General features: G+C 36.3%; 1 pseudogene; it reads right to left on the bottom strand.

The window, feature by feature from the left end:
• Positions 1–2,666: 2,666 nt before the first annotated feature.
• LOC126934413 (CREB-regulated transcription coactivator 1-like) lies at positions 2,667–28,682 on the bottom strand (annotated as a pseudogene).
• Positions 28,683–72,089: the final 43,407 nt, after the last annotated feature.

Here is a 72,089-nt window from a genome sequence, read left to right on the forward strand (position 1 = left end):
ATTCAAAAATTAACTCCTATGGATTAAATGTTAGACTTGAAGTTATAAAAACCCAAGAGGATATTTTGCCCATTGTTCTAGGCAAATAATTTAGGACTGAATTTTCAACAGAAAATGCAACAAAAACAAACATAGGCAAATGGAACTCAAACTAAAAATCTTCTGCACAGCAGAAGATTATAAAAGAAGTAATCAACTGAGTAAACTGACAACCTACAGAATGGGAGAAAATATTTGCCAACTATGCATCTGAGAAAGTACTAATTCCCAGAATCTACAAGGAACTCAACTCAACAAATGAGAAAAACAACAACAACAATAACAACAACAACAAAAATCAAAAAGTAGGCAAAGGACATGAACAGATATTGTTCAAAAGATGACATAAAAGCAGTCAATACATGTATGAAAAATGCTCAACATTGCTAATCAGAAGAGAAATGGATATTAGAACCACAGTGAGATACCATCTTAACCAGAATGACCCTTAGTAAAAAGTGAAGAAACAACAGATGCTGGCAAGGATGTGGAGAAAAGGGAAGGCTTATACACTGCTGATGGGAATGTAAATGAGTACCACCTCTTTGGAAAACCATATGGAGATTTCTCAAAGAAGTAAAAATAGAACTAATCTTTGATCCAGCAACCCTACTATTAGAATCTACCCAAAGGGAAACAAATCATCATGTAAAAAAGACACTTGCACTCATTTGTTCATAGCAGCACTATGTACAATAGAAAAATTATAGAATCAACTTGTGTCCATTAATGAGTAATTGAAAAAAATTTGGTAAAGTCTTTGCAAATATATGCCTCTGTGAAAGAATTCAGCTACAAATATAGGCCCTGCACAAAGCCTCAGCCCTCTGAAAACATCCAGAAAAGGAAGCAACTGATTGTACTCAAATTGCAATACAGTTAAAAGAACATTTGCTCACACGGATGAGAAAGAACCAGTGAAATAACTCTGGAAACTCAAAAAGACAGAGTATCTTTTATCCTCCAAATGACCACACTAGTTCCCCAGTAAGGATCTTAAGCATGCTGAAATGACAGGCATAGAATTCAGAATATTGATAAGGACAAAGATCATTGAGATTCAGGAGAAAGTCAAAATGTTAATCCAAGGAATCGAGGATTACAGTAAAATAATAGAGGACCTGAAAGACAAAATTGCCATTGTAAGCAAAAGGCAAAGTGATCTGACAGAGCTGAAAAATACCCTCCAGTAATTTTATAATATAAGCACAAGTATTAACAGTAGAATAGGCCAGGCGCGGTGGCTCATGCCTGTAATTCCAGCACTTTGGGAGGCCGAGGCGAATGGATCATGAGGTCAAGGGATCCAGACCATCCAGGCGAACATGGTGAAACCCAGTCTCTACTAAAAATACAAAAATTAGCTGGGTCTGGTGGCACGTGCCTGTAATCCCAGCTGCTCCAGAGGCTGAGGTGGGAGAATTGCTTGAACCCGGGAGGCAGAGGTTGTGGTGAGCCGGGGTCATGCCACTGCACTCCAGTTTGGCGACAGAGCGAGACTCCGTCTCAAAAACAAAACAAAACAAACAGTAGAATAGATCAAGTTGAGGAAAGAATCTCAGAGATCAAAGACTAATTCTCTAGACTAACTCGGCAGACAAAAATAAAGGAAAAAAAAGAATGAACAAAAATTATCAGAAATATACGATTGTGTAAAGAGACCAAATCTACAACTCTACAACATAAGCGTCCTTGAAAGAGAGGGAGAAAAAAGAAGCAACTTGGAAAACATATTTGAGGCTATTGTCTATGAAAAATTTTCCCAACCTCACTAGCGAGGCCAACTTTAAATTCAAAAAAAATGCAGAGAACTGCAAAATACTATACAAGATGACCATTCCCAAGGCACACGATGATTAGATTTCCAAGAGAGACATGAGAGGGAAAAAAAAAAAAAAATTGAAGCCAGTTAGAGAGAAGGGACAGGTCACCTACAAAGGGAAACCCATCAGGCTAATAGTGGAACTTTCAGCACAAGCCCTACAAGCCAGAAGAAAGAGGGGTGTAATTCAGCATTTTTATATATTATGTTTATTATATATATTTTATATATGTATATAATTTTGCCGTCAAAATATTGTTTATTTCACTTTGCGTCTGCCCCGCGCTCTGGCGCCTCCTCCCTGGGGTGGCGTGCGGGCTCAATCTCTACCTGACCACGGGCTGGGGGTGGCAGATGGGTTGGGGGACCAGGAACCGAGGAAGGCAGTGAGGGCTGGACAGTCAGAAAATGCACCGTGGCCCACAGACCTGGCGGACCCACGCGCGCCCCTCCCCTAAGCCTGTTCGCCATGCCGGGAGCTGATACTTCCCGCATCTTACAGTGGACGACTCAGGCCCTGGAGCTGCGGGCTAGGGAGCACGTGCAGGGAGGGTCTGCGGGGGCGGGGGGCTCAGAGCCTCGGATCCCAGCCCAGCCCGGGCCGGCAAGTGGGTGGACGCTCGGCTCGCGGCCTAGCAATTGGGCTTCGCAGGAGGTGGACAACCGGGGGCGAGCTGGGGGCACTTGGCGGCATTGCAAGCTCAGAATCACAAGCTCAGCTGTTGGTGAGGGACTGAGCGCTGCTGTCCCCGGGCTGGGGAGGCGCCATCGGGATGGCTGAGTGGCAGGGTGCCGGCACGCCCGCTCACAGGCGCTCCATCCGGAAGGTGTTCTGGGTGGCTGAGTCGGCCAGAACCACGTCGGGGTCATTGAGCATGTGCAGGCCGTCCAGGGTCAGGGGGTCGATCTTGAGTTCATCCAGGGGAAACTGGCTGTCGGAGTCGAAGCTGACGTCGCCGACCCCAACCAGAGAGCTGGTCAGTTCTTTAAAGAGGCTGGGGGAGTGGGGGAGACTCTCCTGCCACTGTGAGGATGATGTTGGGGATGCCACGGTGGCTGAGGTAGCCCAGCTGCTGTGAGTTCGGCAGGCGCCCGTGGCTGCCGATGAGGCCTATCATGGCCACCTGCGAGTAGTTGAGCGTGGATCCCGGGCTGTACAGGGAGCTGCTGGCGTTCTGCATCATGTTGAACTACTCCAGCTGGTGGGACAGAGCACTGGCCTGCCTGGCCGCCATCTGCTGCTCATAGTGTGCGTTCCCAAACACGCTGCCCAGGGTGGAAGTGTGTTGCGGGGAGCTCCCTGGAGAGAAGCCCTGATTGGAGACTGGCGAAGTGGGAGACTGGTTGGCGAGGAGACGGGGCTAGTGCCGCTACTGCTGCAGAGCCGGCATCGAGGCGATGTGGATCTCCATCGACGGCTGGCCGGGATTCTCCGGGGACACTGGAAGAGACAGGATGGTACCGTGACGGCTAGCGGGGGCGCCTGTGGCCCAGGACTCAGGTTGGTGCTGGGCAACAGGGGGCCTTCGGGGGGCAGGCAGACCGGCGCCTGTGGGGGCGGCTGGGGTGGCGGCTGCTGGAACGCAGGCAGAGGGGGCGGCGGAGGCTGGGGCTGCGGCAGCGGCTCCTGGGAGTCGGTCTGGGTGAAGAAGGCGTAGGGCAGCTGCTGCTCCAGAGACAGGGCATCCAAGGCCACGGCCTGAGTGATGGATAGCAGTGGGGACAGGGTGGGCAATGCCTGCTCATGGCTCACCTCTGTGCTCAGGGACAGGGGCCTAACGCTGGCTGGACGGTGCTGCGGAGGGGAGCCAGGTGTGCTCATCACCTGGCCGGCGCCGCTGATGCCCAGGTGCATCAGGTTGGCCAAGAGGTTGCTGGTGCTGCTGGAGCTACTCAGTGTGGGGGAGGTGGGCTCCTCGGGGTTGAGCCGGGAGGGGAAGTGGATGTTGGTCAGGCCGGGCAGGGAACCCCCAGAATTGTGGGTGGTGGAGATCAGGGCTGTAGTGTTTTTCTGGTCGGCGGACGGGAAGATGTTGATTCCGCTCAGGACTTGGTCGTGGATCCTGTCTTCCTGGTTTCCCACGCTTGCTTGGAAAGGTTTTTGTCTGCCTCTGATGTGGTCTCTTCCATTCCCAGGACTGTTAACAGTAAGACTCTTTTCTGGTGCATGTCCTGGGACCCACTAGTAAAGGATTCTGGCAGCATGGGCGTCATTGTGCTCTGGTGCAGGGCAGAGTCAGAATTGGTCCTTCTCCAGCTGGTGTCCACGGGTGGCGAGAGGTACAGTGTGCCCTAGGGGTAGCTGTTGGCCTGCCGTTCGTGTTTGTCCCTTGACAGGTGTAGGCGGTGCGGGGAGCCTAGCCAGCTGCGCTCCCAGTACACCCTGTTCAGCAGCCCATGGTGCCTGGTGGTCAGGTTGGTGTCCAGGCCCAAGGATTGGAAGGGGGTCTGGAAGGGCAGGTCCATGGTGCCACTCCCGATCTGGTTCACACTGGGCAGGGAACCGCCGTAGTACTGGCCACGCTTGGGCCCAGTTGCAGGTACTGGGATTTCTGGAGCTGGAGCCCTGCTGCCCCATCAGGCTCAGTCCCTTCATGACCTCCTGGAAGGCCGCCATCTCCTCTGCCTGTTTCTTATTGTGCAGTGTGACCTTCTTGCTGAATATACAAGATGAAAAGAAAAATGCCAGGGTTGCTATTCTAATTTCAGACAAGATACACTTTAGTCCAAAGATGATTTTAAAAACACAAAAAGGGCATTACATAATAGTAGAGGGATCCATTCAACAAGAAGACCTATCTTAAATATATATGTGCCCAACACAGGAGCATCCAGATTTGCAGAGCAGGTTTTTAGAGATCTCTGAAGAGACTTAGATAACCACACAGTAATAGTGGGAGACTTCAACACTCCACTGACAGTACTATACATATTATTGAGGCAGAAAACGAACAGAGATAAATAGGACTTGAACTTGACGCTTGACTAAACGGGCCTAACAGGTATCTACTGAATTCTCTATCCCAAAACAGCATAGTATGCATTTGTCTCATCTGCACATAATAAAAATACTCTAAAATTGACCAGACAATCAGACATAAAACCATCCTCAGCATATTAGAAAAAAATAAGATTATACCAAACACACTGTCAGATCACAGCACAATAAAAACAGAAATCTATACTAAGAAAACACTCAAAACTATGCAATCACATGGAAATTAAATGACATGCTCCTGAATGACTATTGGGTAAACAATGAAATTAAGGCAGAAATTAAAACTTTTTTGAAATGAATGAAGACGAAGATACAACATAGAAGAATCTCTGGGACACAGTTAAAGCAGTTTTAAGAAAGTTTATAGCATTAAATACCACATTAAAAATGAAAAAGATCTCAACAATCTAAAATGACACTTAGAAGAACTAGAAAACAAAGAGAAAAGCAACCCCCACGATAGAGGAAGAAATAACCAAAATGAGAGCTGAACTGAAGAAAGTTGAAATGCAAAAAGCCACACAAAAGACCAAAGTATCCAGGAGTTGGTTATTTGAAAGAATAAATAAGATTGGTAGACTACTAGCTAGACTAATAAAGGAAAAAATAGAGAAGGTCCAAATGAATACAATCAAAAATGACTACGGGAACTACAAATACTCTCAGAGACTACCACAAACACCACTATGCACACAAACTAGAAAAGCTACAAGAAATAGAAATTCCTGGAAACATAATAACCTTCAAGGTTGAACCAGGAAGAAATTGAATTCTGAACAGACAAATAATGAGTTTCAGAGTTAATTCAGTCACAAGATGCCTACCAAGCAGAAAAATCCAAGGAGCAGATGGATTCATGACCAAATCCTACCAGAATTATAAAGAAGATCTGGTACCATTCCTACTGAAAGTATTTCAAAACATTGAGGAGGAGGGACTCCTCCCTAACTCATTCTATGAGGCCAGCATTATCCTGATACCAAAAGCTGGAAGAGGCACAATGAAAAAGGAAAACTTCAAGCAAATATCCTTGATGATTATTGATGAAAAAATCCTCAACGAAATACTAGAAAACAAAATCCAGCAGCATTTCAAAAAGCTAAAACACTACAATCAAGTTGACTTTAATCCTGAGATGCAAGAAAGGTTCAACATATGCAAATCAATAAATGTGATTCGCCGCATAAACTGAACTAAAGCCAAAAACCGCATGTTCATATTAGTAGATGTAGAAGAACCTTCTGATCAAATTCAACATTCTTTTATGTTAAAAACCCTCATCAAACTAGGCGTTGAGGTAACATAACTCAAAATAATGAGAGACATCTATGACAAATCCACAGCCAACATCATACTGAGCAGGTGGAAGCTGGAAGCATTCCTCTTGAAAATAAGAACAAGACAAGGATTCCTTTTTTCAACACTTCATTCAACATAGTTTTGGAAGTCCTCACCAGAGAAATCAGACAAGAGAAAGAAAGAAAAGGCATAAATAGAGAGGAAGTCAAGCTGTTTCTCTTCACAGACAATATGATTCTCAACCTGGGAAAACCCTAGTCCCTCCCCAAAGATTCCTAGATGTGATAAACATGCCAGGCAAAGTTTCAGATTACAAAATCAATGTCCAAAATGAGTAGCATTTCTATACACCAACATTGTCCAAGCTGAATGCTAACTCAAGAATACAATCCCATTCACAATAGCCACAGAAAAAAATGAAATACCTAAGAATACAGATAACTAAGGAGGTGAATTATCTCTTCTGTGAGAATTACAAAACACTGTTCAAAGAAATCAGGATACAGAAAAATGATAAAACACTCCATGTTCATGGATAGGAATAATCAATATTAGAATGATCATACTGCCCAAAGCCATTTGCAGACTTAATGCTATTCCTATGAAGCTACTAATGACATTCTTCACCACATTAGAAAAAGCTGTTTTAAAATTCATAAGGAACCAAAAAAAGAGTCTGAATAGCCAAGGCAATCCCAAGCAAAAAGAACAAAGCTGGAGGTATCACATTACCCTACTTCAAACTATACAAGTGTACAGTAAATAAAACAGCATGCTATTGGTACAAAAACAGTCACATAGATCAATGGACCAAAGTAGAGACCCCAGAAATAAAGCTGCACAACTACAGCCATCTAATTTTTGACAAATTTGATGACAACAAGCAATAGAAAAAGGACTCTGTAGTCAGTAGTGCTGAGATGACTGGCTAGCCAAATTTAAAATATTGAAGCTTGACCCCTTTGTTACACCACACAAACCAACTCAAGATGAATTAAAGACTTAAGGGCTGCGCACAGTGGCTCACGCCTGTAATCCCAGCACTTTGGGAGGCTGAGGCAGGTGGATCACGAAGTCAGGAGATCGAGACCATCCTGGCTAACACGGTGAAACCCAGTCTCTACTAAAAATACAAAAAAATTAGCCAGGTGAGGTGGCAGGCATCTGCAGTCCTAGCTACTCAGGAGGCTGAGGCAGGAGAATGGCGGGAACCCGGGAGGCGGAGCTTGCAGTGAACTGAAATGGCGCCACTGCACTCCAGCCCGGGTGACACAGGGAGACTCAATCCACCCCCCCCCCCCAAAAAAAAAACCTTAAACAAAAACTCAGAACTCTAAAACCCTGGAAGACAACCTCGCTACCATTCTTGACATAGGAACAGGCGAAGATTTTATGATGATAATTCCAAAAGCAATTGCAATAGAAGGAAAAATTGACAAATGGGATCTAATTAGACTAAAGAGCTTCTGCACAGCAGACTAGCAATAAAGTAAACAGGCAACCTACAAAATCAGAAAATTTTTGCACTATACAACTGTGAAAGGTCTAATATCTAGCATCTATAAGGAACTTAAACAAATTTACAAGAAAAAAACAACCTAATTAAAAAGTGGGCAAAGGACATGAAGAGACACTTTTCAAAAGAAGACAAATATGTGGCCAACAAGCATATGAAAAAAAATATCAGTGATCATTAGAGAAATGTAAATTAAAACCACAGTGAGATACCATCTCATACCAGTCACAATGGCTATTATTAAAAACTAAAAAAAAAAAAACAGATGTTGGTGAGGTTGTGGAGAAAAGGGAACACTTATATACTGTTGTTGGAACTATAAATCAGTTCAACCATTGTAGAAATCAGTGTAGCAATTTCTCAAAGAACAAAAAACAGAACTACCATTCAACCCAGAAATCTCATTATTGGGGATATACCCAAAGGAATATGAATCATTCTGTCATAAAGACACATATACATGTATGTTCACTGCAGCACTATTCACAATAGCAAGGACATGAAATCAACTGAAATGCCCATCAATGGTAAGCTGAATAAAGAAAACGTGGTACCTATAAACCACGGAATTCTATGCAGCTATAAAAAATAATAAGATCATGTCCTTTGCAGCAACATGGATGAAGCTGGAGGCCACTATCCTAAGTAAACTAACACAGGAACAGAAAGCCAAATACTGTTTGTTCTCACTTATAAGTGGAAGCTAAACATTGAGAACACATGGACACAAAGAAGGGAGCAACAGACCCTGAAGCCTATTTATGGATACAGGGTGAAGGTTTGGAGGAGGGAAAGGATCATAAAACTACCTATCATGTACTATGCTTATTGCCCAGGTGATGAAATAATCTGTATGCCAAAGCTCCATGACACACAATATCTCTATGTAACAAACCTGCACTTATACCCCTGAACCAAAAAGTTAAATAAATAGAATTTGGTATATGTATATCATGACATGCTACTTAGGCATGAAAAAGCATGAATTCATGTCTTTTGCAGCAATATAGATGGAACTAGAGGCTATTATTCTTAGTGAAATGACTCAGGAACAGAAAATTTAAAACTACATATTCTCATTGTATAAATAGATGCTAAACAATGGGTACACACAGATACAAAGTGATAAAAAAGACACTGGAGATTACAACTGGTAAGAAGAAAGGAGTCAGAAGAGGGATGAAATACTATCTTTTGGGTACAGTGTACACAATTTGTGTGAAAGGTACACTAAAAGCCCAGATTACACCACTATGCAGTGTATCTTAGTGACATCACTGCACCAGTACCCCTATATTCACAAAAATAAGCAATTATTTTTTTTAAAAAAAGCTCTTCCTAATTTTAATGAAACTTTTTACATATTGAGAACATAGTGGAATCGATCTTGGTTGTACGAATCACTTACTGGTACCTCATTTATTACTAGATTCACTTGATTCACTAGATAAAACTTGGAAGAACACATTTATAATTTGATTTTTGTCTTCATATGTTGAAATCGCTTTATTTTTGGCAAGTTATATCCAGATAATTGGTGTGGATCAACTAAGTTTGATCCTTAATACTATAGAAAGGAGGAAATGTCACATTATTTTGTATGTCTGTCAAGGTATATTATTTACAGCAAATATTGTAAATATTTGCTTTCATCGAAACAAACACAGTTACTCTAAGGACAATAACTGTTAAGGACAATAACTGTTTGTCTCTTCATATTTATATATACTTTGTTAACAAAATACAGATTTTCCCAGTTGTATGGTCATGCAGACAAAGCTTCTGGCTAGACTTTTTTTATACTATGAAAATTTAGTTCTGCATGCTAAAAATGAGTATAATTTACCACTCAACGTAATAAAATAGCTTCTCCTCTGTCCCCTCTCTCTGGCTTCTGAAAAACTTCAAAGTCTGCAGGCTGAGAGACCATTTCAGGAATTAGATAAAAATGTATAAGATATTCACTATTTCTCTGAATAACATTTTATAACTATTATGTCCATAAATTAAAGCATCTGATTTTATAATAGTGTTTGAAAATCTTATAAAATATCAAGAATAACAGTGATGGCTTTTTTAACTGCTGACACATTGAGAACTGAGCATTTTGCTAATGGTTATACATAATGACCTTTGCAGTAGGTGCTACTGCAATAGGAGCCGAGTTAGAACTTTCTCATCCAGTAAGAAATGAAATCAAAGTAGCAGTATGACTCCAGAGCTCAAACTCTGAATCTTTATGATACAGTAATTTTAGCTAAGATTTGTAGCGTTATTGTTGTGTGCTGGTTCTATTCTAAGTGGCTTACATGTATTTACTCCTTCGTTCCTTACAATAACTTTATGAAGGCTCTAGGTAGTGTTATAACTATTTTATAGATGAGGAAACTAAGGTAAATGAAGTTTAAACAAATTGCTCAAAGTCATCATTTAGTAAATTGTGGTTTCAGAATTTAAATCCAGGCAATCTGGCTCTAGAGCCCTCCAAATTAACTTAGCTGTGCTGCCTAGACTCTTCTAAATCATCTGCAGCTCAATTTAACCATTTTTATGTTCCAGCAATAATGTATGTTGTTAATTGACTATCTTCCTGAATATTCTTAAAGACCAGCAGGGCTGGGTCTCGTCAAACCCACCTACTAGAATGCATAAGTATGAAAGAACAAAACTGAGGTAATTCAAGGAGTCTTATGTTTTCAAAACTTCAGAGCAATGCGCAGTTCATGGGGGCCACTGGCATTGGTCCCATGAAACTCCACCAGTGAAATGATTTCTTTGAACCTCAGTTACCACTTGAAGGCCTCTTTCTCAGTTCTCAGCCCAGTTGATATCAGGAGCAATTATTGCCTAACATTAGGTGAAAACTGTTTTGACATGTTGGCCTAGCCATGGGAGTAACCCTAGTATTGTCATATATTGACATTTTTATGATCATAAGCATAGCCTACATAGATTCTCTTAAATCTTCCAAATACATATTGAATTTTTCTTTGCTTTGACATACAACATTTAAAAATACATATATCTCTTCCTTGGTGTACTCAACTCTTTATTCAAGTGTCCCCTCTAGGGAGCTGTCTAACTCTCAGGACTTGCCCTTTACTACTTCCTAATTGTTCAGCAGTTTTGTTATTTGTGTGATTTCACCATGTTCTTTTTCTAAGGACTCATACGCACTTTTGTATTCCTGAAGGCTAGTACAAATCCTAAAAGATAAAACACACATAAAAAACAAGATATTTGATCAAGAAACTTGCCTTTCCTGAATGTTTTTAAATCAGATCTTCTGTTTTCGTTTTATTTTTCAAACAAATGATTTTATTTCCTGCATATCTTGGAGGGTAGCAATTCCCTTGACTATTAAAGGCATTTTTGAAGCATTTCCGTATAATTCATACTAAATGTAGTGCACAGAAGCTGGCATTAGGGTATGCATATTAATTATTTATATGCAATTTAAGGATCATGGGACCCAGCACCGCTGGAATGTGTAACTCTTGCTGTCGTTTCTAAAGCCGTACTTTATTGCATCCTGTGTTACTATTTTGTTAGATCACATTGTCCTGTTCACCCAAACAAATGTCTGATAATACTAAAATCTTCACTTTTGCATTAGCTAAAGCAATTATGAATGTGAGAAGATGGAAGTTGCTAATATAAAACGATTACACTTTATGGCTCATCTTTTTCACTCCCTAGAAGCGGAAATATATGCCTTTTGGATGCTTTTTCTTCATGAGCCGTATACTTTAAAGACTTCACCTTGAAGTCTGTTTTTCTCATACTTGAGCATTTTCTGTTTATACCCATTGATTTTGCCTTGAAGCAATATTTAAAGAAATGTAATTTCAAACTAAAGATGAAATAAGGTTCACTTGCTTCTGACCTCCAACCCAACAATCCTCATTGGCACAGTGTGACTCTTTCACTGATGAAGATAAAGGGAATTAAGATAAAGGCAGAGGGTTAATCATTCATTAAAAGCAGTGATCTCAAGATATATTATATTCCAACTATCAAAAGAATTATCTAAAATAGATTTAGAGGTGAAGCTCTGCTTGAACTTTGGAATTGACACAATGTCTCATTCTTAACGGGTCACCTATGACCACTAATCCCTGAGACAGTGGGGATATTATCCGGAAGTACTTTAGCCCAGTAGCTCCTGGAATGCTTACCTGGCTATTATCAAATTGAAGTCAAGAGTGACAAGAAAGAAAAAAAAATGATTAAAATATTAGTTGTGAATTTTCTGTTTCAAGACATGTCCTTATAAAAGTGCTACCAATCATTCTAGGCTAATGTCTGGGTTTGTAATTTACCTCTGAATGAACCTATATGGGATTGCAAATTGAAGAAAGTTGGTCTTTGGCAGAAATATTGCTGTCATTGTCATTCTACTTAATGTAGTGTTTTTCCCTTCTTTAGGTGCATTTTCCAACTCCCAAGCCCCCAAACACTTTTGTCTTCTTTCATGATCATTCTCCTGTCAAAACTTGCACTCTGAAAAGACCTACCCTTAGACATGTCCAGTAAAAGTCAGACTGAAATGTACTTCATCTCCCAGACCATCTTCACTGAAACAAAAGGTAATGCCTTAAAACTGGGAAAATATCTGAGCTTCTAGAATTTCAAGAAGTAGCAAGCATATGAGAGACATATGCTATAGTCAGCATCTACCTGGCTTCTTCCCGTGGGCTAGATAATCACCCATTTATAAGGCACTGTAAAGGAAAAAAATTTACTCTTATGAATAAGATATGAAGATTAAGACCTGTATCTCTGGATTCCTAATATCCTAAATTTGATAAAATTTCACATTAAATGTATACCATTTAATTTGGAAATTAAAAATATTAGATTAAAAAAAGCACAAAAAGAAAGTAAATTTTCTAAAAAATAGAATTTAAGCACAAGAGATTATCCCATCTTGTCTCTTAACTAGTACTTCCTCTAACACTGGAAGTGTGTTCACACTGAGAAGCCATCTCCTCTTTTCATTAAGAATTAGTACCTAGTAATTTGTCACTTGAGAGTTATGTTCCTTTAACCATCCTTAAACTTACCTCATTGAGCACATCCTGTAGAAAGAACCTCATCACAACTTCAGCAAGCACCTTGAGCATATGACCCCTTAACAACAACAGCAACAACAACAACAAAACAAGTTGAAAAAAGCAATTGAAAATGAGAGATAAACTGAACACTATCTAGAAGATTTTCCCTCTCATTCCTGCTCTTCATTGTCCCATCAGTATTGTCTTTTTGGGATTAAGAATCTATAATCTAGAATTTCTGGGCTGATTCTGGTTTCCAGTTACTATCCCCCCATCATAGCCATTATTTAGGAGCCTTGCTGTAAATTGTCTAATTTCAGTGTCATATTTGACTGATTAGAAGCTCCCTGTCTCCTTTTTTATGATGCCTCTGTTTTCAAACTATTCATATTCATATTCTTAGCAGATTCACATTTCTCCACAATTCTCCACAAGTGGCCTATTGTTACTTTAGTCAGACCAATCTCCCTATAAAGTCCCAGAGTTTTTCTAGGTTTTCAAATATTTTGTTTTCACTTACATTTTCCCTTTTTTCTTCTATTTCCTTTAGATTCTTATCCATTCTTCAAAAAGGATTATACCCATACAATTTTCACTGTTTATCTGGGCCCTCACAGAACCCACAGTCTAACTCTTTATTTTGTACTGCCTTGAATTATAAATTGTTCCATGTAAGTCTTATTTCCCCAATTACGCTGTCAGTTAAAACCAGTTTTAAAACTACACTAATTATGTGGCTTTCTCAACTCCAAAGAGTGCCATGCATAAGTTACGTTAATTTCATTAGCTTAATTTTATTTATTAGTAAAATCTTAATTACCTAGAAATATATTTAACCAAGGAGGTAAAAGATCTCTACAAGGAGAACTACACAACACTGCTGAAAGAAATCATAGATGAAACAAACAAATGGAAATACATTCCATGCTCATGGATTGGAAAAACCAATATTGTGAAAATGACCATACTGTCAAAAGTAATCTATAGATTAAGTGCAATTCCCATCAAAATACCAACATCATTTCTTAACAAAATTAGAAAAAAAAATCCTAAAATTCATATGGAACCGAAAAAGAGCATGAATAGCCCAAGCAATTCTAAGCAAAAAGAACAAATCTGGAGGTATCACATTACCTGACTTCAAATTATATGACAAGGTTATAGTTACCAAAAGAGCATGGCACTGGTATAAAATTAGGCACATAGACCAGTGCAACAGAATAAAGAACCCAGAAATAAAGCCAAATATATATAACCAATTGATCTTCAACAAAGCATACAAAACGTATATTGGAAATGGACAGCCTATTTAATGGTGCTGGGAAAACTGGCAAGCCACATGTAGAAGGATGAAACAGAATCCCTATTTCTCACTGTATACAAAATCAACTCAAGATGGATCAAAGATTTAAATATAAGACCTAAAACTATAAAAATTCTAAAAGACAATATTGGAAAAACTCTTCTAGGCATTGACCTAGGCAAAGAATTTATGACTAAGACCCCCAAAGCAAATGCAACAAAAACAAAAATAAATAAATGGGACCTAATTAAGCTAAAATGCTCTGTACAGCAAAAGAAATAATCAGCATAGTAAACAGACCATCCACAGAATGGGAGAAAATATTTGCAAGCTATGCATTAGACAAAGGACTAGTGTCCAGAATATACAAGGTATTCAAACAAATCAGCAAGAAAAAAATCCCATGAAAAACTGGACAAAGGATATAAATAGTTCTTAAAAGTTGATAAACAAATGGTAAACATATGAAAAAATGCTCAATATCAGTATCATCAGGGAAATGCAAATTAAAACCACAATGAAATAATATTCCTACAAGAATGGTCATTATTGAGTCAAAAAATGATAGATGTTGGCATGGATGTGGGGAAAAGGTAATGGTTGTACACTGCTTGTGGGAATGTAAATTAATGTAAATTAGTACAGCCTCTGTGGTAAACGGTATGGCAATTCCTTAAAAAGCTAAATCATTTGGTCCATCAATCCCACTACTGGGTATCTACCCAAACAAAAATATGTCATTATGTGAAAAAGACATTCTCACACATATGTTTATAGTAGTACAATTCACAGTGAAAAGATGTGGAACCAACTTAAGTGCCCATTGACTAATGAGTGAATAATAAAAATGTGATACACACACACACACACACACACACACATAGTGGAATATTACCCAGCCATTAAAAGGAATGAAATAATGTCTTTTGCAGCAATTTGGATGGAGCTGGAGGCCATTATTCTAAGTGAAGTAACACAGGAGTGGAAAACCCAAAATCAAATATTCTCACTTACAAGTGGGAGCTAAGCTATGAGTATGCAAAGGCATACAGGTGATATAATGGACCTTAGTGACTCATAAGGGGGAATGTAGGAGAAGGGATATGAAGAAAAAAACTACACATTAGGTACAATGTATACTACCTGGGTGATGGGTTCACTAAAATCTAAAAATTCACCACTATATAATTCATCCATGCAACAAAAACCACTTGTATCCCAAAAACTATTGAAAAAAATATTTAAATGCACACAGAGACAAAGAGAAAGAGAGAGATAAATGGATACAAGATTCTCAGTTCTAATACTGGATAAAAGTGTTTAAACTTTTAGCTCCTAGAAAGAAGTAAAAAGACATAAAAATGAAGGAGCAGAAGAAATATAGCATCTTCTCATAAAGTGTTAGAGTTCAATTTGTTTTAATTCAACAAATATGCATTTAAATAACTACTATAGACATGCTATTCAGACTATATGGAAGTGACTGAGATGAGTAAGTCTTAACTTTTAAGTAGAATAAAATCTGGGGGAAAAGGAAGCCTAAATCGAGGCAGAATAATACTGATTTTATAACAAACAAAATTGGAGAGGATACAAATACAGGAGAAAGAGAAAATAATTCAAGATGGGCAGATAAATGAGTTTCACTAAGTGTTAGCTATGATTTTGCTTTGAAGTGTGAACAGAATAATAATGCATGTGAAGAAATACCATTCCAAAGGGAAAAAGACCTTCAGGTGAAAGCGAAATAAATAAAATAAGTAAAAATTAAGAGATGGGAAGTGGTTTGGATTTAGTGAGTTTGACAAAGTGACTGAAGAATGACACCAATGGGTAGGAGATAAAAGCTAAGGAATAGAAGGGAATGTGGTAATTTCTAGTTAACTTGGAAAGTTGAAGATGTGTCTTTACCTAAATTGTTTCTTAAAATCCACTACATTTAAATGAGATAAATTTTAAAAAGTCTAAACTCACAAAAACAAAATAAATGGAGGAAGACAGAGCAATTGAGAACTTTTGAAAAATGCAGAATGGATGGATAAATAAAATCAGAATTGGCAGAGTGATAAAAAGACAATCTGAGTGCAAGCCTTAGGAAAAAAAACAAACAAGCTAACTAATGCTATAAAGAGAATTGGAGGCACTAAGTACCTTGATGAGAGCAACTTAACACTAGAATACTGGATTAAATTTTATAAGGAACAGTAGGACACCCCAGATACCCTCAAAAAGCCTTCTCTTTCCTGAGGTGGAGGGGACCCTGGAGATTTTACCTCCTAGAGCAATCCAAGCAAGGATGCTCCACACTCATGAATGACAGACAATAGAGTAGAATGGGAATAAGCACACAGTTAATAAGGGGATTGTCTAAATAGCCAAATTAAACTGTGACTAACCTAATTTGAACATTTGTCGTCTCTACATCTCCTGTTGAAAGTTGAGCTGCAGTAATGAAGGTGGGGCCTGATGAAAGGTATTTGGTCATGGGGCCATATCCCTCATGCATGGCTTGATGCCATTTTGGTGGTAATGAGCCTTTTCAGTCTACTAGTTGCTGTAAGATCTGATTGTTAAAAAGAGTCTGGCACTGCCCTCTACCCTCTCTTGTTTCTCTTTTACCATATTATCTGTACACACTGGCTCCCTTTCCCCTTCTGCCATGCATGGAAGCTTCCTGAGCCCTCAAAAGAGGCAGATGCTGCCTCTATGCTTCTTGTACAGCCTGCAGAACAATGAGCCAAATACACTCCTTTCATTTATAAATTACCAAGTCTCAGATACTTTGTTATAGCAATGCAAATGGCCTAACACAGTGACCTTCCCCAGTTTAGCTCCCAGATTACTGGCATTCTCCCACTCAGTATCTGGAAGAGAAGTAAAAGATTCCTCCTTGATTTAACTTACCATCCAAGATAAAAGAACAATGACATCTAGAGATTCTCCAATGAAATAGTAATTTATTTGCCCAGTGATTCTCAGCGAAATTATCTGCAAAGAAAGCTTCCAGTAATTTCCTCAGTATAAATCATGCTGCTATAAAGACACATGCACACGTATGTTTATTGCAGCACTATTCACAATAGCAAAGACTTGGAATCAACCCAAATGTCTATCAGTGACAGACTGGATTAAGAAAATGTGGCACATATACACCATGGAATACTATGCAGCCATAAAAAAGGATGAGTTTGTGTCCTTTGTAGGGACATGGATGCAGCTGGAAACCATCATTCTTAGCAAACTATCGCAAGAACAGAAAACCAAACACCGCATGTTCTCACTCATAGGTGGGAACTGAACAATGAGATCACTTGGACTCGGGTAGGGGGACATCACACACCAGGGCCTATTATGGGAAGGGGGGAGGGATTGCATTGCGAGTTATACCTGATGTAAATGACGAGTAGTTGGGTGCTGACGAGTTGATGGGTGCAGCACAGCAACATGGCACAAGTATACATATGTAACAAACCTGCACGTTATGCACTAGTACCCTAGAACTTAAAGTATAATAATAAAAAAATAATAATAAAAATAAAAAAATAAAAAAATAAAAAATAAAAAAAAGAATAAAGGGCAAAGATAACTTGACATTTTAATGGAAGTCTCTAGCATAAAAGTCAGATACCAGTAAACAAATTGGTAAAACAAAGAAATAATTGCTTCAGAAGCAATACAGAAAGCAGAGTAAAACATCGAAGTAAGTTATTCCTATACATACTCGTTTGTATATAGATTATTATATTTAAAACAAATTAAGAAATAGGGTAATTTTTTGGTCTCGTCTAGCCATAATTGTCTGAACTGCAACAACAGCAATGCTCAAATAATATCTTTGTTAGCTTATCAAGTAAATGAGAGGTAAATTACTTCTCTTTTATTTTGGTTAAATTAGGCCTGCTATGTACTTTCTTGTATAACTAGACATCAAGCAGTTGTTAAGGGTCTCCTTTAATTCTGCTAAGAGCTTTCTTCTAAAGCAAAACTCTAGTGTTCTTGTAAACAATATCGTGAGTCCTTTGAAGGAGCTTCTCTTCTGTTCTCTTTTTCTTGTTAAGCAGCCTTATTTCCTAGAAGTCCTCTGTGTTTTTGACAGTGTCATCTTTACCTCAGACTTCTTTATTTTATTATTATTTATTTATTTTTCTTGTTTATTTTTATTTATTTATTTATTTTTGAGACAGAGTCTCGCTCTGTCGCCCAGGCTGGAGTGCAGTGGCCAGATCTCAGTTCACTGCAAGCTTCGCCTCCCGGGTTCACGCCATTCTCCTGCCTCAGCCTCCCGAGTAGCTGGGACTACAGGCGCCCGCCACCTCGCCCGGCTAGTTTTTTTTTTATATTTTTTTTAGTAGAGACGAGGTTTCACTGTGTTCACCAGGATATTTTATTATTTTTGAGACAGAGCCTCTCTCTGTTGCCCAGGCTGGAGTGCAGTGGTGAGATCTCGGCTCACTGCAAGCTCCGCCTGCCGGGTTCACACCATTCTCCTTCCTCAGCCTCCTGAGTAGCTGGGACTACAGGCACCTGCCACAACGCCCGGCTAATTTTTTGTATTTTTAGTAGAGACGGAGTTTCACAGCGTTAACCAGGATGATCTCCATCTCCTGACCTCGTGATCCGCCCGCCTCAGCCTCCCAAAGTGTTGGGATTACAGGCATGAGCCACCGCGCCCGGCCTACCTCAGACCTTTTTAACTTCATTTTCTCAATTTTCTGTTTAATAATTCTTCACAACCTGATGTTTGATGGAATATTTTAGAACAAATAATAGTTTAAATACTGTTAAGTTGTATATGTGTTCACAATGGCAGAAAGCTTGTCTGTTAGAAACTTCATGAGTGACATACATAATACAGATCTCATTCTCTGATCCTTTCACCGGGTTTCTGGATAATTTAGAAACAAGCATGAATTAACCAATGATTCTCAGTGATTCTGCTGATTTAAACTACATAAGCCTCAGCTATTATAATTTTATAACTAAATTTTATCACATCTAGCTCATTGACAATGAATTCATCTTAATAGGCACTTGGTTGAATTATCTTTGATCAATCTGTATTTTTGTGATTTCATGTAATCAAACAGTAAAAGAATAATTTGATGTTTAGATTTCTTCCATGGTAAATGGTTATGCTGTTCAAATATTAAGTTGCTGGCCAGCTGTCACGGCTGTTGGGTGTTCATAGAAGTACATATCATCTGTCTGAAGAGTCTGGGCTTTATGTTCTGCTATGTTTTATAGCACTCAATCACCCTAGGGCTTAGTAATCAGAATTTGGTGTTTATGGCCAAAACTTGAACAACTACCTTATCAGAAAGAATGAAAGTACTTCACCTTGAAGCTAACATGCAGTCATTAATTGCAAAGCAGATCTATTTTTAAAAACAGTGAAAGAGTTAAGGAAAACTATTTTTATTATATTTAAAGTCTGGAGTTATTGTCTATTTCTCATCAGAGTATCAGTTTTTACACAATTTCTCCTCTGAGGTTTTGGATTTTATGGTCAATTAAAATTAACAGTTGAAAAGTACATCCAAAATATCCAAAGCTTGAGTTGCTCTACAATAATTTGTGTTGTCTGTAGTTTCCATTTTGCTATCTTGCCTTTCCCTTGACATTTTGTAGATTTTGCATTATTTTTAACTTTTTTTCCAGGAAGCAACACTAAAGAAAAATACTACTGGTGTCAAAATTCCAGCTGAGTTTTATTCACTTTGATTTACCCCATAACTAGACTCAGTGTCTACAAGCAATGTGAACCAGTGAGTTGAACAATTAGCTACTGAATATTGTCCCTGAAGCTGCTTTTCTCCCTGTTGTTTCTTAGTGTCGTGATTATCAGAACAATTACTTCTTCTTTTATAGTGTATATGTAGCCATATCTCAATCCCTGTGGCACAAATATTTAATACAATGATCTTGGGGTGGTAGAATTTTATTGCTGAAAAAGTATAGCTTCTGATCATGTTCCTAAAATAAAGGCGTTCCTAAGTTATATATATAATATCTTGCCTGAAAGCTACAACAGAGGAAGCTTACATTTTCTGACAGGACTTTTCAGGTTTTCTTTTGGAATATATTTTTAGTAGATGAGAAAAAAATTTTGAATTTGTGTTGTGATTATCGTGTAGAAACAGGATAGACTCTCTGCCATCCAAAATTTTGTTCAGATTTCAATACTGGTGGTGCCATACATGCACCAAGAAGATATGAGAAGGTTTAGTACTCAGAAAATGAACTTTTTTCAGAGAATAGAGTGGTTTTTCAATGGATACAGAATGGCTTGAAAGAGCAGGTAAAGGAGACTGGCTTGGGGTTTTTATGATGGTAAAGGTAGGTGTACTGGGGCAAAGTTTGTCTTAGCGGGATTTATGTGGTCTAAATTTCCTACCAGTGCCAACAGAAGGAGCACTGGGCTTTCGTATCAATTTGCCCAAGTTTAAGTCAATAAGGGAAGAGGGATGGTAATAGCTTAAAAGCTTCAGCAGTCAAATTGGAGGCAGACTCTTTATTTTAATTCACTTATATCATTCTCTTCTTTATGAATATTTGGTCTTAACTTACTGATGATACTTGGCAAAGTTTCTAGAACTCTTATTAGTTGTTGACTAGAAGTGACTTTTTTGTAAGGTAGGGTGTTATTAACATGGCTTATGAACTAGAAATAAATGATGTGCAAGTTGTTATCTATAATGATGCTTATTTGCCTGTTTTATTTTCTTTTTATACTTTAGGGTGTTTCTTTATTGCCTGTGTTGATATAGAGCAGTGTTTTTCAAACTTTAGGCATGACTAAAAATCACATGGAAATCTTGTTAAAACACAGAATGCTACATCCCATTCCCAGAATTTCTCATAGTAGGTCTGAGGTAGGTCCCCAGAATTTGAATTTTAAACAAGCTCCCTTGATGATGCTGATGTTACTGGTCCAGGGACTACATATTGGGGATGTCTAATTTACAGTTTTTGAATTTTAATAATTTTTCTCAGTATATTATCTCTTTGTAGGTACTCAGCTACATGGATATGATTGAATAATGAGTTTTGGTGTTTATATTAAAAGAGAAAAATATTTTAATAAGAGTTCCAACTGCAGAGTTATTTTATTATTTTCTAGTATAGATGTAGCCTGCACTAGTATAGACTACTAATTATTGCTATTTTATTTTAATTTATTGCCACTAAATTAATTACACCTTGATAAATTTGTGACATTGGGTAAATCATCATAAAAAATGTAATGTGACCTGTGACATTTTCTCTGGAGGGCATGCAGAAGACTGAGTAGTTAAGTTGAAGTAGTAGCTCTTAAACACTTAAGTGGCACTGGATAAATTCCATTTGTAACTGTAATTGTTGTCTTCCTTCTTACCACTTTTGAATTTGGTCTTTAATTTTAGCACTAGAATATTGGACACAGTGAAGCAATATGGTAGAATAGAAAGAACATATCACTAAGTAAAAATATATTTTAGACAAATTTTGCCACTAATTTAAAGTGTGATTGTGAGCAAATTATACATGCTATCTAAATTAGTTGGCAAACATTCCTGAAGAGGTCAGAGAGTAAACAAATGTTTTAGGCTTTGTGGATTATATGCTCTTTATTGAAACTACTTCACATTACCACCGTAGCACAAGAGTCTTAGAAAATGTGCAAATAATTAGACAAGACTGTGTTTCAAAAAAGTGTTATTTATAAAACATAGGTGGCTGGATTCAGCCCATGACCTATAGTTTTATAAACTCTGATTTAAGTATAGGTTTTTGCATTTGTGAAAGGAATAATTTGAACTAAATAGTGCTTAGTTCCTGTCTAGAAGCAAACATCTTGTGATTTTGTGACTTGATAAAACTTGCCCATTGCTTATTTCATTTCATTTTAAAATTTTTAAAATTTTATTAAATTTTGCGGGTACATATTAGGTGTATATATTTATGGGGTAAATGAGATATTTTGATACACTCATGCAATGCGTAATAATCACATCATAGAAGATCATATATCCAGTCCCTCAAGCAGTTATTCTTTGTTTTACAAATAATCTAATTGTACTCTTTTAGTTATTTTATGACATACAATTAAATTATGATTGACTATAGTCACCCTGTTGTGCTATAAATTAGTAGGTCTTTTTATTCTATTTTTTGGTATACATGAACAATCCCCACCTCTTCTCCACTCCCCTACTACCCTTCCTAGCCTCTGGGAACTATCCTTCTACTCTGTTTATGAGTGCAATTGTTGTGATTTCTAGATCCCACAAATAAGTGAGAACATGTAATTTTTGTCTTTCTGTGTCTGGCTTATTTCACTTAACATAATGATCTCTAGTTCCACCCATGTTGTTGCAAATGACAGGATTTCATTCTTTTTCATGGTTGAATAGTATTCCATTGCATATATGTACTACATTTTCTTTCTTCATTCATCTGTTGATGGACACTTAGGTTGCTTCCAAATCTTAAATATTGTGAACAGTGCAACAATAACATGAGAATGCAGATATTGCTTCAATACTGATTTCCTTTCTTCTAGGTATATACCCAGCAGTGGGATTGCTGGGTTATATGGTAGTTCAATTTTTAGTATTTTGAGGAAACTACAAACCGTTCTCCATAGTGGTTGTACTAATTTACCTTCCCACCAACAGTGTACAAGCATTTGCTTTTCTCCACATTTTCACCAGCATTTGTTATTGCCTGTCTTTTGGATATAAGCCATTTTAACTGGGGTGAGATGATATCTCATTGCAGTTTTGATTTACATTTCTCTAATTATCATTCATTTTGAGCACTTTTCGTATGCCTGTTGCCATTTGTATATCTTCTTTTGAGGAATATCTCTTCACATGTTTTACCCATTTCTTGATTGTATTATTAAATTTTCTTCCCATAGATTTGTTTGAACTCTTCACATATTATGGTTATTAATCTCTGGTTAGACGGGTAGTTTGCAAATATGTCTCCCATTCTGTGGCTCTCTTCACTTTTTTAATTGTTTGCTTCTCTATGCAGAAGCATTTTAACAGTCATGATCTAATTTGTTCATTTTTGCTTTTGCTGCCTGTGCTTGCTCAATAAATTTTTGCACAGATGAATGCCTAGATATTTTCCCAATTTTTTTGTAGTAGTTTTATAGTTCGAGGTCTTAGGTTTAAGTCTTCAATCCATTCAAATTTGATTTTTTTTGTATGGTGAGAGATAGGTGTCCAGGTTCATTCTTCTGTGTATGGATATCCAGTTTTCCCAAAACCATTTATTGAGTCCTTTTATTACAGCTTCAATCTTGTTACTTGTCATTTCTCTGTTCAGATTTTGGATGTTTTTGTGGTTTGGTTTTGGTAGGTTATATAGGTGTATAGAAATTTGTCCATTTTTTTCAAAAATTTCCAATTTGTTGACTTATAGTTGCTCATAGTAGCCATAATAATTCTTTGAATTTCTGCTATATCAATTGTAATATCTCCTTTTGAATTTCTGATTTTTTTTTTTATTTGGGTCTTCTCTCTCTTTTGCCTTAGTTTGTCTGGCTAAAGCTTTGTCAATTTTTGTTTAACATTTCAAAAGAACATCATTTTGTTTTATTGATCTTTTGTATTCTTCATTTCAATTACATTTATTTCTTCTCCGATATTTATTATTTCTTTTCTTCTAGTTTTGGGTTTGGTTTGCTTTTGCTTTTCTAATTCTTTAAGATGCACTGTTAGATTGTTTATTTGAAGTTTTTTCTCCTTTTTTATGTAGGCACAGCTATAAACTTCCCGCTTAATACTGCTTTTGCTGTGTCTCATAGGGTTAATATATTTTGTTTACATTGTCAATTGTTTCACAAGATGTTTTAATTTCCTTCTTAATTGCTTTGTTGACTCTGTGGTCATTCAGGATCATGTAGTTTAATTCCATGTATTTGTGTAGTTTCCAAAATTCCTTTTATTATTAATTTCTAGTTCTATTTAATTGTGGTCAGAGAAGATGTTTCATCATATTTCAATATTTTTGAATGTTTAAGACTTGCTTTATAACCTATGATTTAATCTTGAGAATAATCCATGTGCTGAAGAAAATAATGTGTATTCTGCAACCATTAGATGGTATGTTCTGTAAATATTAGGTCAATTTGGACTATAGTGGAGATTAAATCTGATGTTTCTTTGTTGATTTTCCATCTAGAAGATCTGTGCATTTGTGAAAGTGGGCTGTTGAAGTCTCCAACTATTACTGTATTGGAATCTGTTTCTCTTTTTGGCTGTTCACTGTTTGGTGCATATATACTTAAAATTATTATATCTCCTAGCTGAATTGACTCTTTTATCACTATATAATGTCCTTCTTTGTCCTTTATTATAGTTTTTGTCTTGAAATCTATTTTTTTCTGATATAAGTATAGTGACTCCTGCTCTTTTTTGGTTTCCATTGGCATGGAATATCTTTTTCCATCCCTTTATTTTCAGTCTATGTGTGTCTTTATAGGTTAAGTGTGTTTCTTACAGGCAATAGATAAATGGGTTTGAATTTTCATTCATTTAGCCAGTCTATGTCTTTTGATTAGAGAATTTAGTCCTTTTACACTCAGTGTTATTATTGATAAGTAAGGACTTACTCCTGCCATTTTTTTGTTTATTTTCTGGTTATTTTCTGGTCGTCTCTTCATTCTTTTTTTCCTTCCTGTCTTCTTTTTTTGTGTAGGTAATTCTCTCTGTTGAAATGATTTAGTTTCTTGTTTTTTATTTTTTTGTAACTGTTGTATTTATTTTTTATTTTTTTGGGTTGTTACTGTGAGGCTTGCACATACTGTCGCATAAGTCATTATTTTAAGCTGATAACAACTTAGCACTGTTTGCATAAACAATCAAAAATAGGACAAATAAAAACTACACCTTAATTCATTCTCCATCTGGTAAACTTTTTGTTGTTTCTGTTTATATCATATGGTACTGTGTATGTATTGATAAGTTGTGGCAGTTATTATTTTTGATTGGTTCATCATTTAGTCTTTCTATTTAGTATAAGAGTAGTATACACACCACAGTAACAGTGCCATAATATTCTGTGCTTTTCTGTGTACTTAACTATAACCAGTGAGTTTTGTACCTTTGGATAATTACTTATTGCTCATTAATGTCCTTTTCTTCAATTGAAATACTCTTTTTATTATTTTTTCTAAGACAGGTCTGGTGTTCATGAAACCCCTCAGCTTTTGCTTGTCCAGGAAAATTTTGATTTCTTTTCGTGTTTGAAGTATATTATCACCAGCTATACTATTCTATGGTAAAAGTTGTTGTCGTTGTTTCCTTCAGCACTTTAAATATGCCATACTACTCGCTCCTTTTCTGTAAGGTTTCTGCTGAAAAGTCTGCTGCTAGATGCACTGGAGCTCCATTGTCCGTTATTTGTTTCTTTACTCTTGCTGTTTTTTGGATTCTTTTTTATTCTTGACCTTTGGGAGTGTGATTATTAAATACCTTGAGTTAGTCTTCTTTGTGTTAAATCTGCTTGATGTTCTTTAACCTCCTTGTAATTAGATATTGATATCTTTCTGTAGGTTTGGGAAGTTATCTGTTAATATCCCTTTAAATAAACTTTCTACCCCTACCTGTTTCTCTACCACCTCTTTAAGGCTAATAACTCTTAGATTTTCCCTTTCAAGGTTATTTTCTAGATCCTATAGGTGTGGTTCACTTTTTTTAACTTTTTTTTTTCTTTTGCCTCCTTGGACTGTGCATTTTCAAATAGCTTGTCTTCAAACTCACTAATTCTTTCTACTGCTTGACCAATTCTGTTATAGACTCTTATGCATTCCTCATTATGCCTAATTCATTTTTCAGTTCTAGAATTCCTCCTTGATTCTTTTTAATTATGCCAATCCTTTTGTTAAGTTTATCTGATAGAATTCTAAATCCATTTTCTGTGTTATCTTGAATTTCTTTGAGTTTCCTCAAAATAGCTATTTTGAATTATCTGCCTGAAAGGCCACATATCTCTGTTTCTCCAGAATTGGTCCCTGGTGCCTTACTTAGTTCTTTTGGTGAGGTAATGATTTCCTGGATTGTCTTGATACTCTATGTAATACAGCACAAGCATCCCTCTTAGTTTATAAGAGTGCATGAGTGCATGAGGGAAATTTATAAGTGTTTACCTCAATAAGTAGAATAAACTTCAAATAATCTAATGCATATTAAATACCTAGAAAAGCAATAACAAATCAACTCCAAATTTAGTAGAATAAAAGAAATAGTAGATTGGAGAAGAAATAAACGATGTTGAAATGAACATCACACGCAAAAAATTAAACAAAAACATGTTTTTTGAAATAAGCAAAAATTGACAAAGCTTTAGCCAGACAAACTAAGAAAAAAGGAGAAAAGATCCAAATAAATAAAATCTGAAATGCAAAAAGAGATATTACTATGATACTGCAGAAATTCAAAGGATCATTAGTGAGCAACTATATGCCAATTAATTGGAAAATCCAAAAGAATTGAAACAAATTTATAGATACATACAATCTACCAAGATTGAACTAAGAAGGAAGCTAAATCCTGGACAGACCAATAATATGTAATGAGATCGAAGCCATAATAAAAAAAAAATCTCCCAGTAAAGAAAAACTCTGGACCCGATGGCTTCACTGCTGAATGCTACCAAACATTTAAAGAAGAACTGATACCAATCCTATTAAACTATTCAGAAAAATATAGGAGGAGGGAATACTTCAAAACTCATTCCACGAGGCCATTATTACCCTGATACCAAGACCAAAGATATATCAAATAAAAAACTACAAGCCAGTATCTCTGATGTGATATAAAAGTCCTCAACAGAACACTAGCATATTAAATTCAACAGTACATTAGAAAGATCATTCATTGTCACCTAGTTGGATTTATCTTTGGGATACAAGGATGGTTCAGAATATGAAAATCAATCAGTGTGGGCTGGGCACGGTGGCTCATGCCTGTAATCCCTGCACTTTGGGAGGCCCAGGTGGGCAGATCACAAGGTCAATAGATCAAGACCATTCTGGCTAACATGGTGAAACCCCGTCTCTACTAAAAATACAAAAAAATTAGCCGGGCGTGGTGGCGGGCGCCTGTAGTCCTGGCTACTCTGGAGGCTGAGACAGGAGAATGGCGTGAACCCGGGAGGCGGAGCTTGCAGTGAGCCGAGATCATGCCACTGCATTCCAGCCTGGGTGACAGGGTGAGACTGTGAGGGCAAAGGGCTAGTATGACAGCATTTTGTATCTGCATTTATGGCTCCTAAGCTCTTGTCCAGCATCCAGGAGAAATGAGGTTGCACAAACAAATTGAAAGATTGTAAATGTGGGGGATTTTATTGCCAATGAAAGTGGCTGTCAGTGGGACGGGGAGCTGAAAAGGGGATGGGGGAGGGGGTAGGCAATCTTCTCCTGAAGACTCACCATCTCCGGTCAGATTTTTCTCTGAAGTTATGCCATCAAGCTGTCCCTCTGAAGTCAAGTTGCTTCTCTCTGATGTCCAGCCATAGTCCCTGACGTCCACCTGCTTCTTCCTTCTGCTGGCTGAGTCTGGGATATTTATAGACACAGGATGGGGTGGGGCAGGGCCATGGATGGTTTAGGAAAAGGCAACATTTGAGCTGGAAAACAGGGAAAGAAATTCTCACTTTGGGCAGTGGGTTTTAGGCTTTTTGGCTTGAAGGTCAGGCTTCACCATGGACCTGCCCTTTTCTGCCTAGAATTTCCCTATCCCTGCTGGTTATTCAGAGCTCAAACGTTCTTCAGAAAGCTGGAGATGAATGCTTCCAGGACTGGGCCCATCCTTTCAAGGCAGTAGGTTCTCTTCTGGCCCAGGGTATGTTTAGAAATGTTCAGGAGCTAGAGTCTGGAACAGGGGCCTCAGGTCTCTGATTGATACCCTGTCCTGCCATGGCTGAGCTGGTAGCCAATATGCAAGACAAAGTCCTCCCTGCTTTTCCCTTTTGTCTCCTCAAGCAAAAGGAAGGGGTATCTTTCAGAGCTGCAAACTGTGCAGCCTAGAGTTCGGGAAGTGGCAATGCCAGCGCTCTCTTAGCGGTTCCAGCTGGTGCCTCAGTTGGTCGTGTGCCCCCGAGTCCACTCGCTCTGGACCCAGTTTGGCACTAGGACTCACCTAAGTCTTGCAGTCCTTGTGGCCTAGACTGCCTTTCATGTTTATTTAGAGCCCTGCAGCACCTTAGCCCACAGTGGCGAGGCTTGTGGGAACTCAATTTCGGGCCACCGGGATCCGCGATTCTCCTCTGAGTAGGACTGGTTTTTAATTGCTCCTTCCATGGGTGGGCGTCAGCTGAGATTTTTCTGAATTTCTTTTCTGCTATACTACCACAGCACTGAATTTGATGCCTCACAATTACTGTGCTGTCTCTCCCACAGCATGTGAAATGCTCTCTGCACCCCGTTGCTGCTGCTGTGGGAGGGGCAAGGGTGGCGTTGGCTATTCAAGACTGGTTTTCCACATTTTCAGTGCCTCTTTCAGTGATACAAAGTTACAACCAGGTACTGTGAGGGCTCACCTGATTTTTGGTTCTGATGAAGATGCTTCTCTTGTGTAGATAGTTGTTAGACTGGTGTTCGTGGGGTGGGAGTGACAGGAGGAGGCAATTGTTGGAGCCTTCTGTTCTGCCATCTTGCTCTCACTGCATAGTGACCCTGTTCTCACTTAGGAAAGACAAGCACTGACATGAAACTCCCTCTTTGCGTAAATTGCATCACCCAATGGGAGGGGAGATTTAAACATTTTTCTGTTAGAGATAAAACCTTATATTCTAACTACATCTAGCCTGTTAGACAGTAGTAAAGGCTAAAAGAATAATTACTAGAAATTATTTTAAGCAGATAAAATATATATCATCAGAAAATAATATTTTATTGCTTATACATTTTTAGCAGAAATATTAAGTTAATTTTATTATACTATTATAACAATATGGTATGAAAGGGTGGGTTCAAATAGAAATAAAGATTAGAATTTGGAGTATAGGCTCCTTTTTACGAATAAGATAGATTTTGGATAAACAGCAGTGTTTAAAGCCTGGGAATGAAAAACACAATTGGTATTTGAGCAAGGAGAAGAAATTGGAGGAATTGAAATCCAAGCTTCAGGGCTGATCCCAGTGTCTAGATGTGTGGATTTATTCCATACACGTGTATGGAATAATGATTTATTCACGTGTATGGAATAATGATTTATTCCATACACGTGTGGAATTTTACCTAGAGAATAGACTCACAGACAAGGGAATTTAGAAAGAACTGAAACAACTTCTCAAGTAAATTATTATGGGGGAGTGGAGAGTGGAATGAAGGCCTGGGATAGAACTGTTGGATCTAATATAGGAGTTGCTGCCTTTCTCCCTACATTGGTTTTGAGCATCATTTTTCAAATGGCACATAAGGATTCATAAATGCTGGAAAAAATAAGGAAATGACCAACACAGAGGAGATCTTATGAGCTCTGAATAGCAGGCAGAGAGTTAGGTGTTCTGAGTGTTATCACAATTTTAATACCGCCATGTTTATTCCCTACCAGACTTCTCTACTCTTGGCAAAGTAGGCTTTGTATTGTCTATCCACCCTTTCTTCAACATCTGTCTCTCCTCTGAATTTTTAAAAGTATTTACAATTTAGATTCTTACAACTGTAAATGTAATGAGGGCAGAGATACTCCTTAAAAGTTGTTTTTTGTTTTGTTTTTGTTTTTATTTTTTGAGACAGAGCCTGTTGCCAGGTTAGAGTGCAGTGACATGATCTTGGCTCACTGCAACCTCCTACTCCCTGGTTCAAGTGATTCTCCTGCCTCAGCCTCCCGAGTAGCTGGGATTATAGGTACGTGCCACCATGTCCAGCTAATTTTTGTATTTTTAGTAGAGATAGAGTTTCACCATTTGGCCAGGATGGTCTCGATCTCCTGACCTCATGATTTGCCCACCCTGGCCTCCCAAAGTGCTGGGGTTACAGGCATGAGCCACCACGCCCAGCCAAAAAGTTTTTTTTTTTTTTTTAAATTCTTTGTATATGTCCCCTGTATTTAACACAAAATTTAGTGCTTAGTAAATGATGAATGCTTTGAACAAAAAGTTTTAAATTATCTCAAAAATGAGTAAGTAAAGAGATGCAATTTGCCCTATCTAACATTTCCTGGATTTTTCACCTTGGCTTTGACCTGAACCTCAGGTTATTATTATTATCTACAATGAAAAACATAAGACCATCAGTCCAACTTGTTATTCTTTAGGGAATCTTCCTCTACACACAAAATGTAAATATCTGTTGTAGTAATTTTAAGTAAAACATATAGTGTAAAAGAAGGCTTTTAATCTAATGTTCCAGTTAGCTTTAAAATGGGAACATGTTGTGGAGTAAAAGTTCCAGTTTTTTTTCTCAAAGTGGAGAGAACTGTGATCAGATTTATGTTAGATGATAAAACTCTTGAGTTTGCTATGTAAATTTACTTTAAAGTGTGAGATAATTACACATATAATTTATTTTTCAATATATAAGAATCTCAAATTCTAATTCCAGAACTTGGCACAGTCTACAATAAGAGCATAAGAATTGTTCTGGTCCCATCAAAGCAGGTTTATAGGTAAGAATGTTTGGTATTTCTGTAAAGGTAATCTGTGTAAATAACAATATCAAATGAATCAAAGTGTCAGTTTATTGTATATTTTTTAAGATCATGGGTTAAAAGAAGAATTGTTCCCTTTTTGCTTCTCGCCTTACTTCCCCAGGCTCAACAACGTTTTGCCAGAAAATTCCTTCACACGTAAAAACATAATCCTTTTTTTCCTGACCAACATTTTTCTGTATTTACACATTACCAAAAACATATTTCATCCAACTAATTTTTATATTACACAATGCTCTTCACAGTATAGGTTCTACCTCTGTGTTTATTCTGTCTCCTGGTACTTTATAACTGAAGAATGTTAAACTGCTTCTCTTCACCAAATAACACGCTCTTTCCAAATTCCTTTCCAATGTGCATACTATTTCTTCCTCTTGAAATGCTTTCATATCAATGGCATTTCTTAGACATTCTTTTCATTTCAGCCCATTTCATTTCAATATTAAAATTTTGACCTCTTTGGAATATTCTCTTGACTCCCACAAACAGATTAGGTATTTCTTCTTTGCTTCCACAATCTTAGTGCAAATAAATATCCCAGGTAAACATCCTGTACTGTGATTCTTATAATATACCAAAACTGAAGATCTGTCTTTTAGTAGTTTATGTTGTGAGATAATTCATTATGGTTATATCATATTCCTACATGGTCCAGGCCTTCTGAGCAAAGGGTGCTGTTAAGAATTTTGCATACCAGAAAGCTTTGGAATCTAGAAATTATGTCCTCCTAAAGATAAAATCTCTTTCTATAGAGATGCCGTTTCTCTTTCCCCCATTAAATGTATTTAATGAGTAATCTCTGTCTTTGGAGAGGAAGATGGTCATGTGTGTCAGCAGTCTATAAAAACTAAAAGGCTCTAAATTTTAGGGTCCCTCCCCTGTGGTGCAAACCTACTACTACATTCACAGATTAACATCTGCCTTCATCCCATTGCCCTATGGGGATAGCAGCATTCGCAACTAAGACATTGTTCTTGCTGCTGATTTTTACTGTAAACAGACTGTGTTTTGGCCGGGCGCGGTGGCTCACACCTGTAATCCCAGCACTTTGGGAGGTCAAGGCGGGCAGGTCACGAGATCAGGAGATCGAGATCATCCTGGATAACACAGTGAAACCCCATCTCTACTAAAGATACAAAAAATTAGTGGGACGTGGTGGCGGGCACCTGTAGTCCCAGCTACTTGGGAGGCTGAGGCAGGAGAATGGCTGAATCTGGGAGGTGGAGCTTGAGCCGAGATGGAGCCACTGCCCTTCATCCTGGATGATAGACTGAGACTCCACCTCAACAAAAACAAAAACAAACAAACAAAAACTGTGTTTCTGACTGAGGCTTTATTTGGTAGTATACATATATAAAACTGTGGAAAGCTAACTAGTTACCTTGCCAACAGGATAAAACTCAGAATCCTCACAGTATTTAACTTTGTAAGCTCAGGGCTTGGGATAGTGCCTGACATGTAGTAAAAGCTTATTAAATATATTTTATTTATAAAATAAAATGAATAAATAGTTGGGCTAGTCACTGACAGGTAGAGGAAGATTTTCATTGATGTACCCAGTATTAGTATATATTGTGAATGATACTGAAACTGAGCCTAAAGATTACTGATGTCCTATCTAACACACCCTTCTTGTATATCTGCACTTTTCATTGTCTTTAAAGATATTTTATTATTCTATGCTGAAAACCAATTGTAATGCAAATGATTTCTTATCCATAGAAAAACAAATAAAATTTGTCCTGTGGATTTTGATCAGTTTAACATTTATTTGTAAATTCATGTCAACATTGTTGATTGCCTAAATTGCTTATAGCATATATTGCCTACACATATATATATATGTTTTTTTGGATTTTCCTTTAAATTGGTTTTAGCGTCTTATCGGTTTTCTCACTAATTAATATGTTAGATAAAATCTTAGACATGTATTCCTTCACTTAATAGTTGTATTAAGGTCATAATTTTATCTTGTTTTATAATCCATTCATACCAGTAATGTATTCTTAACATCATGAAGTGTACAATGTGTGTACGTGTGTGTGTATGTGTCTCCGTGTGTGAAAGACCTATTCTATTTTGTTGTTTTGAACTTTTCCTCATTTTCCTTTCTTTGGGATTTTCCAAATCACTGAATTTCTATAATCATTGCAATATTTTGATTACTCTGTAATGTATTTTAGTGTCGGCTACAGATTTTGCAGCATTTAAATGATGCTAGAGAAATAGTATATAGTGAAGGAAACCACAACATGCCACCCCAAAATATGCTGATTTGGCATACTGATCATTTTGAACTTAAGGCACTGGAGAAACAGCAGTTGCAGAAGGAGCTGTCTTAACTGCCCTTTCCTACATGTAGCAAGCCATAAAAATTCTTGTGGGAAAGATGGCTCCCTTGTACTAAGATGAGAAGATAACTCTTATCAGCTCAGAGATGGTACTAGAGGAATCTGCAAACATTACTCCATTAATTTCTTCCCATATGTTTATCTTCCCACAGCTTCTCACCTCTGTGAGCCTAAAAACTGTTTTTCTTTGTCTTGCCACTTCTCTAAAATTACTTTTCTTTGTTGAAGATGCTATATAAGCCAAAGTTCTAAAACCACTGGTTTGGGTTACTTTTCATTGCTGTTTCTCCCATGAGATGTGCGCTGCAAACATTAATAAACTTGCTTGTCTTTCTCTTGTTAATCTGTTTTCTGTTGTAGAGGTCTGTTCCAACTTAAGAGGGCTGAGGAGAAATTCTACATCCTCCCAGCAATCATAAGCTTGACAAAAGAACCTCCAACCCTGACCAACCTTTTGCATTATAATACAGAGTAATACAGGTTTGTAAAATAAATAAATGAATATTTACTTTATAAAGGGGAATCTGGTATAGCCAGTATGAGGAGTGTCTTGGTAGAATGAGTCATACTCATGCTGTGACATGACTGAGCATGCAGAAGGTGTGAACACTTGAACGGCTGCTGAGAATGTTCACACTGCTGGCTGCAAGTCTTGCCTGCAGACATTACGAAGTTATTTATCTCTAGTTCCCTTCAATAAAAGACCAGAAAAAATATTTTTCACAAATAATTTTGCTCAGGACATGAAATTAGTGAGAAAATCCTTAATTACTATTATTATACAGATTTATTCTCCCATTCATGAGAAATCCAAACTACTAAAATTCAAAATTTACATATACAGAGTAATTATTATATTACAAAACAATACTAGTATAACAATAATCATCTTAAAACAATAATAACCAAAAAAGTGAAGTTATAGGCTTTACTCAGATTTTATCAGCTTTTTTTTAAAACTGATATTTCTTACCTATTGCAGGATCCAATTTAGGATCTCGCATTGTGTCTAGATGTGGTGGCTCCTTAGTCTCCTCCAGTCTATGACAGTTCCTCAGTCTTTCCTTGTCTTTTATAACCTTGATACTTTTGAAGAGTACTGGTCTAGTATTGTAAAATGTCCCTCAGTTTGGGATTGGTTAATATTTTCTCATGATTAACTCTACACCTATGCACAGTATCTCCTTATTGGGAAGAATACTACAGAAGTGATATGACTTCAGAAGTTCATTATATGAGAACATGCATGATGATTTTCTTATTGGTGATATTAACCTTGATCGTTTGTCTACAGTGGTATTTGCCAGGTTTCTTCACTGTTGGGTAAGTATTGCTCTCTATAATTAGAAAGATAAATATTTTAAGAGAGCTACTTGGAGTCTATGCAAATATCCTGTTTCTCATTCAATTTTAACCCACTATTTTTGGCATTCATTGGTAGATTTTGCCTGCAGCCATCATCGCTGAGGATTTCTAATGGTGATTTTCTATTTCCCTAATTCGTTCTACATGTGTTCATTATAATTTTCCTCGAAGGACTGCCCTTTCTCACATACTTATTCATTCAGTTATTTATGAATATTTTAGTTAAAATCCAATACTATCAACATTTATTTTATTATTCAAGTGGTTCCAACTTTGGTCATTGGTAACTTTTTCAGGTTGGCTCCTGTGTCTTTCAACATATTCAATTTTTTAGTTTTTGACCTTTCTTTACTTTCTAGCACTGCAGTATACTCCAGGATATTCCTTGTCCCAGCCCTGGAATGAGCCACTTCTCTAGAGAGCCTTGGTCCTTTTGTTTTGGAGTATGACGGCCATACTTTTTAAAAAACTTGCAAATATGATAAATTATTCTCTTCAATATTTCATGCAGGAAGTTTCTAGTATTTCATAACTGAATGATTTTCTTGAGAAATTTTTGTATGTTCCCATGAAATTAGAAAAAAGCTATAAATAGAATAATATAAATGGGAAGGTAATTGATTTCATGTGTTAGTCTTCTGTGAGGCAATGTGATTCTCAGGAACAAAGGCAATAAGAAAAGAGAGAGAGATTCTGAGTCTCCAGAAAGGCAGTCAATATTTATTGAATTCTAACTTATAAGGAGTACTATGAGAAGTGCTGCAATAAGTAAAATATGTGGCCCCTGTCCTAAAGAAGCTATGGTGTCACAATGAGACAAGGATAAACATTTAACAAAGGAACAAGTATTAAAGTATGAGGGATCATATGGGTCACATGTTACATTTTATTCCAGTGTTTCAACATTATATTTCTCATTCAATCATTCTTACTAGATCTTCTCTTCTGCAAAAGAAAGCTCACTCTTTTTAAGGACCAACTAAAATTCAATTCTTCCATTATTTTTTCCTTTGTGTTGCTTTTTAATTCTTTAGCTATGTATTGAACACCTACTGTGTGCAAAGAAAAGTGAAAGCAAGATAATGTCACAAGACAACATTACAGCAAATTTGGTTATAAAGCGAAGTGACTCTTATTCAAAATTCATGCTTGAAGCAGCATCCATTCAAAAGAATAAGATGAAAGTGTTCCCTGCTCAATAGCAGAAGAGTGCATTTTATAAGTTAGACACTAAGAAACAGAACAATAGAAAAAAAATGGATTGGATAGCATCAGGTTACTTTTTTCTGAAAGCTAAAGCAGAAGTGACAAACTGATCTGTTTTGAGATATATTTGCTTCCTTAAAATTTCCGTTTGATTATGTAGCATTTAGCATGAGTTATGCCATTTTGATTTGATCTGGTCTGTTGGGGCTTAGTACAGGACCTCAGACTAAAACAATGACTTCCCTTAATTTTTGTGTAATAATAGTAAGGTAATTAAAATGTCTTTCTTAATTTTTAGGAATTTTCAGCTCATAGAGATCAATCCTCTCTGTCCTCCCAAATCCACAGTTTTGTTTCATTTTCTAAATTCTGAAAACACCTATGCACAGTAGTAAACCTCTGAGAATGGGTGTAGAATTTTCTGTCTGCCTTGTTTTCTATGTAGGTTTACTTCATTACATTCTCTTAGAGGTTTGATTTGCTTTAGTGAAAACTCTGTTTCATCAACTCCTTTATCCTCACAGTATTGGCCAGTGGTATTTAGATAATAGATGGATATTAAATGTGTATTATCATTGTCAACATCAAATGCATTTAGTAAGTAGAATACAAGTCTCCTGGATTCAAAGAACTGCCTTACTCTTCTAACTGCTTAAATGTTGATAATACTTAATAGCCTTGCTGTGAGGATGAAATGAGCTCCTACATGCAGCATTTAGAAGAAACTTGGGACGTAGTAAACACTTAATGTTATTAATTTTTAACGTGTGTTTATAAGTAACATTAATATTATATGTGATAAAAGCATGGTTTTATTTACTATGCAATGGTTAGCAATGAAAAAGGAGAGTAATATATTCAGATTTGGATAACTGAATTTTAATTAAGGACCAAATGCCAATGTCACTCTTCTTGACGGTCTTCCTATTTCTGTTCAATATTCCTACACAAATTTATTTTTTCCTACTGCAATATTTAGAGAAATAATTGTTTAAATATAATTGTTTTAAACTGTTAGCCATCTCTGAGCTCTATCCAGTTAGTGAGATTTCAGTGCTGTTAGAGTCAACAAGTGGCCAAGAAATGCCTTCATCCCACATGCATCCTCCTTCCACAAGGGTTTGGTGAGTCCTTTGTGCATTACAAGTGTTCGTAGATGCGCAGAGTTGCATTCAAGCTGAAATGTTTTTAAATTGTTATGTAATGTTAAGAATATACCAAGAAATACTTATAAAACGTACAAAAAGTATGAAGAACACCTGTTTATGACCTAATTTAAATAAAAAATAAATTACCATTAGTTTGAAATTGTTTGTGTATCCCTTCTCCATCAACAATAACCACTTTCCTGAATAAATTCTACTTCTTAGTCCTGATAAAGAACAAAGTTGAAGTACTATAATACCTAATGTCAAGATCTATGAAAGTTGCTGCAATTAGCACATTGTAGTATTAGAGAAGTAACGCATACACAGACCAATGAAACAAAATAGACAGCTCAAAAATAGAACCACTCTAAATATTAAACTGATATTTGGTAGGCAATTCAATAGAGAAATAATAGTCTTTGAACAATTTTTGCTAGAGCAACTGGAGATGCATATACACAAAGGTGGGGCCTAGACAGAAATCTTCACCTGAAAAAGGTCAAGAAGCGATAGTCACAAATCTTATACCTTACACACACACACACACACACACACACACACACACACACACACACAATGGCTCAAAGCACCAAAGTATAAAACTGAAAAACTAGAACATCTAGGTAACATGGGTTTGATGACGAATTTTTAGATATAACATCAAAAGCATGATAGGTGGAAAAATCGCTAAGTTGAATGTTATTAAACTTAAAAACCTCTCCACAAAAGTTGCTGTTAAGGAAATGAAGACAGCCACAGACTTTTGTCTTTTGCAATTTGTCACTGGGAAAATGAAAATTAAGAAAACAATGGGACCATGAGCGGTGGCTCATGCCTCTAATCCCAGCACTTTGGGAGGCTGAGGAGGGCGGATAATTTGAGGTCAGGAGTTTGAGACCAGCCTGGCCAACATGGTGAGACACATCTCTACTAAAAATATAAAAATTATCTGGGTGTAATGGTGTATGCCTGTATTCCCAGCTACTCAGGAGGCTGAGACAGGAGAATTGCTTGAATCTGGAAGACAGAGGCTGCAGTGAGCCAAGATCGTACCACTGCACTCCAGCCTGGGCAATCTCAGCACTTTGGGAGGCCTAGGTGGCAGATCGCTTGAGTTGGAGACCAGCGTAGGCAACATAGCAAAACCTCCTCTCCACAAATAATATATAAATGCAAACATACATACATACATAAGAAAGAAAAAAAAAAAAAAAAAAAACTATCCAGGCATGGTAAAGTGTGCCAGTAGTGCCAGCTACTCAGGAGGCAGAGGTGGGAGGATCACCTGAGCCAGGGAGGTCGAGACTGCAGTGGGCCCTGATTGTGCCACTGCACTCCAACCTGGGCAACAGAATGAGACCCCGTCTGGAAAAAAAAAAAAGGAAAAAATGAGAAAATAATATGTACTAATTAGAAAAGCAAAACATTTTAAAAACATAATATGAACTGCTGATGAAGAAGTGGAGCAATATAAACACTTGTTTATGCTGGTGGAGTGCAAAATGGTACAGCCACTTTGTAAGACAGTACAGCAATTTCTTTTTTTATTTTCCAGCTTTTATTTTAAGCTCTGGGGTACATGTGGAGTATGTGCAGGTTTGCCCCATAGATAAATGTGTGCCGTGATTGTTTGCTGCACAGATCATCCCATCACCTAGGTATTAAGCCCAACATCCATTAGCTGTTCTTCCTGATGTTCTCCCTCCTCCTAACCCTCACCCTACAAAAGGCCTCTGTGTGTGTTGTTCTCTTCCATGTGTTCTCATCACTCAACTTCCACTTTATAAAGTGAGAGCGTGAGGGGTTTGGCTTTCTGTTCCTGCATTAGTTTGATGAGGACAATGGCTTCCAGCTCCATCCATGTCCCTGAAAAGGACATGATCTCATTTCTTTTTATGGCTGCATAGTATTCCATGGTATATATGTACCACATTATCTAGTCTATCATTTATGAACATTTAGGTTAATTCCATGCCTTCCCTATTGTGAATACTGCCTAACTGAACAAACGTAGACATATATCTTTATAATAGAATGATTTATATTCCTTTGGATATAGATCCAGTAATGGGGTTGCTGGGTCAAATCATATTTCTGCCTCTAGGTCTTTGAGGAATCACCACACTGTCTTCCACAGTGGTCGAACTGATTTACACTCCCACCAACAATGTAAAAGTGTTCCTTTTCTCTACAACCTCACCAGCATCTGTGGCTTTTTGCCTTTTTAGTAGTAGCCATTCTGACTGGTGCAAGATGGTATCTCATTGTGGTTTTGATTTGTATTTCTGTAATTATCAGTGACATTAAGCTTTTTTTCATATGTATAATGTTCATGTGTGTATATAGAGAGACATGATGAATTGAAAGATTTAGCATTAGTTGAGTTATGGCCCCTAGTTGCTTCCCTTCTGGATCCACCCTCTTGTTTGAAGAAGTCACACTTCTCCAGGGCTCCTCTCAGCCAAAGAGAGAATATGGTTGGGGTGCTACTGCTAGCCTATTTTTGTTAGACAGAGATATAGGTAATGGGAGACTTGAATCAGGGACTCCTCTTTGGCCTGGCAAAACCTTTTTTTTTTTTTTTTTTTTTTTTTAATAACTACACTTAAATGTAAGACTTTTCCTATGCAATTTTCTTTCTTTTCCTTGTTCCTTCAATTGTATCAGCAATCATCATGGCTCATTTCACCTTTTCTTGCTGTCTCTTCTTTATCTTTCACGGACATTTTCTCCCCAATCTCTTTGCACCTCTCTAATCCCATTTTGGCATCTGTTTCTTAGAGGACTAATATGTTTTATTTTCTGTCTTCTTACATTTCTGTTTCTCTCCTTTTTGTTTTCCTCAACTTATTTTTCTTATTACATCCTTTCCCCGCTCAACTTCACTGGAAGTTACACACTCTGTTTCCATATTTTTAGAAATGACACTTAAAAATTTACCATACATAATTATAAAAATCTAAATCATTTTAAAACTCAGTGAGACATTGTTTGTGTTGTTCTTATTACTTTGTACACAAATATTTGTTCAGAGTTATCCACATATTCATTCAATTGGTAATTTATAATTTCACTATATCTAACTGTGGATTTTTATTTATTTATTTATTTATTTGTTTTTATTTACATTTTCATTAGTTTCCTGAATTTGTGGTTGGTGGCATTCAACAGTTTCAAAACATTCACATCAAGTATTACTTTCAGTCAATTTTCTTTCTTTCATCTTTCTGTAATTGTTTATATTTTATTTATTCTCTATTTTCCTTATCTCTTAACTTCTTCATATTTTCCATCTTTTAATCTTTTTGGGCTGCGCGATGCATGGTTACTGCAGATTTATCTTCCAGATTATCAATTATTTAGCTTATTTTGTTCACTCAATGTTCTATTAAACTTTAAATATAAATTACTGTAATTTTTCTTTTTAGAAGTTCTATTTAGTTTTCTTTTTAGTCAGCTTGGTCATTTAAAAATGATTTCTTGTAATTCGTTTATATTTTCCATGTTGTCATATTTTGTTAAGCATATTAAGCATAAATTTTATGGTATTTAATAATTTCAACATGGATAGTCTTTCATTATGGGTAGTGTTTATAGGACTGAAAATGCTGTTTGTAGTTTCTCTCAGTCATGGTGCCTTATTTCCTTGTGTTTTGTGACTTTTGTCATAATTTCATGTTTGTTTAATCTTGTGGAAATTACCTGAGGTCTTCATTTGTGGTGGGCATGTCAAGTTCTGCCTTGGTTACCACTAGATGGAGATCACCTCGCACTTAATTATCTGCCTGAAGCCCCCTCAGGCCATCTAGATAATATTTAAAAGGACTATAATATCTTTGAAGGTGAGATTTTAGTTACAATTTTTCAAAGGAAATTCCTTTTTTCTAACCATTGAGTACCAAGGCAGGGATTTCCTCATTTGGGGAAGGTCATTGGTTTCTTTTATGTTCATACTTTAGATCTCATTTACTGAGAGACCTATTTTGGAACATTCTGCGCTTTGGCTAGTTTTTTGTGTGTTTGTTTGTTTTTGTTTGCTGCTGCCCAAAAGGAAATGAAAACCACAGCTCCAGTTTTCTACCATAAAGATCAGTTTTTGCTCTGGATTTCTCCTCGGACTTTTAGCCTTTGAATAGATCTTACTAAGTTGCCCGCACACGTCAGGGCATCTACGCATGCATGTGTGCGTGTAAAACATCCAAACCAACACTTTCAGTTGTTTTCACTGGACAAGTCATCCAGGCTCTCAGCACATGATAGTGTGTAATATGGAAGTTTCTAATTTTTTTTGTGTGTAAAGTGGATCCATTTTCAATTAAAAGGGAAATCATCTCAGCTGCCCCAAAGCACTGATCCATTTTCCAGTGAGCGAAGAAAAACAACAACAACAACAACAATAACTGAAATGAGGCTGTTGTTACCAATTAGGTATCAATTTGGCATTTACAGCAACCAAGTTTCTAAAATATTAGGACCAAGATAATAGATTGCAGACTAACCAGGTTCTCTTGCTGCTATCTACTCCCATATACTGTTTACTTAGAATTGAAGGCAGTGCCATGTAATGTTGACTTTGAGAATCAGTTGTGTTATGAAATACATGTTTTTCTTTGCTCTGGACATCTTTGTGCAGGAATGGCTTCATTCCACTTCATTTCTGCAATATTTTGGTAAAAAAACAGATTTGAGAGGTAACCATTGTGGGTAGGTCTTTTGTCTTTGCCTAAATCAAGGGAAACTTGCTGAAATGATCCCATACAATTAATGAATATTAAATTTCCAAATACTTTCCAAATTTTCTTGAAATAATAGAAGAGAAAAAGTCAATATGGATGAATACTATTTGTTAAAGACCCCAAGTTCTTTCTCCTAAATTTCTTATAGGCATAAGATAAATATGTATAATGACTTAACTTCAGTGAGAAGCCAGGGGATCCTCTGAGTTTTCATGGCAAAAATATGTGACTCTATCTATAATAGAATATGCATTTTAGTAGGTATTATTTCAAATGAGTATTAAAAAACACTTCATTACGTTTTTATTTGGTTATGATTTCTTTTGTAAAGGGCTATGTTCAGGCTTTAAGACTGTCATTATGAAATTTTAGTGTAGCAAAGGACTTTGTAGGCCAGTGTTCTCCATATCTGCCTGCCTAATTTTTAGAATTAACTGGAGAGACTTCAGAGTATTCAGATTCCTGCCCACCCTCACCCCTAAATTATTGAAACAATGGAGAAGGGGCCTAGGAATCTGTAATTTTAAACAATTTCCCAGTAAATCTTGGTGAAGGAATTATATATCAAATCTAGTCACCTAACTTTATTAATCCTATTACTTTTTATGACATGGATGAACCTAGAGGACATTATGTCAAGTGAAATAAGCCAGGAATAGAGCATATTTGTCTGTGAGACAAATATTGTATGATCTTACTTATATGTAGAATTTAAAAAGTCAAACTTATAAAAGAAGTGAGTACAATGGTAGTTGCCAGAGGTAGGTGGGGATGGAGGTGAGGGTTGGGGGAAAGTGGGCAAGGAAAGAGGATTGGTCAACAGTTACAGTTAGATTAGAGGATTAAGTTTTGGTGTTCTATTGCACAGCAAGTTGACTATCATTAAGAATAATGTGTTGTCTATTTCAAAATAGCTGAAAGAGAGGATTTTATTTTATTGAGACAAGGTTTCACTCTCTCACCCAGGCTGGAGTACAGTGGCATTATCATGGCTTTCTGGAGCCTCAACCTCTGAAATGATCCTTCTATCTTAGCCTCTTAAGTAGCCGGGACCACAGGTGTGTGCCACCATGTCTGGCTCATTTTTTAATTTTTTTAGAGATGGAGTCTCCCTACGTCAAGAGAGGCTAAAGAGGATATTAAATGTTCTTACCACAAAGAAATGTTAAATATTTGAGGTGATGGCTATACGAATTACACTGATTTGATCATTTCACAGCGTGTACGTGTATCAAAACATCACATTGTACACCATTAAATATTTAGGACTATTATTTGTCAGTTAAAAAATAAAATTAATCTAAAAAGAAAAAAACTGAAGACTTGGGTTATCTGCAGAAGCCATGTACTGCTCTTTCTATTGCACTAAAATGATACTCGTTCATTGCTATGTGGCTATAATGTTGTTTCTGGTACGTTATTGATGCAGGATATTTTCTTGACCCCTTTGTGAGAATCATGACAGGAGTGCCTCATTTACTCAGTCCACCTGCTCAACCCCTTACAGAAGAGAGTTTGTGAGCAAATGGTGCAGGAATAGGAGCAAGCAAGTGCAGGAACCAGCTGCTTTGGTGCCAGCAGGAGCAGACTCCATGTGGGCCCTGCAGAGGGGGTGACTGTGACCCTAAGACTTCAGAGGGTCTGTTACAGTACTCTTTTAGCTCTGCCATCTGCAGACAGCAGTGTGTTATCAGTTCAGTGGGCCCTTTGTCTCATCATGTGGGGTGGCTGCCGTCTGCCAGTGAGGGCAAAGGACCAGTGTGACAGCCTTTTTGTGTACTGCCACCTGGTGCATCCCAAATTCTTGTCCAGTAGCCAAGAGGAATGAGGCCACGTGGACAAACTGAAGGATGACGAATGTGGAGAATTTTACTGAGTGATGAAAACAGCTCTCAGCAGGGAGGGGAGCTGGAAAGGGGACGAGAAGGGAAGGTCACTCTCCCCTGAAGTTAAAGTGCCTCTCTTTGATGTCCAGTTGCCTCTCTTCAATGTCCAGGTGATTCTTTCTGACATCCAGCTGCTTCTATCCTCTGCTGGCTGGGGTCTTTATATGCATAGGATAGGGGCAAAGTGGGCTGCTAGTAGTTTTGGAAAATACAACATTCAATTGGTAAAAAGGCACTTTTCAGAAAGGACCAATTGGGAGAGAGCGGGCACATGGGGATGCAAGTTCTCACTTACGGCCACGGGTTTCATGCTTTTCAGCTCGAAGGTGAGGTTTTGTCAGGGACCCTCCCCTGTCTGCCTAGGATTTCTCTGTCTCCTGTTGCTATCATTACTAAAACAGGCATATACAGTAAGTGATTTTGGAGAAATGGAATTTACTATATCAGCAACAGTTGAATTTAAGAAGCTTTTATTATTACAATATTAAGCCTAATTTATCCCATATTAATTCTTCTGAATATTAAAAAGCAAAGGATGTTAATCACAGTGTTCAGAGTTCCCCTTAACTACTGAACTCTGACTAGGAGATTTATTATTTTCAAATATTGTAAGAACTGGTAATTATACGAATTGTAAGAAGGTAAGACTCCTGGGAATTTAAATATCTGCTTATTATCATCTTAGGCTTTACTGTCCATAGTTTGTATGTAGAAAGAACTATTAAAATGCTTCGGTTTAAATTACATGGAATAAATTTAAGTTATAATTTAAATGGCCTTAAGCTTTGAGTTTAAATTATCAATATTTTAACTTATTAATATCAATATTTAAATTTAATTTACTAGCGTTTTGTTCCATTCATGGATACAGTCAATTTTGTATAAAAATGAAAAAATACTTTTTATTCTTTGATAAATTCTTAATTTCTCTAATTAAACACATTAACATTTAAAAACAAGTATGATTTACTGGATTTAATATGTTTGAATTTTGTAAAAGCATTTCAAATGACTGACAGGCAGACATAACCACCTCATGTGCAAGTTCTCCCTAGGTCTTAAGCAACCCTTGTGAATCTAATAACTGAATCTGATAATGATCAGTTCCTTACTTTGTTAAGTACAGTTAACCCACATAATCAAATTCTTTTACACCTGCAAAATTAAACTTGAAAGTCTAAAATCATTTTAAGAACAATATTAATATTTCAAAAATAAGTAGATGAGTAAATGACACTGATCGATTATCCAGAAATGTGAATGCTATTGGTTTTATTTACTTCATTGTCTCTATACTGTATGCAACCGTTTTTGATTTTTAGTCACTCATTCCTTAAAAAGGAGTAATTTTGCTAAATTGAGCAGGCTGAAGTTACAGGGTGACAAATTGGGACAGCTGCAATGTTATCTAGAAGTCAAAAGGATTTCTTTGAGGACCTCGGTCTGGATATTGCATACTGGATTCTCCTTCAGCATATGCGAATATAGTCAGTTCCTTTCATAACAGAATTCTGACTACTATGTCAAGTAGGAATTCCAAACCAAGATTTTATATGGGATTAGTTTCGCATCCACCCAGTTTCTCTTACCCACTTTTAATGGACTAAATTATTATCTTTGTAACTTGAGTGGATCTTGCATTTCTTTCCTGTTTGTCTATCAATCGCTATTCTGTACTCTTTAATTCTAACTTACCAGTGGTTTAAAAACTTGTGCCTTCATATGGTTGTCAGATAAAATACTGAACAGCCAGTTAAATTTAAATTCCAGATTAACAACAAATAACTTTTTAGTACAACTATGCCTCATGAAATATATAAAAAGATGATTCATTATCTCTCTGAAATTCAAATTTCAGTGTTCTGTACTTTTATTTGCAAAATCTGGCAACCCTAATCCTTGACATAGACATTCCAGAAACTATTGTCTAAGTTTCATTCCCTCACCTTTTCTGTAGACCCACTGAGGTTAAAGGCATGTCATTTTTTTCCCCCATCTCCTTCAGGCAAAGCTCATAGACTTGATTAGATGCTCAACGAATTTTTGTTTTAGAGAATCTTCCCCTGAGAATCTGAATGTATCATCCTCCAAATCAGTTTGGAAATGTACAATTGTTGTGCTGTCTGATATGAAGCTCTAGAAAAAAACCCAAAGAAAACATATAAGACAAGCATTCCCTGGAAAGTATAACTTGACTACAGATCTTCTCATTTAGCAACATCATGTTACGTAGAGGATAAGCACCACCCTTTATTTCAGCAAATGTACCTAATTGAAGAAGGATGATGTTTTTCTTTCAAATGATGAGCTTTGCATATTCACATGTTACATTTGGCTTATACAATGTTTTTACTGAGAGAGAATTTAAGACCTAATTTGAGCAAGGGGTTAAAAGCCATGTTTCATTGGTAGGCTAACCCTTCCAGGGCTCTCCCCTCTGCTTTGCCCTCCCCACTGTAAATGCATGCAGACTATCTAGTGACTCTGATTCCTGAGTGGAATTTATATGCTTGAATTGGAAGAGTAATGTCAAGGAGAGTGATCTTTAGAATACATTACAGACAAAATGCAGGACAGTCAAGGAAACAGTCCCCAGAGCTCCCCAGTGCGTATTCTTAGAATCAGAGTAACTTTAGAATTAGAATTTCAGCTTTGAGGAGCTTACTGATTTTACCCTTGTGCGATTTGAAAACTCTTCAGTACTCCTAGAATTAGTTCTCTTGAGACTTTAGATAAGAATTGGAAGAATGGCCTGGTAATAAATATTCTTTGTAAGAAATAACCCCAAATCATGATGACTACAATGCGGGTATATGGAGTGATCACTCACAATGTGGGGATAAAGGGGGCTGGGATGTTACCAAAACATAAAAGATCCCCACCGTTATGGAACTTATAGTATAGTTAGAAAGATCAAAAGTATGTATTAGGAAGAGTACCTAACTATAACAATGCTTTTTTTCTCATTGGAAAATGCAATCATTGTAAAATAATATTAAAAATTTAGGAAAAAATTTTAGATTAGTCAAACTTCATGAAGATACAACCACTGTTAACAAGTTTGGTGCAATTATTTTGCAGTTTTATATGTATATGATCATCTAACACATACCATCATGCAATTTACATTTGTGCATCAAATTCAATTCTATATAAGTAAATATACTTATTTTTATATGAACTATTGCATACTATCCATTTTTTTATCTTCCATAACTTATTTAATCCCATGTTGTAGGTTATTAAAATTGTTTCTTTTTAAAAAATTTATAATTAACCTGGCAATTAATATCCTCTAAATGTATTCCATGCATTTTCTTTATATAAATTCCTGGTATATGCATTTACATTTTTTCAGATGTATTTCAAATTGCGTTGCTGAAAAGTTTGCCCTGGGTAATGCTGGTACCACCAGAGAATAAATGACCCTTTCTCCACAAAGAAAGATCATATGTCAGAGAAGGGAGAAAATCCTGTGTCTGTGAGTGGAATGGAAAGTTTTGTAAAGAATATGGAAGTTAATTTGAGATTGAAAATAAGCATTTCACAGGAAAAGAGGAAACACTGTTGGTAGCATTTCAATATTCTTTTAAATCACATATGAATTGAAAGAACTCTAATGTATAAACTAGAAAGAGGTCTCATGCTTGCTTATTGCTGCAGGATCACGTTCTCCTCAATCATTCTCCTGGGATATCCATCTATCTTGCATTTTCAAACTCCTGCACACAGTTTCTGAGAAGGAAAAATGTCCTTTCCCCTCGTATTTCTGTTTCTTCTATGTCATCTATTAACGAAATCAATTTAAATCACAAAAAGTGTCTTCTTAAGATGAATAAAATAATGTTATCAACTCAAATATGGCTTCCCTCCACACTCTCTTAGAGAAGAATTTTATATCCACATTGTGCACCTTGCTCCTGCGGTTTCTCCCTCCTTGACTGTCAGCTATGCAGACTTCCCTGATTTCCTTTTCCTAAGGAAAAGGAAAAGGATCACAGTAGTGAATAAGGTTTCCTCCTCCCATTTATAAGGTTCTGTTCCCACTACAGGTTCTCTCCTATTGAGAGCCAAATATTTGTGCCAGGTAGTATTTGATTGGGAGGAAGAACATGAATAATTTTTAAGCCTAAATAAATTTGCCTCTGCAGAGTCCACTTTTATACTAAAAATGTGATTACTGGTGAGCTGGTACATAGCCTATGCTTTCTACTTGTAGTATATTCAGAGTAAGCAGAGAAAGACAGCCTTTGCTGCTCTTTTGCTATTTTAACAAATTGCCTTTTGTATGCGTCTAGGCAAATGCAAAACTCCTCCTTTTGCCATGATCAAAACCTAACAACAAAGGCCTTTTGATTGACTAAGTTTTTCAATTTCTAATTAGCAAATTTTATTCTTACCTTTGTAGACACCATAAACAAACCCTTTTACTTGGAAGCTAAATAGCAAAGATCCTTTGAATCTCCAAGTTATGACACATTCTTAACAAAGCCAGGCTAGATTTTGATGTTTTCTGTGATTTAAACTTATTAACAAGAAAAAAATAACACATCAGCCATCAGTTCCTGAATCTTACAAAAGAAAATTAACCCCTTTGAAAAAGGACTGCTATTTTCTTCCAAGTACAGGTTTTTCATGGTAGAGAAATAATGTGTTATAAGAAAGAACGAAAGAGAAAGAAAGAAAGAAAGAAAGAAAGAAAGAAAGAAAGAAAGAAAGAGAAAGAAAGAAAGAAAACAAGAGCTTCTGTTTATTGAGGATAGCTGTTAAAAACATATGGCATAGAGCTATCAATATAGATGATAGAGACAGATGGATAGACTGATAGAAAGATAGATGATAGATACGTTTTCTAGAGAACTCATAACAACTCAATAGGTTAACATTTATTAAACCCCACTTCACAATAAACAAACTGAATATAAAAAGTCTTAAAAACTTGCTCATGAAGAAACAGTAATCAACAAAGTAAATGTTTGAATCCAGTTGTATTTCACTTTAACACCCTTGTCCTTCCTACTATCTACACTGTAATATTATAGAATAAAGTATAAGACAGAGACTTCAACTTTCAAATAAGTAAATGAATTTGATTTCCTTTGAGTAATTTTCAAGTATAGTAAGTAAATGTTAGTGGAAGATGTTATGATACGGTTTAACTTTTATATGTTAAAAAGGAAAGCATTCTGGAGCTTGGAGTTTGCCTATGTATTAGTCCATTCTCATGCTGCTAGTAAAGACATACCCGAGACTGGACAGTTTATAAAGGAAAGAGGACTAATTAACTCACAGTTCACCATGGCTGGGGAGGCCTCAGGAAACTTACAATTCATGGAGGAAGAGGAAGCAAACATGTCCTTCTTCAGATTGTGGCAGCAAGGAGAAGTGCCCAGCAAAAGGGGGAAAAGCCCTTTATAAAATCATCAGATCTTTTGAGATCTCACTCACTATCAGGAGAACAGCAGCATGGAGGTAACTGCCCCATGATTCAGTACCTGCCACTGGGTCCCTCCCACGAGATCTGGGTGGGGCATAGCCAAACCATGTCACCTTATCAATGATATAGAACAATTATATACTCTTGACAAAGAGATTTTTGTAAAATTTGTATTTTAAAGTGTTGACACATCCTATAAAAAATTTGTCCCAAAAAGTAGTGAGGATGTTCTAGATAAAGTCTTGGTAACAAGAAGCAACTGGAGAATTTAAGAGATACTTCTCAGGAAAACATGAGATTTGATGATAGATCACTTGTGGGAAGTAAACAGGATGATATAATTAAATATGAGTTATTTATCTTGAAAATCTAAAAGAACATGAGAGCCACTATTATGACTCAAGAATTGACAATTTGGAGAATGTACATCTCCACTGAAGGGAGTTCTTGACAGGGAAAAACTTGGTGCTTAATTCCTTGGGGCAGTAGGGAAATATTATTTGGCATCTAATTACTTAAAATTTGAAAAGAGGCTGAGATTACTGTCAAGTTTATTCATTCTAGAATAAAAAGTGAAAATTTTAGTGTTCTTCATAAATATTCTGGCTTTAAGGATTAAATCTGTAAGAACTGGAAACATGAAATTTTCTTAGATGAAACAGTTACTTTCTAATTGAAAATCCAAGTTTACACATTCTATTGTACTTTCATGAGGTGAGAACTTTTAATCCAATCAGTGAGAGAAACCAACCTGTATTAGTCAGTGTCTTAGCCTTTACTTCTCAATTAGCAATTGTAGCTTGCCTTCATTTACTTAGATAAACATCCAAGTCAAACACTTAACATAGGTTTGGTTCAGGAAGGCACAAATCCACCTATGGTTTGTTTGCCTCTTTAATCCACATTGTTGAGAAGATGACTCTAATGTTGTGGTTTCAATCATCTTTGAATCACATTAGGTGAAATAAAAAGAAAAAAAAAATCTGATGACCAGATCACATTTCATATTCATTAAATCAGAAGCTTGGCTGATGATGTTAGGACATTGGAAATTTTTAAATGTTTCCCAGAGGTTACTGATGTAGTTATGACCTGTATAAAGACTCTGTGGTCAATACAGATTGCATATATGGTGGTGGTCCCATTAGATTATAATGGAGCTGAAAAACTCCTATTGCCTAGTGACATTGTAGTATATATCATAAAGTTGTAGAATTATGCATTATTTACATGTTAATGGTAATGCTGGTGTAAACAAACCTGTGCTGCCAGTCATATAAAAGTATAGCATATGCAATTATATATAGTACATATTTGATAATGATAATCAACAACTATGTTACTAGTTTATGCATTTACTATAACATATGTTTTATTTTAGAGTGTACTCCTTCTACTTATGCATTTTTAAAAGTTACCTGTAAAACAGCCTCAGGTAGGTCCTTCAGGAGGTATTCCAGAAGGCATTCTCATCATAGGAAATGACAGCTCCATGCTTGTTATTAAGATATTCCAGTGGGATAAGTTATGGAGGTGGACAATGGTGATATTGATGATTCTGACCTGTGTAGGCCTAGGCTAACGTGTGTGTTCGTGCCTTAGTTTTTAACAAAGGTGTTTAAAAAGTAAAAGAAAAAAACTAAAAATGGCAACAAACTTTTGAATAAGGGTATAAAAAATAAAATATTTTTGTATAGCTGTACAATGTGCATTTTTAGCTAAGTGTTATTTTAAGAGTCAAAAAATTTTTAAATGTAAAAATGCTTTAAGGTAAGGTTACAGTAAGCTGAAGTTAATGTATTATTGAAAGAATTTTAAATAAATTTAGGAAAGACTAAGTTTGCAGTGTTTATAAGGTCTACAGTAGTGTAGAATAATGTTCTAGGGCTTCATGTTCACTCATCACACACTTACTCACCCAAAGCAACTTTCAGTCCTTCATGCTCCATTAATGGTAGCTATCCTACCAAATGGTGTGCCATTTTTTATCTTTTATACTGTTTTTTATTGTATCTCATCTATGTTTAGATATATTTATTTACACAAATACCATTGTGCTCCAGTTGCCTACAGTATTCACTGTAGTCACACACTGAACAGGTTTTAGCCTAGGAGCAATAAGTTGTACCATATAGCCCTAGGTGTGGAGTAAGCTATACCATCTAGATTTGTGCGAGTATACTCTATGATGTTTGTGCAATGAAGAAACTGCCTAATGATGCATTTCTCAGAATATATCCTTGTTAAGCAACAAATGATTGAATAAGCAAAGTTGAAAACCACAGGTTTAAGGAAATGCCATTTTGGAAAAATATATACTCCTTTCCTGCTTTTATTATTTTTAAAGAGAATTTATTTATTTATTTGACCACTTTATTGAAGTGTAATTGCCATATAAAAATCTGTACATATTTAATGTATGCAGCATGAGCTTGGGTAGCAGCTTACACCTGTGAAACCACCACCATTATAGAGGACATAAACATATTCATCACCTCCCAAAGCTTCCTCCCGCCCCCTTTATTATAAACAATCGGTGGTCTTGGGGGACTTTTTGGTAAGAACACTTAACATAAGATCTATCCTGTTAGCAAATTTTCAGTATAAAATATAGCAGTACAGTATTGTTAGTTACAGGCACTGTGCTGTATAGCGGATCTCTAAAACTTGCTTATCTTGTATAACAGAAACTTCATCTTTAAAATCACCTCCTCATTTTCTCCTCACCCAAGCCCTTGGCAACCACCATGCTACTTTGCTTCCCTAAGTCTGACTATTTTAGATTATACGTTTCTGTGGTCTAAACATTTGTGCCCACTCCCTCAATTCATATGTTGAATCCTGACCCCACAAGTGATGGTTTTAGGAGGTGGGGCCTTTGAGAGGTAATTAGATTATAAGAGCAAGGTCCTCATTATTGGGATTAGTGCTCTTTTAAGAGATCCTAGAAGCTAGCTAGTCCCTTCTACCAAGTGATGACACAATGAGAATGTGCCTCTATAAATAGAAAGTAGGCCCTTACAAGACATGGAAACTGCCTATGTCTTGATCTTGGACTTTGCAGCCTCCAAAACTATGGGAAATGTAAATTTGTATTGTTTATAAGATACCTAGTCTATGGTATTTTAGTATAGCAGCCTGAACAGACTAAAACTCTCAAGTAAGAGTGAAATACTCTCTGTGTCTGGCTTACTTCACTTAACATAATGCCCTGTAAGCATTATGTTGTTGTAAATGATATAATTTCCTTTTTCAAAAGGCTGAATAATATTCGATTGTAAGAATATATGACACTTTCTTAATCTGTTCATCTATCAATGAACATTTAAGGTTGCATTATCATGGATATGGTAAATAATTTTGCAATGAACATGGGAAGGCAGATATTTCAAGATTCTTATTTCAATTCCTTTGAATATATACACAACACTGTGATTGCTGGGTCATACAGTTTTTCTAGTTTTAACTCTTTAATAAACCCTATATATTTCCTCAACATATTCCATTATGTTTTCCATAATGGCTTTACCAGTTTACATTACCACCAACAATGTGTAATAATTCTCTTTTGACCACATTCTCACCAACATTTGTTCTCTCTCTCTCTCTCTCTCTTTTTTTTTTTTTTTTTTTTGTAAAATAATAGCCCATGCTAACAGTTGTGAGATGATAAATCATTGTAGTTTGATTTGGATTTTCTTGATGATTAGCAATGTTGAGCACTTTTTAATATATCTGTTACATATTTGTAAGTCTTTTTTAGACAAATTACTCAGGTCTTTGCCCATTTTTGTTAAGATTATTTGGTTTTTGTTTGGTTCTGTTTTGCTATTCAGTTTTATGAGTTTCTTATGTATTTTGTATAGTAACCCTTATCAGATAGATAGGTGGTTTGCAAATGTTTACTTCCATAAGTGGCCTTTTCATTTTGTTGAATGTTTTGTTTCCTGGGCAGAAGCTTTTTATTTTGATATGATCCTACTTGTTTATTTTGGTTATATTGCCTGTGTTTCTATAAAAAACATATAAAAAATGTCATATAAAATATTGCCAAAACCAATGTCAATGAACTTTTCTTTTATGTTGTGTTCTAGTAGTTTTATGGTTGCAGGTTTTATGTCTACATATTTAATCTACTTTTAGTTGATTTCTGTATATGATGTAAGATAACAGTCCAATTTTAATGTTTTTGCATGTAGATATTCAGTTTTCTCAACACCACTTACCAAAAAAACTATCCTTTCTCCATTGTGTGTTCTTGGTATCTTTGTCAAAAATTAGTTGACCATATAAATGCAAGTTTATTTCTGGGTTTTTTGTTGTTACATTGGTCTGTATGTCTGTTTTTGTGTCAAGACTATACTGTTTGTTTATTATGGCTTTGTAATATAATTTGAAATCAGGAAGTGTGATGCTTCCACCTTGGTTCTTCTTGCTCAATATCACTTTGACTATTTGGGACTTTTGTAATTCCATATGAATTTTAGAATTACTTTTACTTCTTCAATAAAAAATGTCATTGGAATTTGTATAGGGATCACATTTGTTTGGGAGAAGAGATTTCTTTCCTCATCCATTACTAGGTTCATGACTGAGATCCTTGTAACAAAAGATAGATTAACAAGAGAAAAGCATAACAAATATATTTAATAAAAGTTTTATGGGACACAGGAGGCTTTGGAAAGGAACATCCAGGGTAACAGGGAGAACGATGTATTTTTACAACAGTCATGCAGAAGTATAATTAGAGAGCAAAAGAATCTGATCTAATGTTAACAAACTGAAGGGAACCCAGAAAGGCCTTTCTGTTAACATTCTTCTTGGTGTTTCTATGCCTTCATTCCTTTTCTCCAGGTATAGGGAAGACCCCTCTGAAAAGACAGTCTTATGACCTACTTTAGAAAAGGGTTAAAGAATTCTTATGTGGCCGACTTCAGGGGGGAAACAATGCAGCAAGGTCAGAGAGATTTTTCTTCTTCTTCTGTTTTATCAAATGCCAAGGTGCCGTATTTTGGGGTCGCATGTCCTAAACCATATTGCATTGGATCTCAAGGTTGCTTTGGGCAGTATGGACATTTCAACAATACTAATTCTTCCAACCCATGGACATAGATATGTTTCCATTTATTTGTGTCTACTTTAATTTTTTTTCATCAGTGTTTTATAGCTTTCCATGAACAAGTCTTTTATCAATTTAAATTTATGCCTAAGTATTTTATTCTTTTTGATGCTATTATAAATGAGATTATTTTCTTATTTTTTTTCAGATGGTTCATTGTTAGGGTATAAAACATAACTGATTTTTGTATATTGATATTGTATTCTGAAACTTTATGGGATTTATCTATTCTAACAGTTTTTTGTTAGAGTCTTTTGGATTTTCTATATATATAATTATGCCATCAGAAAACATATTTTCATTTCTTCATTTCCAATCTGGATGCCTTTCATTTATTTTTCTTGCCTAATTTCTCTGGCCGAGCTTCCAGTACATGATAAATAAAAGTGGTAAGAGTAAGCATCCTTTCTGTTACTCCTGATCTTAGAGAAAAACCTTTCAGCTTTTCATCATTAATTACTATGTTAGCTGTGGGCTTGCCACTTAGGCACTTTATTATGTTGAGGTACAGCCCTTCTATACCTAATTTCTTGAGTTTTTATCATAAAAGAATGATGAATTTTGTCATATGTTTTTTTCTGCATCTATTAAAATAATCGTATGGTTTTGTCTTTCATTCCATTAATGTGATGTAGCACACTTATTGTTTTGCATATGTCAAACCATCCTTGTATTCCCAGAATAAATTGTGCTTGATCATGGTGTATAATCTTTCAAAGGTGATTTTGAATTTTGTTTGCTGTATTTTGTCAAAACATTTTGCATCTACTTTCATCAAGAATATTGGCCTGTAATTTTCTTTTCTTTTCGTGTTCTTTGGTAGCCTCAGAATGAATTTGGAAGTGTTCCCTCCTCCTCATTTTTTTTGGGAAAAGTTTTAGAAAGATTGACATTTATTCTTCTTTAAATGTTTGGTAGAATTCACCAGTGAAAACATCTGTCATAAGCTTTACTTCGGGGAAAATTTTTGATTACTGGTACAGTCCTCTTTATATTGTACTGTTTAGATTTTCTATTTCTTCATTGTTTAGTTTTTGTAGGTTGTATATTTCTAGAAATTTTTCCACTTCTAGATTGTACAATGTGTTGGCACATAATTGTTCATATTAGTCTTATGATCGTTTTTTTTCCTGTGGTATCAGTTGTAATGTCATTTATAATTATGTTCATTTGAGTTCTCTATCTTTTTTTCTTAGTCTAACTAGGGGTTTGTCAGTTTTATCTTTTCTTAGTAGTCTAGCCTTTTGGAGGAGCCCATGAGCTGGTTAGCAGGAATGACAGCAGGTTATTGAGAACAAGGGACTGGCTGCTGTGCACTCCTTCCCTGTCGCCTTGCTCCTAGATTTCCTAATGATTCAGCAGTGCAAATCCCCTCAGTGTTCTGGGTGGAGAGAGACAAAAGTAGGTCTCCTGGGCAATATCCTGCAAGTCTGGGGAAGCAGAATTATTGCATTTCTCTCACTTTCTCCTGTAGAAGTAAAGGTGAGCCAAGTGGGCCTCTCTTGACACAGAGTTGTGCTGCCTTCAGGAGGGAATGATGTAAATAAAGTGAAGCCGATTCCTACCTTTTTAGTGTGTCCACTCTTAGATTTTTTTTGCTGGAACCTCAGGTAGACTTGAGGACTCTCACAGAGGTATTCTTGCCCATAGGTGGTTATAAAAATCAGTGTTCTTGCATGTGACTGGGAGCTAGGATCTCCCATTCCATCATCTTGCTGATGTCACTCTCTGTTTCTGTTTTTAATCTTTTCTCCTAGTCAGCCACCAGTGTTCTTAGTATGTTAAGGATCATAAACTAAGGCACTATAATAATGCAGTGTATATTCCTGAGCCTAGTGGGTAATGCACATTTTCTCCATATGCTCTCCTTTTCCTCAAATAAAAATTTCACCCTTCTTTTTAAACACTCATATCTGTATAGTTAATTCATTTTTATTTACATTTCAATATTCAGGTACTATGTTTTGTTTTAGAAAACATTTATTATGGAGTTTTATGTTTTGCAGAATTGAATCAGCAATGTGGATTCATCAGCAGGTAGCCCCCAACTCCTGGGGTTTGATTGGCAGAAACATGTTTTCCTGTGGAGTTCTGCCAATAGCATTTGTGTACAACAAACAAGGCCAAGTCTCAGGAAGGGTCTGGGTTGGATGACATGACAGACACTTTGGCAGAGCTTTCATTATTTAGCACACTGTTGTGAATTATTAATAAAACTCCATCGTCGGGATCTAGAAAAGTTAAAATGGTACTGATGTGTCTTGCAAATGCTCAGGTTTAAGATATTATTAATTAGATTGTAAAAGAATATAATATGCAAAGTGAGAATTAGTCAACCAAGGCTAACTTTGGCAAACTTTACTTGATAATTTGCATATTGTAATAACAGATGTGGAAAGTAATAGATCAGGAGTGGTTGGCCTTGTTACATAACAGAGAATTTCAGAAACACAAACTCTAAGAAAGCAACAGGTATCAGTCTGACCTTCAGAATGATTTAATAAGGGGCTCTTTTTAGAAGATGTTATAGCAGACTGATATGCCAACGTGGACTTCTTATTTACTAACTATATTTTCTGATTTCTGTAATTTCTTCCTTTTAAGACAAGACATAGAGTACCATTATATAAAATTATATATATATATATATATGTATATATATCTCCAGCTAAGACCTGCCGTCATCCCAGGTCCACATCCTTAAAATTATGCTCAATTTAAACTCATACCATTTCCCCTAAAATCATTTCGTAGCCTCCTATCTTAATAAATGGATCCCTATGCATTCACTTTTGTGAATCTATGCTTTTAATTCTATGAAAATTTACTTATATGAATTAGTCATCTCTGCTATCTCTGTTTCTTTTAAGCTCTATATTTAATTCATTATAAGTTTCTTTATAACACTCTGAATCTCTAAATTTTATCCACTTCTCTTTATTTTTACTGCTTGAACCTTTGTCCAAGGTATTGTCCTCTCTCATCGGTACTGCTAAAATGCTTTCCAAAATTTTCTCCTATGTCTACTCTGCCATCCTGTTACTGAGTCTCCATACTGCAGCAAAACTGATCTTACCAAAATGTGTCTCTGTTGATTTCATTTTCCTATTGGTTTAAGCCATTTTCATGGTTTCACATTGTGCTAAAGATAAAGTTTCAACAGAATCTAAGAGGCCTGTATAATCTGATCAATTTCTGTCTCCTTGGTGTCAACTGGCACCAGCTATGTCTTCCTTCACTGCCATGACCCCAGGTTTCATTCAGATCATGTCTTTCTTCAGGAAGAACATTGATCCACAAGCTTCAGTACTGATTTTAATAATTCTTTTCTCAGGAAAATTTTCCCTTTATCCCATTTTCCTTTCAATATTCCCTAAAATTCAATGTTTTCACTGTTTTGTAACTATAAATTCACCAGTGGTTATTTGATTAATGTTAGTCACTCCTAGTGGATCCAACCTGTTCACTGTTGTCCACTCAGGGCCCAGTAGAATGTGACTCATGTTCTTGTTTCCTTTGCAATAGTTTTTGACCCATGTGCTTGCAAGGGCCTATACATTAAAATACCGACACATGCAATTCAACACTTATTTATAGTATGTCACTTAGTGGAATGCAATATTAGGCAAGAAACTTTCTAGATGTTAATATGCTGATAGGAGAGAATGGCCTAAACAGAAAGATTTTTCAGGTTGGCTGGTACTTTATTGTATTAACATGTTGTAGATCTAGAACCATCCAATTGAACTTTCTGCAACAATACAATTATTCTAGTCTTTGTTGTGTAAAAACAAGCACGAGTCAAACACTTGGAATGGGTTTGATCTGACTAGGGAGCTGCATTTAAAAACTGTTTGATTTAAATTAATTTAAACTTAACCACATATAATAGCCAGAGTACATATCTAGTCATTAATCTTGCAGCATAAAAAAATGAATTTTTGTAGATTTACCAACATTGTTTATGAAGCTAGCCTGACTGCTGTCTGGTAATTTGGCAATATTCAAGCATCAATAGTTAGCAAGTGCTGAAAAAGAGACATGACCAGGAAGTTTACTCACTTCATGGCCATGTAATCAAGGCTGAAGGTCTGTGGAGGCTGGGAAAGCCTACCTGACTCTAGCCCTTAAATAAATCAGTTAAATAAGAAAGCTTACCCCAAAGCAGTGTAAGTAAAGGAGTGTGTTGAAGAACCAAGCATATCATGGTGTAACATGCAAAGTGAGCCTACATGCAAAGTGACCCTTGGCAAGACAATGTAACATGTAATTGTGTTGTTAGAAAATATAGGGAAAAATTCAGCTCCCCGAGTCCACTACAAGCAAAAGAACTTTTATGAGACAAAGCCAGGATATCATTGAGAAAGGGAATGGGCTGGGACCAAGATTGTTAAGTAGGTATAATAATTTGCTGATTTGCAAATGTTGAATGAGGTCTAATATCAGCATAACTACATACCTTCATTTATTTTCTAAGGAACTAAAAATATACTTAGTAAGGCAAATTATTAATAAGCAATACTACCTTGTGGTTTTTGGTGAATTTATTTTATTCTTTTCAGAGTTCAAGCCATAATAACACTAAGCATTTTTTAATCTTTAGTATATACAAAACTCTTACCAGTTCCTTAAATTTTATCTTAAATCATTTCAAAATAATACTAGATATACTTATTATTTGAACTTTACAGAGAAAGCAATAGAAACAAAAAGGCAGTGACTTCCAAAGCCAAACCTAAGGAAGAGTTACAGGCAACATTTCATTCTAGGTTGTTTGCTTCCAGAGCTGCGGGTCTTAACTACTATTAGATTCCTCCTACATTATGATATAATTTTTATTTAATGTTTGCACTTCTAGGACAGTGTCTGCTACAGAGTAAGTATACAATAAATGGTTCTTAAACCTGTCAAAGTCTTAAAAGAATATGTTAAATCACTAAATGACATTTTAGAGATAGAATCCTACCAATTATACAAAATGGAAGTATTAAATAGGTTCTCCCCCCATGCTGTTTTTGAAGAGCTGGAGTCTCACTGTGTTGCCCAGGCTGGAATACCGTGGCAAGATCATAGCTCACTGCAACCTTGAACTCCTGGGCTCAAGTGATCCTTCTGCCTCAGCCTCCCTAGTCACTGGGGTTTCAGGTGTGAGTCACTCCACTTTGCACTCATCTCCATTTTTTAGGAACAAAATTTTTGGCTTGAACAACATGAGCATTGCCTATACAAAATGATAAGAATATCAGCCAATATATTCACTGAGTAAAACCTATGTACCAGACCTAAGGCCCCTCATACATTTTTAAGCCGACAGGTGATTCTATAAGGTGTTATTATTCCCAGTTTTTCTGTTGAAGAAATTGAATCAGATGAAAATTAAAGTGCTTTGCCCAAATCAAAAAGCTAGTTAGTGAAAAGAGTCTTGATTCAGCTGCTATGAATTGGAGTCCAGAGCTTGTTCTTGGACTAACCAGCCATATTTTCACAACTATGCAAATAAATGTGAAAACATTTGGACATATCTATTCCAAATACTCATTTTTGGCCGAATGTTTATTTAATTATTTAGGATATCTTTGCATGTAGTCCTTTTTTATCATCTTAAAAATCCCTCTTTCCTGCTACTCCATGCTTTCTAAAATACCTCTCCATGGAAGCCCTTCACAGTTAACCTATGCTATCTTCACTATAAATTCCCCCTCCTCTCACTTGCCATGAACATTATGCATTTATATCTTTGATCCTCTGAGATCTCAAATACCATGTATTGGAAATCACATCTGATAAGAAAATGAAGGCCAAAGTTCATTGTTTTGCCTGAGATCAAACAGCTATTTAAGAATAAAAGTTAGATTAAAATATATTCCTATAATTCCCATACTTGGATTGTTTCTCACATAATATTTTACCTAAATATATCTTGTTCTTTTTTTTGGTCAGCACATATTTTCTAATTAACAAATAAATTATAATTACCATTAGATTATCTTTTCTGTTTCTTTCATATTTCTGGTCTTTGCTTTTAAATTCTTCCCCCCAAAATATATACTCAGTGCATAAAACTCAGGATTCTGTATAGTGTTGTAAGGTCATATAGATTGCTTAGCATATAAAAGGACAGGAATTTTGACATAATTTTTAGTGTAGAATTTCACCATGGAGATCGAAGACTTGGACCTGTGATATTTTTGCAACTTAGATTTTTTAAAATAAATTATAAGATATTTCACTGTTTTTTAAATCAAAAATAGTTTTCTTCTAGATAGAAAATCCAAGTTTTTTTTTTCCCTGATTTCTCCCCCAGCTCACGTTTAAAATCTATGGGAACATTTCTGTCATGTTATACTAGTGGACTAAATCTGAATATATACCCAAAATAATTTCAGGGAATAAATTATATCCCTAAGGCAGCAGTATGCAACACAGGCCTGTCAACTATTTCTTGACTGATTTTATCTCCCACTGATTGTTGAAATTTCAATGGAAACAACTGAAGGTCAATGCATCTGGTATATAGTGGCCAGTGCTAGCTATAATTTCTATGAGATTTGAATCTGCCACAGGATAGTTACCTACATCACACCAACATACTTCCTTCATAGAAACAATACTTTCCTGGGTTAATAAATGATGTCTATGGATCAAATAAACTCAATTTGAATAACTTAGACTGTTAGTGACTACAAGGGAGAATTTGCATAGGTTTTTCTCTTTAAAATTTTAATGGACTTTAGAGCTGTTCTAGATTCATAGATAAATTTTATAAACTTTTCTAGAGGAATACAGTTTTTATCATAAATAAGACGAAAAGCTGATTGCTTTTCTCCATCTCACTGTTTGTTCCTTAACTGTCATAAGCCAAAATTCCAAATTAGAGATTATCAAAAGTACATATTTCAACACATGCCAGTAGCTAATTATTGAAATGATCTCATGATCTTATATATGGTGAAAATTATATTCTTCTAGTATAAATTTTTAACTAAATGAAAACAAAAATTAGAAAAAGCAGAAACTTAGACTTTATTTTCTTGAAATCCCCCCCCGACTCAACAGAGACAATGCCATATTGCCAAACGCAACTATGCTCTGCATTTAGACTCAGATTCATTTCTGTTACAAGAAAGTATCTTATTTCATCACAAAATTCACAACAAAACACTTTCAAACAAGTTAAAATATATTCACTGGATTTTTGATAGTTATCTAAAAAGTCAGAATTATTTTCATCTTTATCTCTGCTTCTTTCTGTATGTTGACCTCATTATTTCTGCTTGGTATCTTAAGGTACCTGGAAGTATGCCTACTAACAGCTCATTTCTTAAAAGCTTCATCACCGGAAAGAAAACATTTCTCTATCAACAGCTCAAATAAGACAATATTGAGAACAAACACCGACTGCAAATAGTGGTATGTGTGCTTCACAGAGGTGGACTAAACAATGGCCAGAAGAAGAGTTCTGTGACTGACTGTTGTAGTCATTAATAGATAGAATTTATTCATTGAGTTATGAATAGATAGAATGTATTCATTGAGTCCAAGGTGACAGCCAGGGAGGTGGGCTCATGTAAAAAGATGGCCATTCCCATTTGAATATTTGATAGGGGAAAGGAAAGGAAATTGTAGTAAAACACAGCCATCTCAGGGACAATCAGAGAAACAGAACACTAATTCAACTTATATCCATAGTACTTTGTAAGCATGTAAAGTAAGTGTCTTCTCCTTCCTGGCAATTTGTTTTATTATACCTATGAATATGCCACACATGGAGAGGATGTATTGCTTTTACTGAAGTTTGCTTATACTTCTCACTACGCAACAAACTGATGTGGGTTTTAACTAAATGTATATATTAGGTTGCCCAGTTGTGTACTTTTGAACATCTAGCATATATTGTTTTTCCCTATCTTACTGTTTAGTCTTTAAAATTCCCTACCTCCAGCCTGTTTCGTGTGTGTTTTTAGAATGCCCCATGGATGTTCTTAACCAACTGCCATAGTATTCTACATACAGAGAGCATAATTTAGCTTTCTTTCCTCCAGTGATCTGTTAATGGATTATTTTTACTCAAATCCATATAAAGTACCATTTTTCTTCTGCACAGTGGAAGAAAAAAGTAAGCAGAAAATCAAAATAAATTCATGATTTTGATTGTATTCTTTGCACCATTCCCATAGAAATCTCAGTAGCCCCAGGAAGGATATATTGAGCAAGGAAATGAATGAGCAGTAAGTGTTCAAAAGAACTCTTAGATTTAGAGATACTCTAATCTTCATTTTTTTGGACTAGAGCATGTCAACCAAAACTTATTTAGTGTTACATAAAGCAAACATTCTTTTCTCTGGTCCTATATCCATCATAGGCTCCAGTGTTCTACCTTTCCATGTGGAGTATGAATGGACAAACGTTAGTCAAATGGTCTTCACTTAATTTCACAGTTAGGTTATTGGAAACTGCAATTATTTTTTCCTCATCAACGTCATAACTAAATGACATTGAACAAAAGGATGTTATTCCGTCCTTTCACGTAACGTCTCAAGTTTTCATGAAACTATTAACAATGTAAAGTGAGAACTTTCTGTACTTTTAAAGCTGGAAGAATGAATTTAAAAATCTCACTACATTTGAAGAAAAATTCCATTATCCACTTAGGTAATCCCTAGTGAAGTTCTCTATTTTGTCTCCAGCTGGCTTGTTCTGACAAGGAAGAACCACCGTTTAGGGTGTAGGTGATGTTAGATCCCTCAGTTGAGTTAAATTCTTTCATCTTGCTTTGGAACTGCTTCAGATGAAAGGTTTCATATGGAATGCAAAGAAAAAATGCAACTCCACTGGTACATTTTGATAACTTAGGAGGAAATTAAAAGTCCCTGAAATGAAGACAAACGTGGTCATTTTGACCAAATCTACGCAGGCTGAGTGACATAAAGAATTGTGTCAATTCTTTGGATCATTTAAGTAAAAATGTTTTTCTTTTATAGCTTTTAAATTCTATTTTGAAAGACCATTTAATGACATGGGAAATACTGTATTTTTTGAAATGAAAAGAATAATGTTAGAACTCTATTAGTTTGATTCCAGTTTTCAGAGATACACACAAGCACAAATAAAGATGAGAAGAAAAATCCACCAACATGTCACTGTTGTTATTGTTCGGTGACAAATTTTAATTTTATTTTTGTAATTGCCTGTATCTTCCTAAATATCCTGTAGTATAATGGCTAAAAACTTGGGCATAAAGTCTCAATTATCCAGGATGTAAGATCGATAAGTTCTAGACATCTGCTGTACAGCATTATCCCTATAGTTAACAAAACTGTATTGTATATATAAAATTTTGTTCAGAGGGTAGTTATCATATTATGTGTGCTTACCACAATAAAATAAAATTTATTAAAAAATAACCTAGGCTGTAGAGTTAGAAGGACTGTGTTTGAATTCTAATTCAGCCTCTTACTAGTTACGCGATATTGAAGTTGCATTTTCTTCATTTTTAGAATGGCAGTATTACTAGAAACATTCCAATATCAGGGCTGTGAGAAAATGAAATAGTATAAATAAAGCACTTAATGTTACATAGTAAGCTCAGTAAATGTTAGCTATTTGGGTTGTAATTGTGGATAAAAAACAGTTATTTTTCAAGTTTTGTTTCTTGCTTAGTAATAAACGTACATATTGTCAAATCTAAAATCATGATGACTTTAATCTCTGGGAAATTATGGTATTCAATGTTTATTAAGCTCCAAGGATTCTGCTAAAAGCTCCACTGAATGCAAGACTTCTTTTCCTGTGTGAAAGAAACATGTAGCTGGGGCCTTAGATTGAACTGGTGATAGTAAGATTTTTTTTTAATCAATCACTATAAAAAGAATATTGGATTCAAAGCCATTGAACAAGGAGCAAAATGCCCTACGAAGATGGTGTACGCAGTTCTCATTTGTTTCAGAAAGGAGAAAAACATGTCACTCACATTTCCAAAAGGACATGAGGTAGCTTGACAATCTTTTATATAATTAATTCCAGATTTGCAGGGCACAATGTCCTAATGATGGAAATGTGAAAAGTTAGAGATAACCTGTTTTTTGGAACTGTAAATGGTTCATACTAACACACATCTAACCTAGCCAAGGCCTGGATGACTTATAATATTGTGAGTCTGAAAATGGCTGGGGAGAAAATACTAATACTTTTTGGTAGTTCATATTCCAAAGTATCACTTTTGCTATGTTTGGATTTCAATTTCTGATACTTAAATAGGATTATGGCAAAGAGTTGTAGTTAGTAACATTTTGCAAATCTCAAAATTTTTTTCTGTGAAAAATAAATATGTTCCTAATATGCTGAATTCCTTGTGGAAGCATGGCAAGATAATTGGTACTTTTAAATATCTTTGATTAAAGATTTTAAGTAGATGATATTGCTCTCTGATTTTTCCCTCATTATACACTGCAATTATATAATATTGACTAAAGACAAATATTTATCTGACATTGGGTCAAATATCATGAACAAGTGAAAATGACTTGGTAATTCACTGTCTTGGTTAATTCCCTGTTGCATTGCTGGTGAAATAGTTGCTATTTTTTATGATGCAATAAATATAAATTGACCAGATGTGTTGTTTTACTTTACCCTCACATTGCTGGATTATTAGATACGTGTTATGAGCTGTAAAACTGTGCCTGAAAAAAGGCTGTGTCCACCTATTTTGGTCAAAGTAATCTATTCATTCCTTCTTTTGATATTCATTGTAATTTTTGTGGAAAGCTGGGCATGATGTACTGGATAAAAGGAAGTTCAGCAAACGGGCCTTTAGTGGTGTAGCAGTAAAAAGGAAACTGTTCTCTAGACCTAACATTAGGTCTCAGTCTGTGCCTTTGGGCTGGAAAACTCCACAAAGTGTCTGAGATTTTCCCCTTCTTAGGTGGGACAGGATGATTAGAGTGGGCCAGAGTTGGGTATCCCTGTCTCAGCTTACAGTGGGTTAGACTCTGATAATATTCCAATAGGCTATGCTCTGGTAGAATAGTTTCTTTTGAGGGCAGGCCTTATTAAGAAGAGCAGAAAGTTCTGGAATGTTTAAACACAGCTACCTCTGCCCTTTTCCTGCCAGAAACAGGAGGAGATTTTTCTCCCATCTTCAACTATTAGAACCTGGTACAGCTCATGAAGGTAAAGCTCACAAAAGTGTGGGTGTGCCCTGCCCACTAGGACTGGCCCTCCCTGGGGTTTTAACTCCCAGACTTGTCCACACTGAGCTTCTAGAAATTTGTCAGTTATAGATTAGGTTTTTCTTTCCCAGTACTGGGTTCCCACAGAGGTTTCTGCTCAAGGCTTTCCACTCCGGTCATTTGTGATTCTTGTACTTGCCTTACTGTTTCTCCAATTTAGGGCACAGCAACTTGCCCTATGACCTCACTTCTCTCACGGATCTAAGAAGAGTTGTTTTTTTCAGTTGTTCGGTTCTTTCTTTGTTGCTTGGATGGAATGATGACCTCTAAGCTCCTCACATGCTGCACTGGAAACCAGAATTATTTTTAAAAATTGAAAAAATACATATACATGTTAAAAGAGTCAAATGAGACTATAAGGCTTGTAAAAACCAGCAGTTCTGTCTTCCTTCCTCCTGCCTCTGAACTCTCTAGGTTTTCAATTCCCTGAGAAAACAATTTTTTGCTCTTTAAAATGTTTCTTCTTGACTTTAACTCCATTCTTCTGAATTATTCACTTAGAATGATATTTTTAGTTTTAAAATTTAGATTATACCTATTAAATTTGTAATATTTAAGACACTATCTATTGGCTCTGGGAAAAGTACAGATTTAACTTTCAGAGCTTCAACACCACCACATTTTAAACTCCCACTCCCCACTCCTTAGGACTCAATATAATATAATCTAATTTGATTCAATGAATTATGTTTAGCCTGTTGTAATTTTGTGTACATATACATCTGAGCAGGGTATATAGGGTGCTATAATTGTATTTTATTATTTTGACAAATTTTTTATCTTCCAGAGTTAGAAAGTTGCTTTATTTTTACTTATTATTTACTTTCTAAGTTTCTATTCAAGTATTTGTTTTTCAAACTCTGTGACAGAATTGTACATGTGATCTCAACATGAACAAACGTGGCAATTTTATTATTTTATTATAAACAACGTGTGTAGGCCCCTCTTTTCTACTGCAGCAAGGCAAGCTGATTTACCCTATTTCTGGCTAACACAACTGACATCATCTTGGATATTCTCTTGATCCATGCCATCCTCTTTTATTTACAAGTGTTCTTGGGTCTATGTGTGCAGTTGTTGCTCATTCCTCTGAATCATGGTGATCTTTGAATGTTCATTCACATTTAAAATGAAGCATACAGAGATGACTAGAAGTTCTATTAATATGTGAGAATTTGACTTTTGAATGTCAGACTTTATAGTAATAAGACTGAGCTGCTTCTTGGCTGACTACTAAATGTTAATCTCTATGTTTGTTTTCCCCCCTTTGGCCCACTTTCTCTGGCAGCATTCTGAGAGACAAGTAGTAGAAGATACATGGTAGTCTCACTATTTACCATTTCCACATTAATGTAAACACTGTTTCCAGTAAAGTGAATTCATTGCCTTTTTCACCTTTGCTTTTCCCATGTCTGATGTCTTCGCATTTCTTCTTCTAGTGAGTTGTTTACCTTACTTTATTTTTTCACCTCCCATTGATTTGAAATTATCCAAATAACTTGATTTTTTTCTTTATTCTTCCTTCTTTTCTTTCTTTTTATTTCTAAGTGTATTTCTTTCTTTTTTTGGTCATCAAACAGTTAAAAATCCAAGACAAATTGAAGTCATTAGTTGGCTTGAAAATATCTCAGAATAAAAGTAATTTAGGCTGGTATGTTATTCACAAGTAACAGTATCAGTAAAAGATCTAAGAATTCTCCTTTGAAAAATAATGTAACCTCTATTAATGTAGCAATTCAATTTTAGCTTCCTAATTAACTTTAATTCTAAAAGTGGTGAAGTGCCTAAAGCTTCAAGGATTAAAAATGCTATAATTGTATATTTTTAAAAAAATACAGTAATTAACTTTTAATTTATTAATGCATTTTTATGACAGAGCCACTTTTCTTAACATCCAGAATATATTTAGAATCTTTTCAAACAAAAAACAATATTTTATTATAAATAAATGACAGATGTTGTATTTGAAGTTTTAGTTGATGCTCAGTTTATAACACTTAAATAATATTCTCACTGAATGATTTAAGAGGTTAACTTTATATTTTAATTTACTTGGAATTTGAAATATTTGATTACTTCTTTTTTAAAGAATAACAACCACCTTTTATTATCATTATTTGGAGGCTTATAAAAGCCTGAATTTCAATGAAGATGCTATTATTATTAAAGAAGTGAACCACTTCTTTAGTAAAATTTCAGTGGTTCTCAGACTCATTCTTGTCATTGGAAACTAAGACAATATTTCTCAGGAGAAAGTGCCATTAAAGTAAAAGTTTCTGATGGCAGTTTTCTTTCCTTAGTAAAATTTCAGGAAAGAAACATTTTTTTTGGCACTCATAATCTCCTAGGATTGTGGGTTTCTGTCCACCCTTCCTTAGACCCCATTCCTTTATGTGCCCATTAGGTCTTTAATTTCAAAATATCTGGTTTCCACGCCCTGGTAACTATCAGCTGTTGCCAGTTCCTCCTTAGAAGCGTTCCTTGTTTAATCCCTTCCCTGTTCTTCTCTCCTTGCCTTATTTTCATTGCTTATCATGAGACTCCTCACCTTGCTTGCTGATTCTATTCTTGTCCTCTCCAAATCAATTCTACATTTGCTTGCTATGGAATCTTCTTAATAAAATCTTATTAAATTACTCTCTTAAGAAAAAAAACAATTATTTCATACCCAATACATTCCATATTAAGCATAAATTCCCCAGCACTACTTGAGATATCCTTCTTCCGTTATAGCTATATTGATGTTCCCATGATCTTTCCAAACCTTACCCAAGTGTCAACTCCCAGATAATTTCTATTTCTTGCATAGGTTTTTGTTGTTGTTTACAGTTTCATCTGTAATCAATGTTTTCACTCTGAGCTATCAATAGAAAAATTTTCAGGTAATATCTTGAAAACATACCCTTTATTTATTCCCTGTCTCCTTCCCTCCCTCCCTACCTTCCTTCATTCTCCCTTCTTTATATTTCTACCTTCTGTCCCTCCATCCTTATTCCAACTATACTCATACCACACAATATTAGAATTCTTATGTATTAGCAATATTATTATATCCCATTTTCTGTTGATAGTAATTTTCTGTCTTTGTCTTTTAGCGATTAAACTTCCTGAGTTTGGGCTGAACACATGATGTGTTAATTTGTTCTTGCATTGCTATAAAGGACTACCTGAGACTGGGTAATTTATAAAGAAAAGAGGTTTAATTGGCTCACAGCTCTGAAGGCTGTGCTGGAAGCATGCCTGGGAAGGCCTCAGGAAACTCACAGTCAAGATGGAAAGTAAAGGGGAAGTAGGCACATCTAACATGGCTAGAATAGGAGGAAGCGAGAGCACAGGGAGGTGCTACACACTTTAAAAAAACCAGATCTTGTGAGAACTCACTATCACTAGAACAGCAAGGGGGAAGTCCACCCTCATGGTCCATTCACCTTGTACCAGGCCTTTTCTCCAACACTGGGGATGATAATTTGAAATGAAATTTGGGCAAGGACACAAATCCAAACCGTATTGTTCTACCCCTGGCCCCTCCCAAAACTCATGTCCTTCTCATATTGTAGAATACAATAATCCTTTCTCAACAGTCCCCCAAGCGTTAACTCATTTCATCATTAACTCAAAAGTCCGCAGTCCAAAGTCTTATCAGCGACAAGGCAAATGCCTTCCACCTGTGAGACTATAAAATTAAAAAAGACAAGTTAGTTACTTCCAAGATACAATGGAGGTACAGCCATTGGCTAAATACTCCTGTTCCAAAAAGGAGAAGTTGGCCAAAACAAAAGGGCTCCAGGCCCAGTGCAAGTTCAAAACCCAGCAGGGCAGTCATTAAATCTTAAAGCTCCAAAATAATCTCCTTTGACTCCATGTCTCACATCCAGGTAACACTGATGCAAGAGGTGGGCTCTGAAGGCATTGGGAAGCTCTGCCCCTCTGCATATTCCATGGTACAACCCTTGCAACTGCTTTCACGGCTGCCATTGGGTGTCTGTGGCTCTTCTAAGACCATGGTACAAGCTGTTGGTGGATCTACCATTCTGGTGTTAGGAGGATGGTGGCCTTCTTCACATAGCTCCAGACAATTCCCTGGTAGGGACTTTGTGTAGGGGCTCCATCCCCACATTTTCCCTCCGCACTGTCCTAGTAGAGGTTCTCCATGAGACCTTCACCTCTGCAGCAGACTTCTGCCTGGACACCAGTCATTTCCACACATCCTGTGAAATATAGGTGGAGCCTTCCAAGCCTCAACTCTTGCCTTCTGTGCACCTGCAGGATTAACACTATGTGGAAGCTGCCAAGGCTTTCCATTTGCACCCTCTGGGCCAGGATCTTGAGATGCATCTGGGTCCTTTTTAACCATGGCTAGAGCTGGAGTGGCTGAGACACAGGAAACAGTGTCCCAAGGTTGTCTAGGGCAGAGGGGTCCTAGACCTAGCCCACAAAATTATTCTTCATTTCTAGGCGTCCAAGCCGGTGATGGGAAGGGCTGCAGTGAAAGTCTCTGAAAGGCCTTCATAGATTTTCCCCATTGTGTTGGCTGTTAATGTTCAGCTCCTTTTTGTTAATACTTAGGCACATTGAATAAGCAGGCTTGAATAACTCCCCTGAAAATGGGTTTTTTCTTTACTACCACATGGCCAGGCTGCAAATTTTCTAACTGTTATGCTCTGCTTCCCTTTTAAATATAAATTCCAGTCTCAGGTTATTTCTTTGCTCACTAATATGAGCATAGGCCTTATCATGAACACTTTGCTGCCTAGAAATTTTTTTCACCAGATACTCTAACTCATCACTCTCAAGTTAAAAGTTCTGCAGATCCCTAGACCAGGGGCACAACCTCTTTGCTAACGCATAATGAAAGTGACCTTTGCTCTAGTTCCCAATAAGTTCCTCATCTCCATCTGAGACCTCTTTAGTCTGGACTTTATTGTCCATATCACCATCAGCATTTTGGTTACAACAATTTAACAAGTCTCTGGGAAATTCCAAACTTTCCCGCATCTTTCTGTCTTCTTCAGAGCTCACCACACTCTTCCAACCTCTACCTGTTACCCAGTTCCAAAATTGCTTCCACATTTTCAGGTATCTTTATAGCAATGCCCCATTCCCAGTACCAATTTTCTGCATTGTTTGTTCTTACATTGCTATAAAGAACTCGCTGTGAGTGTGTAATTTATAAATAAAAGATATAATTTCCTCATGGTTGTGCAGACAGCACAGGAAGTGTGGCTGGGGAGGTCTCTGGAAACACAAACATAGCCAAAGGGGAAGGGGAAGCAGGCATGTCTTGCATGGCTGGAACAGGAGGAAGAGAGAGGAGGGGGAGGTGATACATACTTTTAAACAACCCAGTCTCATGAGAACTCATTCACTCTCATGAGACTAGAAAGGAAGAGGTATACCCTCATGATCCAAGCAAATTCCACCATGCTCTTTCTTCAACAATGGGGGTTACAATTCATGATAATTGGACGGGCACAAAAATCCAAACCATATCACCTAGCCACCTTCATGTGAGCATGTGGCTAAGTTCCAATCACTTTGATATGTGAAAAAGTAATATGTAAGATTTTAGTTCACATCTTTGCACTCCACTTTTTTTCTTCCCTCCTGTGGGCCAAAGTGTATAGACTTTATGCCTGTGATCCCAAAAATACCCATTTCAAAGAGAAGAAACTCATAGAAGTGGTGCAATTCAAATTGTAGCTTGAAGGATAATTTGTTTAAAATTTTTCTTGAGTATAATTTTCCTCTCTCTATATTCTTATGTTCACAGAGCATATCCATTTTAGTGTTTATAACAGTGTGTATTGTTTTTCCAAGTTCTTGTTCACATAAAAATTCATAATGTAATAACTTAAATTGTTAGTTATATTTATGGTAGAAATAGTATTTGTCAGAAATTAAAGCTTTAATTCAAAGTAGATTTTCATGATGGATTTTCAAGACATATTGATCAGTAGTAAAGATTTGTCAGGATAAATACAATCATCTAATAAGCACTTGGTACATACTTGCCACAGTTAAAATATCATGTATTAAATTCTCAAAGCTACTTGTGATATTTTTACTATGTTTTTAAAAACTTTTTATAAGAGGATAGTGGCCCAGAAAGAACAGGTAATTTTTCTAAGCTCATACAGTAAGAGGAAGCAATGAGATTTGAACCTGTCAACACTAGATTCAAAACCCAAACTCTTAACTACTTTAACTGCTTTACCTCCTCTGACACATAGAACACATAGAATACTTGTTTTTCTACTCTGTCTTTGAACTCTCTTCAGCTCTTCCTTATTCAAGAGTTTTTCAAAGTTTCATTATAGGCACTCTTTACTTCTTACTGTATTCTCTCTTTGTTTAAAATGTTTAAAATTACAATTATGCAAGTGTGTTACAATCTATATAATAATTAATTTTCAGCCAAGGTTCTTTCTTTGAGCCAGTGTCTAACTGTCTGAGGAAAATCTCTTTTAGGATGTTTTCAATGAATATTATGACTAATATATTAGGAACATGTTTTTCCCTCCATTTCAAACTGATTCTGTTCCTTGTGTTCTCTATCTCAGATTATGTTATTGAAATTCATCAGCTATGCAAAGCCCACCTGTTCTAGGGGGTGGCCCTGGCCCTTTGACCTAGCATGGCACCACTACATGGCTCTCAGAGAGGGTGACCCCACCCTCATGAACTGGGCAGCACCACCTGGGCCACCAAAACTACAGAGGCACACATGCCCTTTGAGACCGACTCTGCCCCTGTGCCTCCAAGGGGAGTGGCAGTTTTGATGATCTTTGAATTACCTGCAGTGTCATCATCTCCTTTTCTTAAAGAATAACATGTGTTTGCAGCCAAATAACTTTGTCATCCTCTCCTGTAGAATCTAAGAAGTCTGACAGCATCCCTTGATTTTTGTTTTATCTCCACCTTTTTTAG

This window comes from Macaca thibetana, chromosome 13 (assembly GCF_024542745.1).
Source record: "Macaca thibetana thibetana isolate TM-01 chromosome 13, ASM2454274v1, whole genome shotgun sequence".
Lineage (NCBI taxonomy): Eukaryota > Metazoa > Chordata > Mammalia > Primates > Cercopithecidae > Macaca > Macaca thibetana.